This window comes from Neopsephotus bourkii, unplaced genomic scaffold, assembly GCF_033783945.1.
Source record: "Neopsephotus bourkii isolate Nb327-2 ecotype Australia unplaced genomic scaffold, CSIRO-AGI_Nbou_v1 NB_1615, whole genome shotgun sequence".
Classification (NCBI taxonomy): Eukaryota; Metazoa; Chordata; class Aves; order Psittaciformes; family Psittacidae; genus Neopsephotus; species Neopsephotus bourkii.
Window position 1 is genome coordinate 5,531,614 of NW_026902090.1, and position 72,089 is coordinate 5,603,702.

The window sequence follows — 72,089 nt, forward strand, 5'->3', positions numbered from 1 at the left end:
TTTTTGTGCAATGTTGAGGAGAGCTTTCCCTGCTGAGTCTGGCTTGCTTAATTAAGTAACAGTTTGCAAAATGCTTTGGATCCATCTGGAAGGAAGATCATTGCCCTAACAATGCAAACCGACCTGGGTAAGCAAGGGCTGGGGGGGGGCAAACCTCATCTATGAAAAAGATGCATGGCAGATTGCTGAAGGGAAAGCAGGTGGCTCTTATAGGTTGAGTGGGAGCTCTGCTCTCCTGGGGAGGAGGGCAACAGCAGCATTAAGTGCTGAGATTGACAGAAAAAGTTAGTGGAATTACTTTCCTACGTTGCTGGGCACAGCTGCAGCACAGTGCTTTTTGTGCTTGAAGCCTTAGGGTTGCTGAGCTTGCAGCTGAAGGTGGAGAGCTGCAGAGACAGGCAGGGAAAGCTGTACACAGCAAACTTTGCTTTTCATCCATCTCTGTGAAATGATGGGGTGTGTGGTGTCAGGACTCAAGGCTTTCAGAAGTTTGGGATGAAATTAAACAATGCTGGGGCATTTTTTTTTTTGGTGAAGAACACACACATAGCTCATGAGCTGCCTGGCACATGGACATGGCTTGGTCTCCCTTCTTCCCAAGCACTCTGCTTGTCACATGTTGCTTGCGGTTGCGTCTAGGGCTGGACAAAATGATAACTCCCACTTGCCTCTCTTTAATCGCTGTGCAGAAGAACACCAGGGCAGGGCCTTCACAAGTGTGCCAGGGAGCTCCCAAGGTAATGAACCATAGGATTTGCTTCACCATTACTACCTCTTTGTGCTTGGGGTGAGCCCTGCTCTGCTACTTTCTGCTTAAAGGTTCCCACTCCCTCCTTTATTTTTAGTGCAAGGAACCTGAGTACAGTGGTCAGAGTGGCTTTCTGTGCTGGCAAGCGTATTTTGTAAGGAGGAAGTACTATTATCTTATCAGCAAATCATTTTTCCACAAGCATCTTATTCATCTTCTGCAGAGGACAAAGTGAGCCATGGGGAAGGCCGCTGAGGCAGTTGTAGCTGGTGAACCAAAGCTGACCTCTTCATACAGTGGATGTTTTCTTCTCTCTGGCATCTGGATCGTGTTTGGTACAGTTGTAGGACCCTTTGAAACTCAGCATTTTGTTTTTTTTTAACACTTGGAAAAAATAGAGCCTAAAGGAGGGACAACAAGCAAACTAAATCAAAACATATTTTCCCAAAACACATATAAACTTCCCCTTCCAGTAAGAAAATACCCTAAGGACACTGGGTCTCAGCACTAAATCCAAGCTTTTGGAAACAGCCTGCATAACACAAAAAAGGCAAGAATTAAATCCTGTTGTCCTGCCAAGGTCAGCCACGTGCTTCTGGTGCCTTCATTTGTGGAGGGAATGCTGCGGTCACCAGAAGGACACATGTTCCTGCGACATTTCAGGAGCATGCCAAGAAGAGAGCAAGGACTCTTGCTCTTGGTCTTGCTTGGGTGGGCAGAGTGCCACCCAACCAGCTGTTTCTACAGCTGAACAGGTGAAATTCCTACACAAGCTGGGTATTGTCTGGTTTTGTCTAAACAAAGGTGCAGGGTGTTTTCTGAGCTGGGGTGCATTATTTTATTGGCTCAAATAAAAACAAAGCTGTGCTTTGCCTTTTTCAAAGCACACTGAAGGCCTCCTTCTCCCTCCATGCCAATTTTATTCTAAGGGAATACCACTGACTTTAGGGAATTTCCTGGTGTCATCACAGAATCGAGCACTATTTCTGCCAATTTACCCATGAAAGGGACCACTGCTGACCTAAGGTGACATATAAAGAATGATTACAGCCATGTTTTAGGACTGGATTGGTATTTTCTCTTTCTTTCCTTTCAGCAATGAGTTGACAGAGCACTAACATTGCTTATCAGACATCATACAATCATGCCCTGAGTTTCACTCTGCATCCATAGTCTGCCCAGGAAACCTCCCTTCTGTCTGAACACAGCCAGGAAAAAAACATTCATAGACATAAAAACTTCATTTAAAGGGGAAGAAGAGATGCTCAAGAACTGTTTGTATGATTTTCATTTTGAAAAGAGCTGGGTGCTTGATTAAATGCCCAACAGCTGGCATTTCAAAAGCCACAGTAGGGTCCTGACCTATCCACAAAGTACAGTGAAAGAGAGAAGAAAGGATATCTAAAAGTAACTTCCCTTTTCCTCTATGCCAAGAAAACATCCTGGAGTGATGGCTTTTACAGGGTTATTGGGAAAGGTCTTCTGAAGAGGTGAGGTGGGTGGAAGCAGCATGGGAGGAGACACTGACCTTTTGTCCCACTCCTGAGAACTTACAGCACCCAGGAACAACTGCACAGATACTCAAGGGCATTCAGTATGAGCTTTTATCACTCTTTGGAGAGTCTTAGGGTACTTGGGGTGCCTGAATACCTACTTTTCTTCCTTGGTGGGTGGAAAAAATCTATGACAGCTGGATAGGAAGTGGTAAATGCTCCATTGCTGGCAGTGTTCAAGGCCAGGTTGGACAGAGACTTGGGCAACATGTTCTAGTGTGAGGGGTCCTTCCCATGGCAGGCAGTTGGAATTGGATGATCTTAAGGTCCTTTCCAACCTAGAGTATTCTATGGTTCTATGAATCAGGCTCCTGCTCCAGTTCAGTATGAGATGGAGGAGTGGTACTTGACATAGTTAGACATTGTCTCAGTGCACTGCCAGCCATGGGCATCTGGTAGGTATTTTCCTGTCTTTGACTCTGCTGCTCTTCCAAGCGTCCTCACACAACTTTTTAAAGTTACTGAACTGGCAAATCCTGCTTCCTTGGGTGTTTCTGTCTCCACAGCCATAGATGTGAGAAGCTGTAACTGCCACAGGTTGGGCCTATATGGTGTAGAGCAGAGATCACTTCCAGGCAGCTGGGATGGGTTGCTGTGAAGGTTTCTATTCTTTGCCAGGAAATGTCAATTAGAGCTTGATTAGTTAAACTGAAGATTCAAAAGAAAATTCAGGAAAGGAAATAAAACACTATTTGATGAGTAATTTGCACATCAGCTGTAATAAAATGTACTACTTTTAAAAAGAAAGATCAGCTGCTTTCATCTATTTGCTACCAGTGGCAATTTCGCAAGTTCTCACAACTGCAGATCTAAAAAACCCAACCACCTTTGCTTTTAGTGCATCAGAAAGTCCAGGGGAAGACTTTAAGCTGAAAATGTAAAATATTTTTATTGAAATTATTCAGAATTATAGCTGATTTCACAGTCCTACCTCAATTTCTATTTCTTTTTAAGGTGCATTTCCTATATGCCACTCTAAGGGATTTTCAAAAAGATGTAGACCTTTTCATCTGTTTGTTCCCATTTCCAGGCAGAATTTAGTACTTACGCTAAATTGCAGGCAGTTTGGATAAGGTAGATATGAATTCAAACTGTTATTATCTTCCAAAAGCCAGCCAATATTTACATAAACAACATAATTTAAGCATAATAAGCTCAAATCCCATTGCAATTCATAAATTGAGCAATTAGTAGATGGGCCAAAACTGAGGTATATTGTGATAATTTCACTGAAGTAGGATGGACTTGGACTAATTTGCTTTAGATGTGATCTGGCCCATTTTACCCTTTAACACTCTATTGTCCTGCTTTCTTTTCCATGACACTCCTTATGCTGTCCTTCAAATTCCATTGCAGAAAATACCTGGGGGTTTGTGTGTGCATTCTTTTGTCATAATTTCTACAGTAACTGCTATTAGTTTCAGGATGAATTCATGATTTTTCTCATCATTAAAAAGTCATGAAAGCTGCACCTCTATCTCCTCTCTTTTTTTTTCTCATCCTCTTGCCTTTTTGTTTGTTTTAAAGGACTTAAATACAAGCTGTAGCAAACTCAACACTGGGCATATATTAAATAACACTGAGCAGAAAAATGCAGTGACCTGGGTGGTGTTTGCATTTTAGGAGCTAAAAAAAATACATTCATGGTTTGTTTGAAGGATTAGCACTTGATCCTGTTTTCATGGTGCCAGTGGGAGTTCTGTCACTGTTCAACAAGGGATGGATAAGAACCTTAAGATAGTTGGTCCAATGGCTCAGCCAAGGATTATAACTTTCAATACACAAAAGACACAAACTGTGGCCAAAATAAATTCAAACTAAATAACTTGTCTCTGGTGGTTAAGGTGTGTGTAAGATCCTGCTTTGAAATCAAGGCTGTTGTGTGTAAATGATTGAGCAGGTTCAGTAGAGAGGGCAAGGAATGACGTTCCCCAGGAATATTTGACACAATGTTCAAATTTTGGTACAGAGAACAGGCTGATCTACAAAGTTACTGGTAACACTGCTCGATCTCTTCAACAAAAGGGTCATCAAGCATTAGAACAGGTTGTCCAGGGAAATGATGTGAGTCACCATCCCTGGAAGTATTTAAAAGCCATGTAGATGTGGCACTGAGGGACATGGTTTAAGTGGTGAACTTGGCAGTGTTAGTTTAATGGTTGGACTGAATGATCTTAATGGTCTTTTTCAACCTAAAGGATTCTGTGATTCAATGTATTGTTTCAGCTGTTACTCCTGCATTTTCTCAAGGTGCTTGAATGATTAATTTCATTGCTTTAAGAAAGAAAGTGTTTTCAGAGAGATTGTGTCATGCCATTTGAGGTCTTAAATTTCCTTCTGTCTAAACTCCACGTTTCTCATGAAGAACTGAACAGGAAGGGGAGCAGCATGGCTACAGTTTCATTTCTCAGTAAGTACAAATACTTTTTTTCATTACTTTTTTAATTTCCTCCTTGAGCTGGAAGCAGAACTGCTTTGTGGCCAAACCAGATTCACAGCAGGGTGATGAAGTACCATTGCAGCTTTGTTGTTAAGCATCCTGTGGGGGAGGACTGCCAAATATTTTGTGATCAAAGATAAAAGACATGGTTGGCTCAAGAGTATAGAATCAAGTGATGAACAGTCCCTGTGCTGTATCACATTGAACTCAGTTCCAGTGCAGTCATAGAGCAGTATAACCGGGTTGTGAAAGATACTGAGTGCTCTTTCAAGAGGCTGCTTTTAGGAGCTGAAATCCTGAGCTCAATGTCTAGAAGGAAATCACTGCCTATCTGATGAGTGTTTTGGAGGTAGGTAAGCAATGTTGCTCTGGTTACTTGTGGAGAAAAGTCTGCCCAGATGATAGGACTGAGCACAGGTATAAGATGTCTGTTGGTCTTTGCAGGGAAGGCAGGAACTGAAAAGTGCCTAAGGTTCACCAGATATGGGGTGGTTAAGTCATTGTGGCTGGTGGCACATTGCTAATTTATGCAAATATATGAAGTTCATAACACTGCTAAACTTGTTCTTTGGACAGTGTGTTTTATTTTCCACATTTGCTGATTGGATATGTTCCTTGAAAACTACATTTGCTTGGAAAGAAAATATAGTACGCGCTGGTAAAATTGACAGTGGTGTAATAGGGTTATGTGAAAGAGAATGTAAAGCATTTCAAACAACTGGCTGTTGCAAATCAGAGCCTTTTCTTTCTTCATATCTGTCAGCAGCTTAGAGAGAGAGTCTACAGAAACAGAACTTAGGCAGTAAAGCTGTCACAGTGAGGACTTTGGATAGGCAGAAATGATTGTTGTTTAATCCAAGGTTAGTGGCAAATACAAAATCTAAAAATAAGCAGAAACCCTAAAGAACACAGAAAATCTTATCTGCATTTTCCTGTTCACAAAATAGTTACATGGTTAAAAGGAAAATAATCCTAGTTGAGAGACCATTTGAGCAAATGGTACTTGTGTCACCTGTAGTTCCGTCTGCTTCCCATTGAGTTGGGGACTTAAATGTTCCAGGAATTTAAGAAATACATTGGAAAACAGTGTCTTTGTCAAGACCTTCTACAATAAATTTCTCAGTGAATTAGGTATAATTATACACATCACCCTGAGCCTGTGAATAGGAGTCCACACTATTACTTGTACTTAAAATAGAGCACACTCTTGAATACTTACTACTGGATCTAAATCTCAAAGTGAACTAAAGCAGGGATAGCTGGAGAGATACTGGATAGATCTTTTACATAATTTGTTATTTGTTTCTGACTTGAAGTTAAATGGTTTCTAAGAGTCCAGTGCATTTATGTGACTCAGTCCAGGGTACCAGTGTTTTATCTGCAGTGGCTCTGCTTATCCAACAACACCAAGTAGTGTGAGGATATAAGTGTAAATATAAGAGTTTTCATGACACTGAGTCCTGATAAACTTTACACACAAGAGAGCTAAAAGGGAATAGATGTGTACATCATGAGAAGCTCTGAAACGTTGACAGCTTTTTATCTTGAATCTTTCATCAAGAACAGCAGTTTTAAAAATCTATTACTTTGGATCTCAGCTTTTCCAATATTATCTCTAAATTTACATTTGCATCATTTGGTTTATTATTGTACAAGATGTCCCGTGTTCCATTTCCATTTTTGATGCTCATTTTTTACTTAAATCAACGTGTTCCCATGAATGAAATTTAATCTGGCACATTTTCTGACAGAAAGATGTGTTTCCTTAGAAAATCTTTAACTAGCTTTAGAGTTCAGCATACAAATGTGATTAATCAAAAAAAGCAATCCAAAAGATGGCTCTTTGTAATGCCAACAAGGCTACTAAGTGATGTGTGTGTTGCAATTGCAATCAAGCATAGCAATTAAACTAGAAAATAATAAGGGCAATTACGTGTACAAAGTTGAAATGCATTGATTTTCCACTGTATGTTCCTTCTTACAGGATCCAGAGAACTTTGGGTTCAGAGAATCCAGTCCATGAGTATTAAATATTTAAAAACCCCTTAAAATGAAAGACATTCTTTTCACATTGTTGCCTCATGGTTCAGGAGTACGTCTCTGTCAGGTGTGGAGTGGCAAATAGGGCAACCAGAACTTCACTGGGAAATGGCTTTTAAAAATTTCATAAAGTTCTTCTAATTGGCCTTGGCTTGACAAACGCAGGCATGTGAAATCCTGAATTTCAGATGAACCTTCAAGTACTATAAGCTACTTGACCCAGAACTGGCTTTGATGTGAAAAAAACTGCTTATAGAGAGCCTAAAGTTATGGGTGCACAGTTTCTTAGCTATAGCTTCCACCAGAGATGGACTCCAGTGAAGTCTATATTACTCTCCTCATACTGGTAAGAGTGAAAACCAGATGGATTGACTTCAGCTGGCATCCCTAGACAAAATGCAGAAGTTCATCAATTCTTTCTGCCCAGAAAGATTTTGGCATCTAAGCATCATTGCGTGCTGTCTCTTGTGCATTTCTAAGCTGCTCTGTTGTATTTTTGGATAATTTTTGCTTCTTCTCTACATGGGAAACTAATAATAGTAGGGACCTTTTAGTCATGTGAAGCACTGAACAGCTTCCTTTTTTTTTTTTAATTTCAGCTATGATTATCATTTATGTCATGTTTATAATAATAGATTTGATTTCTGTTTGCTTGGGATAAGCATCAGGGAAGATAATAATAGAATAAAGTCATACATTGGTAGGAATACTGCTCACATTTTGAAGGCATGCAAGATAGAGGAATAATACAGAAAATGCTTAAAAAAATTAAAAAAGCACAGCATCTTTCCCCATAGTTCTTCAAAATTTATTACAATCAGTCAAGAAGCTTGTTGCCAAGGAGAAAGTTTCTTGGATAATTCCTGGGTCAGCACAGAAACAGATTTCTGCAGGAATGATGGCTGCAGACAATACAAACAAGGGTCAGTGAGGTACACCTAGCTCTGCATTCTGTTTCCGATCAGAGCCAGGAAAGTATGCGTAAGAAGCATTCTAACAGCAGTGCCTATAAGGATTGATGCAGCAATCAGTATATTCTTATTTCTTTCCCAAGCTAGAGAGAGCCTGGGCCATTCACTCTCTCTGTATAGAAACCATCCATCCTTCTCAGCCTTTCCTGTTCATTTTCTAGGACTACTGCTCAGTCTGTAAGATGAGTGGCCACACCACTTGCTCTACTGAAAGCACCAGAGAGTCAATTAAAGTCAGTGAAAAGGAACTAGTGAATTCACTGAGTCTTTGGATCCAGCTTGCTTTTGTGTAATGAAATTGAAAGGTGCAGTTGATTTTCAGAAAGGTGATTAACTCCAATCAAGTAGATAAGCAAACCTATTAAATCAACAAACTCTGGCATGTCCCCCGGTGCCCCTGTGAATCAAGACCTTTAAAGATATAATTGAAAAGTTTTTAATAATTACTTTCTGAATTTCTAGTTTAGTTAGGATCTAGACAATATACAGTGATTAATGACTAGCTAGTCAAGTGCCCATAAAAATGTATTAATCCCTCTGAGACTAATAAAACTTCTCTGAATTAATAGAAGCTGACAATCAAGGATCACATGTTCTCCAGACCTTTTGATACATGTTCTTCCTATTGTTTCCAATAAACTCAGATAGACGAAACTGGATAATTTATTTCCAGTAATTTATCTTTGTTCTCATGGGCTCCTCTCTTCCCGTATTTTCTTCTTGGAGAAACACAGTGAAGGGTAGATCAACATCAGTAAAAACAGGCATAATAAAAATCAACTGAAAGATACCATGTAAGTTCAATTTAATAGCATGGCAGCAGCTGCTTGGTTAGAGTAGAAAATGAGTGGCAAAGAACCATGAATTGTGTCTTATGTACTATGGGGATTCTTTACATCTCTACTATGATTAATTTCATTTTTTCCCTAATTCACACAATGTTTCACCAGCCTACTATATTGCTATGGGTAGGAATGGGTCATGTTGTATGTGCTCTACACATAAAGAACAAAAGAGCAAATTCTGGATGCAAAGATTTTATTTGAGATTTCTGCTGCATGAAACATGAATTATAAAACTGTTAAGGGTGGAGAGAAGCCTGACTTTTTTTGTTGAGAGAGATTTTCAGAAGTTCATAGCTTTTTGCATGATGTTATCCATCATCCATTGATCCATCCGTTGATTCATCCATCCGTTGATCCATCCATCCATCCATCCATCCATCCATCCATCCATCCATCCATCCATCCATCCATCCATCTGTTGATCCATCTGTCTGTCCGTCCGTCTGTCTGTCCATCCAATTCCTAATAAAAGAAAAATAATCTGGCTAGAACTATACTCAGCTCGGAGAGTTTGAAGTATTTCTCACCTGCAGACTATTTTGCAGTTTACATAAAACTAACTGGATTCAGTTCAGGCCCAATAAACAAGAAGACTAAAATTCAAACTGTATTTTTTTGTTGGATTTGGCAAGTGATTAGGACTGTGCAACAGCCATCTCAGATGTTATTCTTCTTTCTAGCAGTGGAGCTTTCTCCTTCAGAAAACATGGTGTATCAGAAAAAAACCACAGTGTACTGCCTCACTATAGGACATAGGAATCTAGGTGAGATACAAGGAGAAATCACTCCAGTGCCCAGTGTTGCAGTCATGCCCATAAACAGATGAATGCTACATTTCCAAAGGACACACCACCCCTGAATAGACAGAAGTAGGAATGAAATATGAGCTTCAGGGCTCTATAACTGGAACACTGTAAGGTGCTTGCTCCTAAGAGGAGAATTGGAAGTGTATCTCAGAAGGCTTAGGACAGTGTATGCTTCTTTAGGGTCATTGTTTAGGCAAGTGGAGTGAAGAGCTTTAAAATGCTTGTTGAGGTGATAAGAAATCTGAAGAGCTTGCTGCCTTCAGAAAGATGAGTTGTGACTTCACTCGGGAGCTAGAGGACATGTTATCAGTGTGTTGATTAATGTAAAAGGATCTGTTTGGGTTGGTAGGTAAAAAAAACCCAAGAATCTGAGGTGGAGAAGATGGAACAATTGTCTATTTAAATTAAACCAAAGGTCAGTTCTTTTCCCAGTTTATGTGTCATTTCAGAGGGAAGAAGCTTGAGAAATATTATGAACATGGTGTACCGTATACTGTTCAGCTGGGAAAATGCCACAGTGATAGAAAAACTGCAGGATCTAATGTTTATTCCCAGTTTTCACTCAAGCTGTTTCAGCTAAATATACTGCAGGACTGTAAGAAAGCCTATGATACAATATAAACTGCCTTCTTTCTTTGTACAAAGTTGATGGACAATTTTAAGTGAATTTTTCTTCTAAGTGATAAATTTGTTTAGGGACTGACTCTTTTTTTTGGCTTAGATATAACATTTATTCCCTGATGATGGACCACTTTGATCATTAGAATAAGCTGCCACTACAGCGCTATCATGTTCTATATCATTTATTCAAGGTTGTTGAAAGAAGACTGAACCTCTTATGAATATTAAGTATTCCGACATGCACTTTTTACTACTTTTAAACAATTTTATGAAGGAAAAGCAGGGAAACAATGACCTTATTCTAGTCAGTTCTATGTGTAAAAGCAGATCTCACCATTGTTCATTCATCTCTGATGCTAAAAATCAGGGAGATGGAATTGGAAGATGTGAAGTCATTTGTAATATGAAGGGTCTTTTGCTGACTCGTTCACAGGTGAATGTCAGCAGGCCAATCCATCAGCAAAGAGGAGGGGAAAGGAGGAGTATATCTGGGCTGCTCTGAACCAACTCTGTTAGATCATCTGCTTGCCGAGGCAAAGGCCGCAGCAAAGCACAGCCACATGGGAAGGTCAGTGCAGGGATGGACCCTGGATGATTCACTCTGCTTTTATCCACAGCCTGTATTTGCTGGACAGAATGGAGGTTTTATTCAGTCTCAATTCAGTCAGAAGGGGACAATTTATGCAAGTAAAAAGGATCCTTTCAAAGAATAAGAGATCAATGACCTATTGTCAGCCAATGAGCTATACCCAATGAGGGCTGTGCAGAGAAATCTGTCTGCAAACTACCCCTTCACCGTGTACTTATGTTTAATATGTCTTTAGGTATATAATGCTCCATCTTCCTTCCACTGCACATCACACAATGATCTATTCTCAGGCATCTGCCTTTTGCCTGAAAATTTCCAGTGTAGCGAGAAATAGATAAAATGAAGGAAAACAGCTCCTCTGCAGACCCTGAACAAGAAATCTAGCACAACTCAAATTGCATGCCTTAAATCATAGTTTATAGAGTAGCTACCCACAGAGCAATGGTTGGTTGTCGGGTGGTGAGAGATGGGAATGGCTTGTTGAAGTGTGTGCTCACCTGCTGTGGCACTAGAGTGTGCTGCGGGCCTCAAATGCATCAGTCCTCAGTAGGAAGCACTGCCCTGTAGGTTTGCCAGTGCTCCAAACTGCTTTCAGATGCAGCTATATCTGAGCTGTGATGTAAGGCCATCAGATGTAGAAGGCAGAGGGGGCATGGTTTGGCCCATACCTGAGCCAATACTGTACTATTTCCAAAGTGCATTGGAAGCAGCATGTGTCTATTATTATACAAGTGAAATTTCCATAAAATATCATCTTCACTGTGAATAGGACTTGGGAGAATAAAACAGTCATTGGCAGCTGCAGTTTCTCCTTACTGTAGTTAATAATTAATCCTTGAAAAAAGGTGACTCCATTTAGTTTGTTTCCTTTATTTGGTCATTTATCAAAGTAGCTCTGGTACCTTTTTTTCTCTGCAAAAATTTAGGAAAACAGGATCTGGGAATGGGAATGTGTGCTGTTTCATATTGATAGTGCATTGCCTGGCTGGTTTGATTAAATTTCTTAATGGAAGTGCACGATTACTTTCTTTATAATAATATATCCTTAGGGACACGTTTGTTCTTTTGGAGGTTGATTTTCAAAGCCTGTACTGTGTCCTTGCTCTGGTATGCAGCATGTCCTCCAGCAGCCATCTGAAGGTAAGTCAGTGGTGTCCTACACCTCATGCAACTGCTCTTTTAGAGTGGTTGAAGTTCAACACTGCACTCAGGGGGAAGATACTTTATTCACAAAGTGTGTTAGCTTGATGCAGCTGGGACCAAAAGCTGTCCTCCTTCTTCACTAAAATCAGCCTTTCACCCCATGAGGAGGGGTTTGGGTTAGCAGCACTCTTTCTCCTCTCCTGTTGGCAGAAATGGTGCTATTGCTACCATGTGGCTTCACTTCATGGCTTGGGGTGTGAGAAATGATCTTTCCAGGGGCTCCTTCCAGAGCTCAAGTTACTGGTGAGCATTAAACTTGCCAAATCCGGGATTTTTGGCTTTATCTGCACTGGTTTATCCTGAGTTTTATTTCTATCTCTGATTTGTTCCTCCTTTCACCTCTAGATTTCACCCCACATAATTGATACAATGCCATTGCTTTTAAGTGTGTTGTTTGCACAGTAACAGTCCCAATTACTCAGGGATTACTGACTTTAGCCTTTTACAATGCACTAGCCTCAGGAAGTACCATGACCCCAATTACTACAGATATGTTCATGGATCAAAGATCCTGCAGTCAGACTTCTCCCACTGACTAATCATTAACCAGGAGGAACATTGTGGAGCTCCTACTGTTTTTCTTGAGTTACTTTCATGGACAACCATATAGCATGTACCTTGCTGCTATCATCCTTAGGGGTCTTCCAGAATATTAGTCAGTTAAAACTGACAGGATTTCTAGAAGGGATTTAGATCAACTTAGTGGAAATAGAGCTTGAAAACACTTTAGGGTGCAACATCTGTCCCATTTTCTCCATCCTTACTGGTTGCTCAATTAGCATGGAACATAGAATGTAATGAAGGGCAATTTTTTTATACCTAATTGGCATCGTCTACACAAGTCACAAGTTGTCCCTAAGAGTTCAAGGTAAGTGGAAGTTACTTTAGGGTACAAGAAGTTGAAGTGCTGTCTCGGTATACGCACATATTATTGTACATGACATTCAAGGCAACAGATCCTCAACTGCATTTTTGGTGGGACAACTGATTTCCAGGGTGCTAGGTATTCCTGTAAATGTGGGAGAGGTTGAGAGGGGATTTCTGATGTGATCATTTAACTTTTTTCATAGGAGCAGGTAGCTGTTGCTGCATTTGTAGTCAGATCCTATTTTTTGTCACCAGGAAACGCATTCCTTTACCCACTCAATAAATTAAGAAAACATACACACATCTACAGAGCCATTTATATAAGCACTACAAAATTGTGTTTGTCAGGAAGCCTTGCATTAAAACCTTTATTCCTGATTAGAAGATGGCATGCTGAGTACTTCATCCCACTTTACGCTTCAAATCAAGCTATTATTAAGGCATTTGTCCGTTCATGTTTTCGCTTAATAAGAGCTGTTCTTTAAAAATGCTACAAGGATGCATCCAATATAAAATTTCAGCAAAAAGTGTGATTTTGTTAATCATCTCCTTACAAAATAAAAAAGTAAATCCTGCTTTTCCAAGACTTGAGTAACACTGAGTACATAGATGTGAATCTGGGTATTGGGTATTGCCACCTTCCCTTTAGCATAACTTTGTAATTGCCACATGGAACTTGGCTCATGTTACATCCCTTTTAGTGTAGTGTAATGCTGCAATGCATGTGGAATCTATGTTCATTTAAATCAGAGGATCTAGCCTTTATGATAATAGAAGGAGCATATCATATAACCATGGAAAGGTTTGGGTTGAAAGAGACCTTTAATGGTCCTACAGTCCAAACCCCCACAATGAGAAGGGATATCTTTTACTAGATAAGGTTGCTCAGAGCCTCAACCAGGCTGGCCTTGAATGTTATCAGGGATAGGGCATCTACCACCTCTCTGGGCAACCTGTACCAGCATTTCACCACCCTTACTGTAAAAAAATTTCTTCATTCTTATATTTTAGGGGGGAAGACTGGGAAATACGGGGTGTTAGGGCTGGAAAGCTTGTAGGATTTGCTCATCTCCTTTCTTAGTTCCGGGAAAACAAATTATGTGATAAAATAATTGGGGAAACTGAGTACAGACAGTAGTACATGGAGACAGGACTGCTGCTGAGAGATGGGTTGGGAAAAGCAGCCGAGACTCACTGGAGACAACTTACATGTGGCCACATGGAAGCAATCAGCCAGGCTGGACTGCTCTTTCTCCACAGTAGCCCTGGGAATGACCAGGCCTCTATTTGCTGCTGTGGTCACTGATTCAAGAGCTTTGCAAAGAGCTTTAAACCCCTGCAAAGATGTACTGGAGATCATACAGTATGAAAATCACTTTTTCTTAGCACTCCCATTGCATTTTATCAGCATTCAGTACGTCAGAGTCTGCTCTCACCCCCACCAAATCAGAGCCCTGCAGCCATCTATGATGTTGCATATCTTTACAAAGAGTATCTTCTCTGTTTGCTGGTGGTGATAGTCACTATCCTTGCATTATGTTTAGCGGAGCATTTTGGCTTGTTTCTCTTGCCTCAGCTTCTGTGGAGATACTGCTTATGTGATAGCTAGCATATTGCTTACGTGATAACTAGCAAAATGACAAGGATTATAGGAATAAGAAAGTGTTAAAGGAATAGTACTTTCGTTTCTTGATTTCTTAATTTGAAGTGGTTTTAAATTTGGAAAAATGTAAGGTCCAAAAATGCAGCCTCCCGTGACTAATGTTTTATAAACACTCAGATGGAGACAGATTGAAAAATTGCTGGAGTCAAACCTGCGACTATTAAGCAAGTTCTCTTACATGCTCTCGGATCTTTCTTGAACATGATATAGTTAAGGGGAAAACACACTGCGTCTTCATTGCAGATATAAAAGATAATGCTCTATAAATAAATGTGCAATCATTAAATAATATTTACTTTAAATACATATCTACAGACATTCATGCAGATAATGTTCATAAAAAAATGAGCAGAGTTTTTAGTGCAGCATATTCCTCAGCAATGACTTGTTCAATTTTACGTCACTTGAATTTGAAGGGTGATTTATTCAGAGTGTTTTGCAGCACCATTTGTTTTACATTTGAAATGTCAATGGTAACTGAGGTGTCTTCTGTGAAATGTCAGCAAAACGTAATCCAGGGATCCATTGGGATGGTAAGAAAAGGCCTCTGATCCTTAAGTGAGACTGGACCATGCAGATTTGTTTGGGAGGGTAAGTTTTGCTCTAGCACCTGATAGGTATGGGGACACCTGTACTGGGGCGGGGGTCACTTCATTAGTGGTAAGGGCCACGTTAATCAGCACAGCTCCTTTCTTGTGATGTGACTTCAAGCACATGGTGCCTGAAGAAGAGCTGGTGTGGAGGACACTGACCTCTGGCTGCCTCCTCCCTCTGGGTAAATCAGTGATCCAAAGATGGAAACTGTCAATGTGCAAAATTTCATTAACTTGCAAAGCTGTTAAAACAGAGTCCCCCAGGCCAGACTGCAGATCTGCAAATCATGATGTAATGTAGAGGTGAATAATAAAATATCAGAAAAGGCGAGCAGAGGGCACAGTACTGATGTTTCCCATTACTCCTCAGTGAGGCTGCTCCCAAGTGCCCACTGAAACACCCAGCAACACAGCCTTGATCTTTGGAGAATGGGAGCACCCTGAAGTCAGTGTCTGCAGATCTCCCTCTGTACAGGAGCTGCACTGACATTGTCACAACCATAGTCTGAAGGAAGAAAGCTGCCACTAGCAAGAAAAATTGTCTCTTGTTAGGGGTATTCAGGGTTGCAATAGAGTAACTGCTGCCTAGCCTAGTGTGTAGTCTTCTGCTCTGCTGCTTCAAAAAAGACAGGATAGTAAGAGCAGTGTCAGTTTCATATTACTTTGAATGTATTACCTGATGATCTGAAATGTGGTTTTCTTAGCAGTTGTGTTGCTGATTACCTCCATTTTAATATTAGTGACTTATTCTGGTATGGCAATTCTCTATGCTTTAAGAAAGAAAGATTAACACAAACAGTCTGTGATTCACAAGCCTTTTCAGCCTCACTCTAGCAAAATCATATGGAAGCATAAGGATTTGAACTTCCACGAACTAAAATATGAGGGAAAAGTTCATATATGCTCTGAAAAACAACACTGTGGGACTCACACTGCTTCACACATTGCCAGCTTGTGTAATGTTTTCCACTCAGTGTGTAATAAATGATAATGGAGCAAGTCACTAAGAGATAACATAGCTTGCCAATAGTGTGCAGACATAACCAAATTAAGACACTGTGCACCCTTAAGTTTTCAGGCTACCTTGGCAACGCTAATGAACTTTTAATGGTTGAAAAGTCCAGAACAGTTTAAGCTTTTCTTTTCTAAACAAACTTTGAACAGCCTTTACTCAAATTAAACGCACTCCCCTACCTCTCCTTACTTTTGCAATAGATTTATTTTTTTTCCCCCTGGGCTGGACTCAATAATGTGTTATTTCCTCTGATTCATGGGTAGAGAATACTTCCTCAAATCTTTTTCACTTTCACACTGACAATGAACCCACAGAGTGGAAATCCAGGCTGATTCAGCCTTCACATCAGCTTCTGTGAAAGAATCACCCTTATTTCCAATTACCCAAAGCAGTGGCTGCTAAAGTATTGATGCTTCTAAGCTACAGACATCAGAAATTAGTTACTGAGGCAAATTGCCTTGCTGTGCTTCCATTTTCAAATGTAATTCCACTGAAGGGACACTTGATTTTCTCATTAAGTCCTTTTTTCTAAGGACAAATCAACATGGAGAACTTTCTTGGACATGAAGTTCTGTTGCACAGTGCAGTTTTAAGGTGCAGTAATTAAAGAGCTTGGTCTGAGGCCACTATCTGACCTCTCTCTGAAGAGGTCTTCTGCAGGGCTCTTGTCTTAACAAGACCAGCTGATGGATCTTGTCAAGCACAGTTTTTTTGGCTCCAGTGATTGGTGCTGAATCAGTATGGAGAAGTGCTGGGCAGGGTTTGTGGATGAGCCCTAGAGCTCCTGCCCTAAAGCCAGCCCAGATGGGCCGTTTCTGGTACCTCTAAAACATTTCAGGTGGAAAACCAATCAAGGATCTGTAGGTAGAGCCCCATAAATTATTTTTGTTTAGCCTTACTCTTGTGTTCCTAACTTTCTGAATTAGGCATGTAATTGTCTGTAAAATGTATTAGGAAAAATGAGTTAGAAATCAACAGCGTTATTGGGCAATTGCCACCAAAATAGTGGTAGAGACACTGAGCAGACAAGTGGAGACTCGATGTTATCTGCCAGCTGCTCTCATGTCTATGTGTGGCTAAGAAGGAGCCCACACCCTACTCAGCATGTGTAGATCCCTGAAGGGAATTGTCTGAACTCAGTCTCTTCTCATAGGTGGAATCCAGTGAAAAGTGAGAGCTGTTTGCATGCTGTACCCTTATCCAGAAATGCAAAGTCACCTGGGCTCAGATTCAACATTACGCCCTGCCTGCTCTAATGGGTTTGAGCCCACCTCTTGGTGGGAGTCCTGCTCTGATATTTTCCCTTAGGCCCTGAAGGATGCCTGAACGGGAATGGGCTGGTTCTGTTGATCCTATTCAACAGCTCAGCATTTGGAGAAGCGTTTAGAGAAATCTCAACGGCTTTAGAGAATTTAGGATTTAGAGAGTTTAGAGAATCTCAACAGCTCAGCTTTTAGAGAAGCTACAGAACTGAATTTCTGTTGAGTCTGAACAAACAGGAATGAGAACTCTCTGAGTTAGGCAGCATCTCAGAAACGTTCTGGAGGTCCTGGGTACTTACATTTCTCTGTACGTCTAGCCTTAGGCAATGCACTTTGTTCAACAACTGTTCACTAATGTAATAAGTTTACCAATGTAATGAGGTAGCGTGTCTGGTGTTGTGTATATGTACTGCATCAACATAAATGAATGCAAACTGCTCTTCCTCACTGCACTTACCCAGACAGGTAACATCCTCACACTTACAAACTGTTCAGAGCTCCTCATATGGCTGCTTTGCTCTCAGTTACCATGCCTGTTACCTGCATGTGCAGAGGTTTTGTATGTGATTGTGTATGCTCCAGAATGCTCTTCCAGAGGTGGTTTGCAAAGTAGTGAACATCTAAAATCCCACCAGCATTTAGAGAGAAATAAATTATAATTATCTAGGGTCCCCATAATGGCAGTTCCATGTATTTGTTCATTCCATCCTCATATGGGCCAGTAGCACTTCCTCTCAGACTTTGTGCATGGATTTAGCACAGTTTGAATGGGAAGCTCTAAAAATAATAATAGTAATGCTGACAAAATAAAAAGGATTTGGAGTCAACCTCAAAGAAGTTGATTATTCATCATCCCTTTCTCAGACACTTCCCTTGATTTACTTTCGTATTTTCTATTGAATGTCAGATATTTTCTTTCAGTACCTTAATTAGTCCATCCATAAACGTGGATTGCTATTACATATTGAAGTAATATCACAGTAATCCTTATTCTATTAACTTTCACCTTAAAGGCAGTCATTTCCCTACTGTGAATCAATTCTTTGTTTATTAAAGTTTGTTTTAAAACTTTTATGTAATATACGGTTTAAAGAAATAACTGCTTTGTTGGGTTTTTTTTTGTCCCTGCTTCTTCAATAGTACTTTTGAAACTTTTCATATTTTGAAACATTTCCACTTCAATTTGTACTTTATTTTTAAGAAAAAATCAATCTTGCTTGTAATCCAAGAACACCTTCATTTTCTATTAAAAAAAGGCTTGTGTTTAAAAGAAACAACGATATCACAGTCTTCATGAAGCTGGGACAAAATCCGTGTATGTGACAGATGAGGTGATGGCTTTCTAGAAAAAAATGGAGATAGAATCATAGATGTTACAAAACCCCACGATACCTCACTAGTGACACATGAAATTTATCATTGGTATGTCCCGGTATCTCCATTAGTCAGGTCAGATGTACATGCAGATAGCTAATCTTGTACACAAATCCAGGGCTTCCTTCTGAATGACTTAGGATATTCCCTAAGGTGAGGGGTTCAGGTGGGAGGAAAGCTAGGCCTGTGTAAAACATGAAGGATGAGATGTGGGAGATTAGTGTCTATGCACAAACTGCCTGTAATGTATCTGATATTTAATATCTAAGACATCTCTAATAATACCTTATCAAATGTAAGTGCAGTTCCTGGTATGATAAAGTAGCTACTCCATGCATCTGAGAAAACCCCTCCAAGGACATTGCTTTCCCTTCAATTCTCTGAATCCTCCAGAGAATTTAAATTAGTGAAGACCTTTCCCAGTGGACAGTGACAGAATAAAGCACAGATCTGTGCATTTTTCTGGTGTATATTCCCACAGGGAGCTGCAACTTAAACTCTGGAGATGAGATTCCAATGACAGAGTCCCTCGTAATGTAATGTCTAGTTCCAAATGCTCCTTAATCAAGGATCTCCTACTGGCTATTGTTACACACAAAATAGCAGGTAAAAGAAGTTTTGGTTCTTTTCAAGCTAAAGCTTGTTTGCTTTTAGGCTCTACCTCAGTGCAATTAAAAACACCTATATTAATATATATTTAAAAAATAAAAGCTTTTGATTTTAATGTTAACATCATAAAACCAACAGAGTTAAACATGCAAGAATGACCACAGAAAGTAACTGTTAAATTCTGGAAGTTTTTTCCATACATGTGGTAGGAGAAGAAAGTGAAATTTGTTTCAAGGCAAATTCAAAAGGAACTTCAAAAGCAAAGTTCTTTTAAAGCTTTTAAGAAATAAGGTATAAAAGGACAGGTAGAAAGAAACCATATTCTTAGATTTCAAGTAAATTCGTTTCTACAAATATCCCAAAGCCCTATGATAACAATCATCAGAATTCAAAACTGTTATTATCCATTGAAATAAAAGGGGAAATATTGGGAGTATTTTTATTTTTTTTTATTTTAATTTTTTTTAGTTTTCTATGTTGCAATACACTGGCAAAGGAAATTAAATAAATTCCCTTGCATTTCCACTGCCAGGCCCTGCCCCTGATTGAGCAAACTGTCCAGGAAGGTTTCAGGGTTAGTGGGATTCAGTGGGCCTTTTGGTATGTGGGACAATATTATGCTCAGATAACAGAGAAAACTTTTTAATTGAATCCAGCTATAACCCCATCAAAATCACCATTCCATTTTGGTCTGAACCAGAGGGCCAGTTGATGTTGGTCTGCAGTTTCCTCTGGGAATGTGCTCTATAGAGACTCCTGATTCATTGCTTTAGTTGGCTTCTTCCACGGGAAAAGTCGTCTATTCATGTCACTGCTGCAGGAAACTGAAGCAAAGCAATATTATGTTACTTTCATGTTTTCTGTTTCTGGCCAGCAGCCGAAGCTTTGCATTGTTCAAACTGTTTCCTACAGATTCAGTGAAAGACTTGGGTTAGACCGATAGTGTTAGCTTAAGTTAAAGTCTAGTTCAAATCAAATCTGAAGTCAGGAATCAAATCAGGTCTGTGTCAGGTCCTTCCATCAGGTGGATATGACCTAGTAGCTAACGAGGAGCTGCAGGCACAGTAAGACTTGAGAAAAATCATCTTCTTCAGGCACCACGTCTCCTTTCTCATCTATGAGCACTTTATTTTGGCTATGACATTATGATGAAGTACAGGACTGGAGCAATAAGGACTCTTTGGCAATCAAAGTCAGGTGACATAGCACCTCCAGCAAGGAAATCCCATCCTATATCTTTACTCCTGGAGAGAAGTGCGCAGGCTGAGATTAGACTGCAACAATCAGCGAAATGTTGAGATGATGAACATGGTGTTTCTAACCTTTAAAGGATTGCCTTTTTACACATTGCCTCAACATGGCAAAGTGTTATGCTAATTATTTTGAAAGGTGAAGGTTAGAAGCTCTAATGGGACATACGGAGCAGAACTCAGGGCCGATGTTGATAGCTTAGGAGTGGGGTCATGCTGCCTTCATTGCAAATGTGGGAGCTGGAATTTGGGCTTGTCACCTCACACCACATCCCCACTGCAGCTGGGTGGAGCAGGAGAGGGAACATTGTCTGCCTCAGGGTGAGTTTGAGGGCTTCTGGGCCATTTGCGTTGCTGTGATATGAAGCCAATATGCGAGCTTCTAGCCATTGTGGGAAACTAGTGAAAGAGAGCTTGCAGGGCCAGAATAATAACTTCAGTTCCCTTCACTCTACTTGGTCCTGGTGGAAAAGAAAGTCTGAGTTAGCAAGAAAAAGGTAATGACAAAAAAATCAGCGATATATATAAAAAACACAGTATTGCTGGAGCTCCTGTTACTGTCTAAATTGTGGATTGCACCACTTGAATAAGAGCATTGGCTAGATTTTCTTTGAAAACAGGGCTGAAGAGATTCAGGGTCAAAAGCATTCGCAGCTGCATATTTTTAATCTTTTTCTTTCATTCTTGTTACATCAGGAGAACATAAAAAGATTTTTGTTTAAATGTAAATTACAAAGAAATCAAAGTCACCTCAGGTTGGAATTTGAAGCCTGGATTCAACTCAGATGAACTTTTAAAAGATCCATTCATAGCGTATTAAAGCATTTGTGTATGAGGAATGCTTTTAGTTTTTTTCACAGGCCTTCCAAGAAGATGTAAGCATCCTTTTTTCTTTAGAATAGTGTCCTGTTTTCTCCTTGATATATCTTCCAATTTAGAATTCTAAATCTAATGACTTTTCTTCTCATGCTGACAAGAGCATAAAAGGCTTTACACTGTTTTCTTTAACATTTTTAAATCTCAAGCAAACCTGAAAACTGCAAGAAGCCACTTTAAAAGAGTTAAATAAATACTGCAGCACGATAAGGTCCTACTCCCTAAAGAAAAGCAAAAAAAAAATGGGAAAAAGACTCTTCAAATAGCCATCAAAATTCCCCAGCTGGAGATGAAATACTGTTTTCTCCAAGGCCATTTATATTAGTCAGTGTTGAGCCATAAGAACTTGAACATCTTAGTGTTTGAAGATCAAATGCGTGGCCTTAATTTTACCTCCTGTCTAACCAATGGTATTATAGGTTACCCAGCATGCTAACTGCTGCCTATTCAAGCAAGATGCATAGCAATGGAAAAAACCTCTCATGTCACTGACTCCAATTCCTTTTATTCCCAGGTAGCTGTGTACTGTGCATGATGCATCTGCTCCTCTCACCCAGTCAAAATGTTACCCCATACAGTCTAACAAACATGTTTGCTACAGAAAAATTCCAACCCACAAAAACTATAAATGACTTCCTTCTGATACTCCTCCTTCATACCTGCAAGTATCCCTTTCCTATAGTTCTCTGGCTTTGTTTTTGTCATTGCAACAGTTGCTAACAGAAAGGCTAGAGTGAAGGTTTGTAACAGCTTGCATTATACCACCTTGTACTTTTTTTTTTTCCTGCACAAATACAACTTTCCAAAACTTCCCATTATGAAGAGAAATTTTCCCATGCCTGGTTATATTCAAAAGCAAAATTATTTGGAAAGTCTGAATAAAGTTTTGTAAGTGGCTTTTAAATGAGGCGAGAACAAGGAGCATAGGAAACTTGGTAAGGTCATAGGGCATGATCCTGCTCCCACAGACGTCAACAGCTATGTTCCCAAAGTCCTCCCAGAGGATCTAGAACCAGCAACAGGGACTACTGCTCTTCATTCCTTGTATAGACAAGAGTTGCCAATGAATGTTGGTGTAACACTAGTGTAAAGTATAAATCCCAAATCCAACAGGCAGCATGAGCCTCTATAGACTGCTAAGTTCTGTGTGGACCACTTAACTGAACATGACCAATGTTGTCTGTTGATTGTCACTCAGCAAATCACTACCCAGAAAACTTTGCTGATTATCATGAATGGGAGAAAGCAGAACGTTCACCAAGCACTTTTTCTGCATATCTAGATAACTTTGCTTTGTCCTGATACAATTTCATTTAAAAAAGAAAAAAAAAACAACCAAACCAAGCAAGGAAACAAACAAACAAACAAAAAAACACAAAACCAAACCGACCAAACAACACCCAACACCAAAAATCCAGCCACAAATAAACCACAAAAATCCTTTGTTCCCTATGCGGAGATCAGCACTGTCTCGGTGTTAGAACTAGAGTCCGCTAGTGATCAAGATGAAAAGCTTGGTTTTGTCTATATCTGTGTTGTGGCAGAAGTCTGTTGCAAAGGTAGCTGCATGTTCTATGCAAGAACTCTCAGTTGTCAGTACTGTAAATGGTTAGTGATGGAAAGGTTTTTAAAGTTTAACGTGTCACTTTTGCTAATGCAGTTGTAACCACCTGTTTTTCTGTACCATTTCCTTCCATCAGAGGAGAGAATTTCTTCTGCCACACTGTGTGCTGTATTTCACAACAGGCTCCATCCACTAAAACCAAGGAATATCATCATTGGACCAAGACTGCAAAGGTATCAGCATACATATTTACAAGGTATGTAACTAAGTATCCAAGATACAGGTCAGACAAGCAAGTATACCTGATAAAGATTTTGAATGCCTCTTTTCAGATCTGTGAAAATCCTTATTTAGACAAAATGATGAGTGTGTTGCATCCAAAATTGACTTTAAATATCAGGACAACCGTGTTATCCCAGAATCCAGCAGTATGGCAGGAAGGTAGAATAAGCACAATATCAGGCTTTTGTTTTAAGATGAATTGCTCTAAGCTCCCCAGAGATAGCTAATTCAGGAGCTACTGTTTGACACTAACAAGGACAATGCAGGTAGAGGGTAACAGGTCTGCATTAAAATCTCTGCCTTTGGATCCACATTGTTTGAGAGGATGTTGCAATCTGCAATGCACCTAGTTATGTACTACCCTAAATGAAGGTAACTAACTGCTGTGTCAGCCTCCAGCTTCTTCATTGCTTGGATCAGGATGTTGCAAAAGAAAGCCCTTCAATCTTGTCCCAGTGACTTCAGTGTATGAAGCAGGGCAAATCCAGTATGTCTTAGTCTCTAAAATATATAGTTTTTATGTCTGCTGCATTTACTCCTTTTGGTTTAATCATTCAAACAACATGAGGATACCCTTCTCACTTTCAAAACGTGTAGTTTGATTTGTAAGCAAGGACTTTGTGTATCATATTCCAGTATCATTTTCTCTATGCAAGTGTTTTGAGTAACTGTGATATAAAGAGATGCTGGCTGGCTTCCAAGAAGAATTCAGGATGGAAATTAAGCAGCTTGAGTTGTTGCGGTTCAGCAAACAACATCTCTTTTGTCTGGTAGATCCTACAGTTTCTTAATTTCTGGGCATAGAACAGTAATGTCTCACAGTTGGGTGCCTTTGGTTTGCTCTAAGAGTCTTCATCACAACGAATTGAGTACATGGACTCCAGCTTGGAAATCATGGGTCCTGCCAGAGGGAGCTGAAATAGATACATGTTTTGCTGCTACCAGAAGTTATGCAATTCATGATGATCATTGAACTACATGATCTTCCCGAGTTCTTGCTCCCAATAAAAGACAAGATCAAGAAGAGAAATTCTGATGTCTGCCTTGAGTCTTGTAAGGCGAGAAATTAAGTGACACCACTTTGGAACGATAAGGAAAAAAAGTTAGGGAGAGGACTTTCTGTGCTGCCATGATTCAGGACATAGGTCTGGTAAAGGAATCCATGTAGGTTTAGCAGAAGCTGGTGGCAAGCAGCTTCCAGGAGACATATTTGTACTTCCACCCTCCCTGGGAGCTTACGTGTTTCACTGGTTCATGTCAAATAATGGTTGTAAACACTTGTCAATCCATTCATACCATACGATTCCACTTGACATCAGAATTTTTCCTCTGACAGATCAGCTCAGCTCCTAAAGCTGCAGTTGTGTGTGAAAGTATAACCTGATTTCTTCACTTTTCATCATGCCTAGTAGTTTGCCCTAATTTCAGTCCTGAAGTCTCATTTGTAGTACATGAATTCAATTAAACTGCTGCATTTGGTTGACACGTGAAAGGATCCTGGTGCACAGACGATACTTCAACTTGTAAAGAGCAGTCCTTCAATATAAAAGGCACTAATGAACCAAAACTAACCAGTATGTCTTCAAAATTATACAGCACTTTCAGATGTGCTTTTCACTTGCAGTTTCTTCTTTTAAGTGACTTAAAAAACAACTTCTGAGGGTGTTTTTCATCCCTGCAAGTTGCTCAGAGAGAGTGCTTTTCTGGAGAAGGAGTTAATGAGGTTCTGAATCCATCTGCCGGTCTTATATCCCACCCAACTTCTTGAGAATAGCAGATTAGTGTTAACTTCCATTAACTTCCCTGGGAGCTAGGACAGGTCATTCCTCCTCTAAGCAGGATGGGTGATGAAATATTTATTCAGTTCAATTACCTAATCTGGAGTCCAGCATGCAGATGAGCACATAGAAAGCAGAGTATGTTTGCGTTCGTATGTGTGTGTGTGTGTGTGTATGCATCTGTGCAGATGGTAAAAGAATGGACAAATGCTTCCTTGGGTCACAGGCCTGCATTTAGCCAATTTCTGAGGTTTAGAGCAGCATTTGGCATTCCCTTATGCCAGTCACTGGGAGCTGATGATCTGAGCTATGCTGAGATTTCCAATGTTTGGCTCTACTGACCACAAAGATGACAACTCTTCTCAGCCATTGTGTGATTGCACTTAACCTAGTGGAGGTTATGCAGCAGACTTGCCGTGGCACTGCAAAGGGCACTTTGTGCTCCAGCAGGCTGTTAAGCACAACCACTAAACTGATGGAGTAATCTCTCTCTTTTGGATATGCTCAGAGCATGCGGATTCTTCCTGGATTTTTGCTGTCACTAGCAGATACTGAGAACATCCGAATGACCTGATTACTGTTCTCATTTTACAAAACCTTACATATCTTCCTGGGGATAAATCTAGTGGATTCCAATTTTGATTACAGGACATGAGAATGGGTAGGAAAGATGAACTTTCTTATGCTGGCTGCTCTCCCTCATCATGTTAAAAATGTCTGTAAACAAACTAGCCTTTTCCTTAACTCTCTCACTGACATTTGAGAGGCTGAAAAATGACAACTTCAGTCAGTAAACACTGTGTCTATAAGAGTTGGCAGTACTCCCCCTGAAAGGAATTTAAATGAGGAAAGAATCAAATCCTTGTCATGTCCGAGGGTGTGATATTAAGGGGGTAGATGCCCTCTGCAGGTAATTCTTTGCAGTTGCACTGGTTTGGAAACCTACTATGTTGGTCCTTGCTGCTGTGCAATTCTCTGGGGGACGGAGATCAGTGCCACTGCTTTACTCCTTTGTACAGGTAATAGTATCTTCCACATTTGTCTTATTCAGCGAACAATGTAGCATATTACCCAGATGCCAAACACTGCCCTTTCAATGGCACCGTGAATGTGGGAATTCTTGTGCTTTTGGTTTTCTACTCTGTCCTTGGTTCCTCATTGTGTATCTTGACAACTAGAAAAGGATTTCCTAACACTTCTAATTCCACTAAAACAATTCATTTTCTCAGTGGTGGCTTAAACTTCTGTTCTGGCTTACATTCAGGGAGACCCATTAAGGGAGACCAACCATATAAGGGTTTTGGGAACCAGATCTTGAGTTTTCAGAGCTGTCTGCTTAAGAAAGCACTCAGGCAGTGTTTGGCAACCTGTGTTTTCTCAGGCTTCAGGAAATAAAAGCATGTCAGAACTCACCTTTTAAAACAAGCTCTAATTTACCTTCTAGAATAAGGTCTGACCTGTGGTTTCTAAGTGGGGAAAGAGCACACTCTTCTTGGTCAAGATACTACTAGAAATGAGCTATCAATTGGGGGGGCAATTACCTCAGGGCCAATATCTTTTCCTTCACTATCATTTTACACCACAGTGGCACCTTTTATTGCTCTAGCATAGCTTTGAATTTGCACAAGGAAAGTTGGAGGAAACCGTGCCAGACATACTAACATGACCCTGACGATCAGGTCCACAACATTTATATCCCAGTGGTTTCATGGGAGCTAAGTGCCTAAATAGTCGTGGGTCTGGGTCTATGCACCTAAGAAAGATTTCAGTTATTGTTAACTTCAGCCTCCACATTCTCACTCTCTTTTGTTAATTCAAGTGAGCAGTTTACAGGAATGTTTAATGCCCTATTTCAGACCCAGTGAACCAGGGTCATGTCAGCCTCTTGTAATGATTTACCACTGAGTGGTGGCTGTGTTATTGTTCTCTAAGCCAAGTCTTTACTATTCTTTTCCCAGCACTCAGAAGTGCAGTCCTGAAGTCTGTAAGAGCTGTGTGTGGCTGAGAGTCAAATTGGATTTAACATCCGAATTTTGCTTGTGAGCAGGATAACTCAGAAAGTTCAATCACACTAAAGAAGACCCATGTGCCACATGCAAGGAGGTTCAGGTCTACTCCAAAACCCACTGCATTCACTGGCTGTGAGATAGAGAAAGCTGCATTGTTGGTATTCCAGCCCACTGACAGACAGATCATATGCCAGAGGCTGGTAGCATGTGCTTTCTGATGCTAACCTTGCTGCAGCCTGGAGTCCCTGCTGCTCTCCCTGCCTTTAAAGAGGGGCTCCTGCTGGGCTGGTGATGTTTGCTAGCTCACCAAAATCACAGAACTGATCCTTGGCTGCACAAACCTGCCTCTGAGAGCCTGCCTTCTGCTAGTGGACTGCCACAGGGTACATTGCAAGCTTTCTGTATTAACATGAGACTAAGCAGCAGGGTCTGAATCTTTCAGCAGAATCATTCACGGCACGAGTGGTTTTATGTATTTATTCTTCACCTGCTTTTCTTATAACATCATCAAGAATATTTTCACTGGTCCTGAGAACTTGAGCTTTGCCTTCTTTTAAGAGGAGTTGATACCTCCTGCTGCCTCCTCTGCCCCATATTGTGGTCACATCACAGGAGAGCAACCCATTCCATTCAGGCACCTTTTTCACTATCTGTGCAGGTAAACCACGAAATCTGTTTGCTCTTCTTTTTCTTTTGTGCATGTGTGTGCGTGTTTATGGCCAATGTAAATGTCTCCACTGAGTATTGTAGAGTAATACCTGTGGAAAGGACCCGGACCTTATAAACCATCCCCTTGCTAGTTAAGCATTGTTCGTAGCAGTGGGTAGTAATAGTTGCCTTCTGAAGAAACATGCATTTCTATCAGTAATGCTGTGTTTGGAGAATTTGCTGCTTAATTGGCTTCAACGGTGAGGTCAGACTGAACTGTTCTGTTCAGCCAAGCAAGAGAAGCTGGGCATACTTCAGTCACAATATAAACTCTTCTGGCTGCTGCCTGTATGAAGCCAAGAAAGAAATTGGTGCAAAACAAGGAGGATGATGGAAAGTAGAAGCTGTTCCTCCTTCTTGAGATGTGGTGTCCCCTTGAACAGTTGTTTTGTTTAACTGAAGTGTGACATGTAGGCATCTGGAGTTGTAGGAGGGTTGAAAGGATGATGCATTCCTAGACACTCCAGGTTTCAGCACTTCAACAGCATGAGATGGAACTGCCCTCCAAACTTCTGTCTTCAGATTTGAACCTGGGGCAAAACCCTGATCTCTCTCCACTTTCTGCAGTCACTGAATTAAAACCCACAATCCCTAAAATGCTTAAGCACTTGCCATTCAGGAAGAGGAAATATTCACGTTAGTGTGATTTGGGATCAACAGTAATTTGGAGAGGATACTATAGTTGAGGAGACAATGGAGGTACAGGGGATCTCATAAAAGGAAAACACAATGTCCATTTGCAAGCAGTGGGTTGAGCTTCTTGGTAAAGACCTTATGTACACACAGCAAGTGTCAAGCTGAATTCTACATTTGATTCTGCTGTCTTCATCTAGTGATCAAATGGAAAAAGAGCTGCAGTAATCAGAAGGTTCGGTTCCTGGGAAGCACACACCAGTTTTGTTCTTACAGGATAACTTCCACAGCAAGTACCAGACCTCTGAAACAGCCCAGAGAAAAAGCCTCTTGGATCCAAGCAATTTAAATTCACTGAATGTGATTTGGTTTCAGTTAGTTCCCTAGGAAGTAATGAAAGAGGTAATTAAAGACTGGACAACTACCTTAAGTAAAACATTATTCATTAGAGTAAAAGCATTTCAGGTGAACTGTTTTCAGGCCATGAAAGCCAGCTCCACGTCTTTTTGTGCTTCACTGTGGCTGCCCAGTTCCAGAAAGGGGAATGAGACATATTTCTGAGGGTGCCACCACAGCCTGCTTGTCCCAGATGCCTGAGAAGGTAAATACTTTTGTTAGAATATGTGGAAAAATCAAGGTCATGGTAGGATTTTTCCGTACTCATGCGTCTCCAACGTTACTCCCTGATTGCAAGGTGTGGTTTTCCCAGCCTTGCTCAACTAAGCTCCTATGCTTTTCCCAAAGACCTGCCTGAACTTTCATCTAGTAGAACAGTGGCAAAAAGTCTCTTTCAGAGAAGAGAGCTCTACCGTGAAGAAAGTGGGTTCCTGCAAGTGAAAGAGCTGTAGGGTGTTGTGAGGAAGCAGTGAGGATGGAAAGGCGTCATTCAGGGAGAGTCATTGACAATGGAGCTTGATTAGCACCTTCCTTTTTGAGAAAGCAAACGATATTACCGATGTCAAGAAAAGTATGTCCCAGCCATGTAATGGACAACGCTCCAATGGTAACAGCGGAGTGGGCAGCAAATTGCTTCTCTGAATTGAAGAGAAACATGCTATTCAGTGAAGGAACTGGGCAATTTGGAACATCCCAAAAGCAATTTCTCAGGACAAAAACCAACAATGAAACATATCAAAAAACACTGGGTAGACTTACAGATGTAAAGATAAATAGTAACATAACAGCACCTGTGCATGCATCAGTGCTCCCACCCACAACTGCTGTATTGTTAAAGACTATGGGGAGTGTCTAACTACATCTCTATAGTGCGTTTGAGCACATTCTTTCTTACCTAACATTTGCTCCTGAACAATGTGTTTTTAGTCCAAGTTGAGGTGAGCGGTACTAGCTCCATTCATAGCATTCAGTTTTAGCCCGTATAGCTAATTTTACACTGCAATGAAGCCAGTGCTACCATCTGCCTGTTTTACCATCTTATAGCATGTGATAACTAAAACAGTGACTTGGCACTGCACTATCTTTTGTTCTACCACCAAGAATTATTTCTATCCTTACCACATGCCTTCTTGTCACCTGCATGTGAAGCCTAAGAGACCCACAAAATCTCATAAGATGCAAGCACCATCCTAGACTTTTGTCAACAAATCTATACAACTTACAACTACATCAGTGCAATCAGCCTCTCTGTCAATTTTTGTGTTCAATCTTCTATTCTTACTAGCTGACAGCAAATTGTAAACTTTTAAGTAACAAGTATTGATTCTTAGTTAAGATAAAATGATCTTGCCCTGGAAACGTTACACCTTAGATGCCTCAGTGAATGCTGTGAAAGAAAATACTGCATTATCTTGTGGAATGAGAAAAGAGTTAAACACTGCTTCTTTGCTGATAAAATGCCTTAAAAGCTATTTTGCTGTGCCATTGATTTCTGTACCCCAATCAATGTGAATGGGACTGCCAATGTGTACAAGGAATACTGGGAAAACAGCAGCTTTGAAGGGAGGAATTAGTATTACTCTCTTTTGTAGCATTTGTAGGACGTTATTTTGGCAGGTTCTTATGGCTCAGACCTTTGTGGGTGAGCATGTTCCTTTCTTACTCCCTTGACTTGAGGCTGATTGGAAGAGTGACTGTGTCTTGGGAAGGAGTGGCCTGTCACTGTGCTTTTAATATCACCGGGAGGCATCAGGATTAATCAGGAAATAGATCCGGTTTTCAGCATTTTAGCTGTGAGACTATTTCTGCAAATCAGTGCAAAAGTGGTATGACAACACAATTAATATCCTCTAGCAATTCCCCAGGTGCATCTTTTCTGTCAAGATTATAGGCAATACAATGATTAGACTTTCAAAACAATTAAGAAATAATGAAAACTGGTAAACTTTCCCAATCATTTTGTCGTTACTACTGACTGACTCCATCACTGGAGTTTTATTAAGAACATTTCTAAGTAAGACAAACATCAGCAAGGAATAATTCAGGTAGTGTTGATCTGAGGTAGAAAGAAACAGAAGACAACTCAGGATCCCTTCCAGACCAGTTTTTCTTTTAAAACATGCTGAAAATCTGTTTTCTCACAACAGCACTGATTTGCATTCATTTTACATTGGGTTGAAATGAATATGCCAGCTTCTTGCAATAAAGAAGTCAGTCTCTATTGCATTTGGATCAGGTCCATTTTAGATAATAAGGAATCAAGATATTAAACTACCCCAAAATTACCTGACTTTGATGTAATGCATGCTGCTTTGCAGATTTTTAATGAAAAAACTTCCTATTTGATATATTCTGCTTCTGAAAACTAATAGATGAGTAAGCTTAAAACATACACTATAGCTCAATCCTATTTTCATTCTGCCCATTTAAACTCTTTCTCCTTCCACCTTTCATAGCATTTCAATTGAAGTTCATCCTGGATGACTAAGAAGGAAATACTTTTGCAGAAACGTATATCATTTCCTTGGTGTCAAACAATTTTTCTTTTCTTAAGCAAACACAACCCAAGCAAAACACCAGAGAAGATCTTTGTTAATTTTTCCAAAATTCTGTCTGACAAGATGAAATTTTGGATTTGCTTTCATTAAGATTTTACATAAACAGAAAAGAAAAATAATAAAGCTGCATATGAATTCTTCATGATCTGTTAATCACTTGAAAATTGACCTTAAGTACTCTTTAAAAGATCTCTACTTGTGAACAGCAGGAAAAACTAGCATGCAGAACAGTACCAAACAGTAGTAATGATGCAGAACAAGACAACTAGCTTTTGGGTTTAGGTTTATTTATTTCTTTATTTATTTATTATTTCTTTTCCCTACGGGTGGCACTTTCAGTCTGGGTTTGCAGGGTGCATTGTCATCTCAGGCCTTCATCTATAAAAAGTCATAATCCAGCCAAGCCTGAGTCTGATTTTCAGAGGGGAACTGAAAAACAGGAATGGGTTTTCCAAGAATAGGTTAATTGAGGGGTTTGGGTGTCTGTGTGTACTCATGGGACACTGCTGTTAGGCATGGAGTCTGATACAACTGTGTAGGAGCATAGGGACTTATGGCTTCAGGTTTGAACATGCAAGAAATGCTAGCAAGCCCAGATGGCTGAAAACATTCTTTGTGGTTATGCTCCAAGGATAAGTTGGGTAACAGTGTTCTGCACAAGTATAATTCCCTCTCATCTGTAGGTAGTTTTGGAAAACTCTCTATAATTTGCAGTCAGTAGTTGCCCTTCAGCAGTCCATATCTACACATAGGAGTTGTGTGCATTGCCAGGCAGCACTCCACAACAAGCATGGACCTGAATAGAAAAAGGCAGAAGAGTGTTATAACCCATAAAGTGCGTCAGGATCCATTTGACATGTTCTTAAGTGAAGTAAATTGCAATGGTCCCTTTCACAAGAGCCTAGTTTATAGATACATAGAAAGGAGAATGGTCTGCCTCTTTCTACGGAGCTTACAGGATTTCATCATGTACATCTGGTATCAGCAAATACTTCTTTGGTCTGTTGCCATGTTATTGTTTTAGGATAAATTCAAGGGCTGAATGACAAGGATTATTAACTACCCTTTTGTTTTCTTCATGGTCACTGTAGTGAACAATTACCCTGAACAAAACCTGCCAAAGATAAGGAAAGACATACCTTTTCTCTTCAGGTTCCCTGTATCCATGCCCTTCCCTTACAAGGATATTTTGTAGGGTGATGGCATGTCTAACTAAAACAGAGAGAAATGCTTTTTTTGTAGCTAGACATCCACTTCAGACAATCAAAGGAATCTTTTATTTATCTTGATGTTAAACTGGGTTGCTGTAGAAAAAAAATCACTTGCTTTGAACTTCCTGATATATGATCAGATCCTTACCCAGCTTCAGAAATTCATCAAGTGTGACAGAATTTATTGGGAGGACAGAGTCTATGCAGGAGGTCTTGCACAAGGAATGACAGAGTTGCCTGGAATTTTATGAAAATGCAGATACTGTGCTATCAGCATGCCTGATTAATTAACATTTGTTTATGTTCTGTTTCTTTCAGCCTTGTTTCAACACCCCAGAACTGACTCTAATAAAATCCCTTTGAGAGTTCTTTTTCCTTCCACACACTTAACTCATGATTGCAAAAATCATTACCACTTCTGATTATGATCTTTAATTAGCAGGAAAATATATGTGCTGAATTATTTAGTGTTCATTTTCATCATCATGTTTTGACAGCTTTTGCATTAATAAATCTTTTGTAGACCTGAAGACCCTGTATAGCCTTGGACAGAGTTAAGGACTTCTGTTAAACACACTGTCTTCTGAGGACCTTAAAGCACAATGTGCTACCCAAGATTTTTCACTCCCAGGTGAGTGTTCTGATCTCTAGCCTGTCTCTTCTGCTCTCTTTATAGCTTAATGAATCTTTAAGAGCTTTCCTTCTCAGTGGAACTAGTTCAAAAGGAGAGGAGGAGATAACATCTCTGCACACAATGTCATTTGAGAGTGATTTCGTGGCTTGAGGCCAAACTCATCACTTGTCTGCTTCATGGTCTTCTGGGTTGGTTCTGAATCTGCTCAGCTGGTTTTCCATGGAGAAAAACTTTGAATATAGCTTATTCTTTATGATAGTCTCAAAGGAGCCTTTACCTGCCTCAGAAGGGCCTCAGGGCTTCTATGCTTGATCTAGCATCCCTTGTGTCTTAAATCTACTCACTTTTGATGAATGAGTAAAATGGCTTGAACTATTCTCAGAAGGGTCCCAACATCCCTGCACCCATCTTTGGGGCCTATATGCAGCAGTGGTTAAGGGTGTCCTAATGACTGATGCAGTTTATGTAAAGCAAAGACTGTATCCTGCAGTAAGCTTCAGATAGGATTACCTGGTTTCCTGTGCAAAGCTGTGTTAGACCCAGTGGTATAACAGCTGTGGAATTCACAGCCCAGTGGTAATGTAAGAAAGAAGCCTCAGACTGGATCCATTTTTGTTATTTAAGACATGGTGAAGTTCCTGTTTGTTCAGCTTCAAGGTTGCTATCTGAGTTGGCACATAAGGCTGTGTATGGCTGCTAGTGAACTTGAGATCTCTGAAGTTCTCTGTCACTGTTTGAGTCTGTCAGATTTTAAGCTGTAGATAGGATGCTGGGGGTTTAGGTTTTGAGGAATTATTGTTTCACTGTGAATTTCTATGCAATCTGATGAAATGACAGTGTTCATAATTGCAGGCAGTGTGGGTAGGTATTTCCAAGTGTATTTAATGTATCAACTTTAATGAGGAAATAAGTACCTAACCACTGTGGCAAGAGATGCTCCTCAAATCTTTAAATAATAATAAATAAGAGAGCCACAATGGATCTCTCACACTGGAGCAATCTCCTCATGTGCCATTATACACATACAATGAATCATTTAAAACTGTTTTAAATGATTCCTGTCATCACTGGTGGTAGGAAAATCATTTTGCATGGTTCATTTGCTGCAGTATTTAATTTTCTTTAGTGCTTGTGGAAGGAGTGATTGTTATCAGAAAAATGACTATAGCAAGACTATGTTATTACATGTTTAGTTTCCATCAGGAATTTCTCAATACAAATCAAACTAGAATCAATGCAGTAGAGGAGTGTTTGCACTGGAACACCACAATTTGTTCAAAGCAAACGTGGTGCTGACTACTCATCTGGAAACTAGTGAATTTAACAGTTATAAAAATTATGCAGAAGTATATTCCTACTAATAAACTTATCCTGAATAAAACCCAGAACTTAGAAAAACAGCCTGGGACATTTGTTAAAAAAAACACCCATTACAATGAGAAATGAGAATTTCCTCTGGTAAGTTTCCTTTTCACATTTTTTATCAACCTTAAAATAAATATCCCCCAAACAAATAACTTTTAATTTGAAGTAGGCTAAGATTAAATTCAGACACTTCAAGTAATAGTATCCACTCAGGGTTTCATTAAGATTCAACAACTTCACTTAAGACATTCATTAAGATTGGTGCTCCTTATTGTCCCTACGTTGCACTGTCCCCAACTGAATGCAAAAGTATGAGCACTGATAGGAAAAATAACATGTAGATATACCCAGAGCGTCATGGTCTTGCTTTAAACAGTGTATCTCTCTCCTGTACAAATTAAATAATACTTAATATTCCTAGAGCCATATCACTTTTGAGGCATCCTTGAATACAAGGTGCTGCATGTCAAGGACATCTCTGGACTTTCATCCTGGCAAATTAATCTTTTCAATTGCTTTTTCTTGCTTGTCAACTTTTTATGCTGGTCTTCAATAAATGAGTTGCTTATAAACATCACCCTTCATTTAGCTTTAAGTTGATGTCTAAACTGTGATTATTACTTCTTTTTTTTTGAGGACTTGTGAGTCTGGCATCTCTGTAGGTGTAGAAAGGATTAAAATGGTATTCTGACAGCAGAAATGATTAATGGAAAGCTCTTGAAAGTGCACTTGTGCTTTCACAGTGTGGGTATCATTATGTTTACTGAGATGACTGCTAACGAAGTACCAGAAATGCAGAAGCCATGAGCATCCTTACTGCCTTGATCAAATTTCTTGTGTCTGTTGCCCTCTGTGAGCCTGTAAATACCAGCCAGGAGTCTGGGAAATGAAGGAAACCTCTGGTCAGAGCACAGATTTCATGGACAAGGGCAGTGGTATGTTTTGAAAAAGCATAAATAGGTGAGCATATCAAAGGATTGTTCCCAAACGTGAACCTGCCTTCTGAGCAGCAGTTGAGCAGTGGGAAAGCATATTGCATGGCATCAACCCCTAGCAAAGTGGGAGCCAGAGGACCTTCAACTATAGGACCTAAAAGACAGCAAAGTGGTAAGAAGAGTTTTTACCACAGTGTGACTCCGGGCTTTGTACATTCCATGTGTAAAAGGTCTGAGAGGGAGAAATATCATTTCTGAGTACACTCTGGTTCTGAGAACAACTTCTGGACACTACTGCTCTGAAGTTGACCTTGACTAGCTATAAACTAATCCAGACTAGTGTGGCATCATGACCCAGTGTCTCCCTAGCTTGAGGGAGAAATTAGATGTTTCCAGCACTGAATTCCCGTTTCCTTCCCTTGCTTGCACATCACTCCCCCAGAAAAGCCCCAGTGCTGCTGTTGGGGGTTCTTGGTGTGAGGCCTTTGTCTGTGGTCCTGTCCTGTATCTCCCCAAGGGAGCTTTCTGCCACTGCAGCCTGAAAGGTGATCACCCTCCCATGCCTGAGACAGTTAAAGCTGGGAGGAGGTCGGAGGGGAGAGGACACGGATCCCATCCCCTGAGACAACCCCAGCTGCTGGCAGCCACCTTGTCCCTGCTCTGTGCTCCTGGAGAGTATGGAAAGCCCCTCACCCTTCTGTTTGTGCTGATGCATTAGCTCCCTGCCTCTGTTGTGCCTGGCGTGTTCCTGGAGTCACCAGGATGGCTGTCGCACTGGTTTTGATATGATGCCCTTGTCCACTGTGTTAATGGAAGGGGAGCTGGTGGCAGGGGAGAAAGAAGTGGTGACATGAAGTCAGTGGAAAGCAGGGCAGGAAAAATGAGATTGAAAGAGGGAGATAAGAAGGAATCTCCTGGGTCATGTAGTGCGCTACAGAAATAGGCAAACAAAGCACAAATTGGTTAATTAAAGAGGTAGTAATTAAAAGCAAGCTAATGAAAGATTAATTGATAGCTAATTAATTACATAATCTATAATTACTATAATTAGATTCATTGATTAATTACGAACAACATCCATTTCTTAAAATTCAATCAAATTTTAAGTCTGGTCGGTGAGTTTGCTGTCCTCAGTTTTGGGGTTTTTTTGTGCTTGTTTGATAACTGCTAAACTTCCTGAATTTCAGCCTAAATTAATTCGTGGCTGCATTTGTTCCTGTTCACCTTTAGAGAGGAGTGTATGCTTAGCTTGACTTGGCTCTATGAGCTGTATTTTATGTGCTCCAAATGCAGAGGAACAAGAGGTTACCATGCCCACCTCCATGTCCCTTTTCTCTTGAGGTGCTTGTGTCAGCAGTCAGAATGAAACCAGCTGCTCAGCAGTGAGAAGGCTGGGCTGCCAACATGTTACCTTCTGTCAGGGATTTCAATAATGCTTTATACCCCTTCAGGCTGTTTTGTCAGTGACAAATTAACCCTGGACTTTCTTAGTGTGTGCATTCTACTTGTTTGGTAAAAAGGAAAGAGGTTTTGAACCCTATGGGAGAGACCAGCTGCCAGCCCTACACCCTGACTTTGCTAGTTCCACGTGTGACATGCACAAGTTGCATCTCCTGGTTCTTTAGAGAGGTGTCAATCCGTAGAAGACTCAGCAGGTGGCTGCCCTGGTTGTGGCCAATATCTTGGTAGGCATTTCCCATCTGTGAATGTCTGCCCTAAAAGACTTTGCATTATTTGACCTAACATCCTGTGAGTAGCAAGATCTCATTTATACAGCTGGCATGTGGGGCTCTCACCGTATCCACTGGCATTTGAAAGACATTTTGTGGTGACAGTAATTATTATAATCACTGCCTTCAGCAGCAGGCTTAAAGCCTACTCTTTCCATTGACACAGTTGATCTAAGTGCAAAATAAGTCACATGTTAACAGCTGGACTGAAGAACCACCCACAGATGTTGCTTAATAGGAGCCTGAGTAAGTCCACCCACTGCTGGTACATTTAGTCTTCCTAGAGAAGGCAGGTGTATAATCTAGAAAATTTTCCAGTTCAGCCCTTACAGATATGAATCATTAATGTTCAGTGCAAAGAAACAAAGTCCTTTTTACCCATGGGGGGAAAGAAAAAGACCACAAACACAGGAAAAAAGGGCAAGGAGATCTGAGGGAGTGCTCACAAACAGGAAGCTGCCAGTTTTTCTTTATGACAAAGCTAGCTACTGGTTTTCACTATAAGAAATAACACAGCACTCTCTCCCAGTACTCTGAGATATGTTTTCATGTGTTATCTAGAGCATTCATGCTGTCTGCAAGCCAGGGTCAGAGGCACCAGGCTATGAATCAGTCGAAGTAGTTAGGCACTTCTGCTGCTGGTGGCTCTAGGAAGTGTGCTGCTCTAGTTTTCTCAAGGAAAACTGGCTTGTGAGCTCTTTTGGGGTCTGTGCTGTTCTGGGGAGCAGTGGCACCTATAGCCAGTCCCTGCTTGGCCCCATTGTCCCCTGTCTGCCTTCCTATCACAACCTGGCAGTAAGACAGACTCAACTTTGCCTGCCATGGGGGTTGCAGGAGCACAGAGCTCAGGGTAGATGAAGGTAGGGATCATCCTTACTAAGCAGTGCAAATCAGAAAGAAGCCCACTGGCCCATTTTCAGAAAAGAGGAAACTTACAGGACAAAGCCCCCAGAAGTCATTCACACACATAGCCCTGTATATTCCCATAATACAGAGGTAGAGCTGAAAATGGCTAAGTAAATAATAGCCTAAGAAAAAAAAGGAAAGCTACTCTAATTTCCTTTTCTGCATTTTTCTTCATTGTCTTTCTGGACCTTTTCCAAAATAGGAGTATTTTCTAAAGGTAGAGTGGCTAAGACCTCAATCAAGCTGCCAGCCTCCCTCCTGCAGACAATAGGGACACAGGGAGAGTCTCAGAATGGCCATCCCAAGCATCGTCTTTTTGAGTGAAGTCTTTAAACCAGAAGCCATTAGCTTTTTGGTGGTACTGGAACATCACCTGAATTGTGTGACCTTGGTGAACCAGATTCTTTTGCCTATGCAAATGGGCACTTTCCCCTATATGTGCAAAAGCTCTGTGCTGCTGTAAGCTGGCTAAGTGCGTGGCTCAAGATGGTTACTTCTTCAGTTCTCTTGCTTGGTATTTTGTTCTTACTTCAAAAACTTCATTTAAGGCAAGAAACAGAAAGAAAAAAGCATTTCAATTTTGATCACTGTGATTTACTAGAGACACGACAGGCTGTGGAGCTGCTGTCTGCTGCCTACAAGGTGTATATAATGCAGTTAGTCACAGGGCAACATAAATAGATATTTCTGAACTATAAGCACTTCTATGACTAGAAAACGTGCTGCAGCCTCATCTGGGGAAATGGCACTGTTTCTAGTGTTTACAACATGGCTGGTGACAACTCTAGAAAGTTTTCTACTTTTGCCCAGAACTCTTAGTTATGGAGCCACGAGTTTCACTTGACATTAATCAAGAGCTGAGTTAGGCATACATTTTCATGTGATTGTTGACTTCCTAAGGATGTTAACTGTGTTCTGGTTTCTTATCTATTTTTGATGGAGTGAATATCCTTGTCCTGGAAAAACTAAAGCCAAAAATCTCTTGTTATATTTTTATAGCCAGAATAAAAACCCTCTTGGGAAAAACACTTGACTCTGAGCATGAGGAATGGGTTGTTTTCAGTTCCCTCAGTTTGGCCAACTGTTTTGGAAGATCTGTTCAATGACTTGTGACTGCTCTTTGTCAAACAAGTGGGAGAATATTAACTCCATGAGCTATTTTTGGGCCTGGCATGGGGTTGCTGGGAAATATCCAAGGAAAACCAACAGCAGCTGATTAAATGCAGAGTCATATCACAGTATGCGAGGGAAAAAATTCACAAAAAGGTTTTCTTTTTATTGCATCTACAAGTAAACTTTCTTCACCAAAGACATCACTGGGTTGTGGAAAGAAGAGTTCTCGATGACCAAGTGCTCATGCAACAAGAATTAGACTTTGTACTGTGATAGAAAGGGAAAGATGAACCTTTGGATGAGACTCACAACCATGAGGAACTATAAGCATCAGCCGGGGCAGACCTAGGTAGGTTCAATCGCTATTGACATGCTTGCTATGTCTCTCCATGAGTATTGCAGGAGACAGCTTATATTATTGCTTTGAAGTCCTTAGATTGAGGGTCTGCCTTTCTAAAGAAAAGCAGAATAAGGATGAAATATTACACTAAAGCTTTTAAAAAAACACCTGCACTGACAGATGATGGTGTACCAAAAGAAATGACCAACTTGTTATTCTGTTGTTGAAGGTCCACCCCAACAAGCTGAACTTATAGGGAGTCAAGTTTCCTTTGCAAATATGCAAATTGCGTTAATCATGACATTTTACAGTATTAAACTGTTCTCCTTTAACAGGCTTTGGCAGAGATAAAATCTAATCTATTTTATAAGAAGTAACCCTCAAGACAAAGGGTTATAGAATCATTTTGCATTAAATTCTGATGTTTTTTTGACTGGGAAACATTTTAACCTGTAGTTTCCTGATGCTCTCTTCTAAACATTTTGTCCTCAGCACTACACATGAATTCTAAATGCATGCCATGTTTCACTGGCAAATTAGCAAGGACACTGAAAAACTGCATCGACATATCATAAAAAATGCAAGAGCATTGAACACTTAATTACAGCTCGAGCCATTCCAAAAAGCTCAGTAGCTGAAATAGTTGGAGAGCTACAGTTTCTAGGACTGACTGTCTGTTTAAACCACACCTAATTTTCTGGTATCTGTTGCTATCAGTAGTGGTGAAATCAGAGGCACATGAAACGAGCAATCCGTTGTTGGCACTGATGTACAGGAGAGTGCCTGATTCAGAGCAGACACTCATATTTATCTGGCAGATGTAGTTCATGAAGTCATATGCGTCCACATGTAGTGTAAGTGTGCGGTGGGTCTCCTCTTGACATTAGAAGTAGACTTGCTCAAGCCAGCCGAGTCATTTGCAAAGCTGTTCAGCAGGCTGTTCATTTGCAAAGTGAAGTCTGATTGTGATTGCTCCAGCTTTGCTGCTTACCAAGACAAAGCTGAGCGCAAGCCTAGGGCCACCTTCTCCTCAAAATTTCCTTTGGGGGATTTGTTCAAGAGAAGTTTCCTTTCAGGGACAGGACTTATAGCATGGAAAGCATATGCTGTACCCCACATGTGCCTCAAAGCATGTGCTGGATGGGAGGGATCACTTCCACGCATGAGGAGGAAGATGTTGTGCAGAACCCATTCCAGGTTGCAGATGATGGGTTTTCCAGTGGGTGTTGTTTAATGTCCACATATGGACTGAGAAGATCAAATCCCACCACACTTCATACTCAAATGCATGACTGAGTCTACAGTTTAACGAGTTACTGCCTTTAGCAGTGACTATCTGCCTTTAACAGATCTGTGGTAGGAAATTTCCACAGCAAATATAAAGTAAAATATATCGGTTTAAACCTCTTTCCTTGATACTGTGATTTACCCCTCAATTGTTATGTCCTTAGAAGGTAAAATGATTAATTACTATGACTCAGGTGTTGGACAGTAATTTATTAAACTGAAGAACCTTGATGTTGGATCCCACAAAGTCACCCACAGGAATTTTACAGGAATTTTTGCAGGGATTTTCCAGCTTGTTTTGTCCTAAGACCGTGAACCGGTTAGTTATTATGACTCACATGTTGGGCAGTAATTCATTAAACTGAGGAACCTCGATGCTGGATCCCACAGAGTGCCTGCAAGAACTTTCCAGAGGCCTGCTATATCCCAGGGAATAGCTGCATAATCTCCTCCTGAGTCCCGCTGGAACTCAGAGGGAAGCAGAAGTCTTTGTTTTCACCATAAATAACCTTGGAGCAAAAGAGAAGGTGTCACTCCTAAAGATATGGAAGGAAAGTGGGACCCTCATTAGACTTTCCGTAAGAGCTTTTGTAGGAAAAGGGTGGAGGGTGAATAAGACTATTTCGTTCTTGCATTGTAACAATTCAAATGGGAGTTTTTGTGCTCATCTGCTTGGGAGAAGCTGTTGTTTCTTTTGGGAAAGGGGATGACTCTCAGGGGCTTGCTACTGACTTGATGTAGAGCTAGAATGGGAGGGAGGGAGGAGGTTGCAGCACATCTTTCTGCTTGGAGGGAGGAAGCTAAATATCAGTGCTTGAGCGTGTGCATTCCCATGATAACAAAATCTGGGAGAAGCCGGAGGGGGTGACAAGCTGTTTGCTGTGCCCTCCTTGTGTATGACATTTCTGGCTGAGGTAGGTTTTGGATGTGTGGAGACACAGCTACAGGGAATGGTCCCACCTCTCCCAGGCCCAGCAGCAGCAAGATCCATAAACTGGGTTTTCTGGGACATCCCACCTCTCCCCAGCTCTGTGGCAGGAACTGATCCAAATCTATCTCTTGGCTCCACACAAGTGACAGCTCTCCAGGAGACCGAGGAGGGGGAGTTGGGGCTGCTAAAGGAGACTCTATTCTTTACTCCTTCATCTTTTTGCTCCATGTACACTTTTTTGCAGCATTTTCTCCATTAGCTCAGAAGCTTTCAAGTCTTGAAAACAATTTTGTCATTTTTCTAACTTTAAGAAGCTGAGTCTTGATTGCCTTATTTGATGGCTTTCTTGTGATTCCTAAATGTTCTCCCTGCAAAAAAACAGTGAAGTTAGTTTTTGAGACTCTAAAGAAGTGTTATAGAGTATTTTTATATAAGCCAGATTAATGGTTTTAGAAGACGATGCATTTGTCATAAGGCAGCATTTTGGCAGCAAACTGAGCTTCAGTGAGCAGTTGTTTTCAATCTTGTCATGTGTCTTAAAAGAGCTAACCTGAATTTCCGCCTGAATTTGGAGTTTTACAAAATTACGACTCAATCTTATATTAAAAAAGAAAAAGCAAAACCACTGCCTACATTTTAGAAGTATGTATTCTAATAGAGAGAAAAAAGGATTTTTTAAATGCCTTCTCTGTGCTGCTTTTGTCTGTGTCCTCCTAAATTGCAGTTTTGCTTGGTGGAGGAGCTAAAGTAATCACAAAGAGAGAGCTATGCGTTAGAAATGAACACCCTGAAATTTAAAGTAAAACAGAGACTGTAAAAACTAAAAGAGAAACCTTGACATAGTATTTCTGGGGGTCACATACAGGAGTTACTTTTTTCCTTAAATAAATCAAACTCCAATCTCAGCACCCAATAGCAATTACAACAGGATTTGGAAACAACATTGTGCAAGACTCAAGCAGAGAAACTGTTCCAGTGATAAAAAAATCCTCCAAACCAATAACTGTAAATTCTTTATCACTGTCATTCTACCTCAGAGTAGAAGCCCAATAAACCACCCAAAGTGGTTGCTTGAAGCCTGTCCCTCAGGAGCTCACGAGGACAGCAATTTGCTGGCTCACACTTGATCTTCGGCAGAGCAGGAGTTCTTTCCTCTAATGACACTAGTTCTGTGAATTGCAGTATGTGAACTCAGCTGGACCTCAGACGACAGACCTTCCTAAAAATGAGTTTTAGGCAGTGTGGTCAATTCAGACAATTTGAGGTTGTTCCCTTTGGCATATTCCCCATTTTTCTGTTTATTGTTAGGATGAAGTCTAACAGTAGTCCCCTTTGCTTCTCTTTGCAGTGCTCACTGGATCTCATTTGCAAGGGAGGAAAAACCTAAGTGCAGAAAGACCAAGTCTGGAGCAAGAAACAGTGGTGTTCTTATGGGGAAAATTTTATGGGGGACAATTAAAACCTAATGCATGAGCTATTGTTCCCTAGAGGAAAAATAAGAGGATAAAGCAGACCAGATCTGTCAGAGAAAATTTCTATTTCAACAGCCACCTCTGGGACTGTGCTAGCGATCACGTACACCAGAAAGGTGATGTGTTTCATGCTGAGCTTCCAGGTATTTGTTTTTATAATGCAACATCCTGAAAGATGAGCAGGCTAGAACAAGGTAAGAAGAAGAGGAGACAGAATGACAGTGTTCATTCTGATCCCCCTCACCTTGTTCAGCGTGTTTTGCCTGCCTGGATCAAGTATCTCTAATGCATAGGTTCCCTTTGCTCTGGTGCTCCGTGGCACGGGCAGGCACCAAGGTCCATGCCACCACTGGGGTGGAAGCTGCAGGCTGTACCGAGATGGAGTCAGGGCCCTTCCCAGAGAAAGTATTATTCTTGCTGCTAGGAACCTCAGGGTTTAGAAGCAACAAATGTTAACACTGGGGCAGAACATGGTTAGCTGTGAGGGATGAGACACCATAGTGGCAATGTTGGACTGTGAAAGCCCCTGAGAGCCGCAGAAGAGACCAAGGCTTAGGCAGGAAGGATGTGGCAGCCTCCCTGGGTCACATTAGTGAGACTGAGAGGGAAAAGGTGAAGCTTTGTACTTCAGCTGCCCCAACAGACATTGAAAAATAGGGAAGGAAAGAAGGCTGCCCCACTTTCACCTGTGGGAAGTCTCCAGTGAGCTGGACTCTGTTAGGACGTCATTCCTGGAGAACACAAGGGACAAAGAGTCCTTGTCACCCTGTTCTCTCCAAGGTGTCCAGCAGCAAGGGCTGGAGGGTTTCTGTGCTTCCTGCATTGCTGTCAGTACTTCACTTCTTCCTTCTCTGCCATGGGGTTAAGGCTTGTCACACCATCACACCACTTCTGCTCTTCTGCAGGTCAGAAGAGAAGCAATCAGAACAGCAGGACTAGTCTTTTCACCCAGGTGAACTTGCAAACTGCAAGAAACTGATATATTACAGGGTACTTTGCCCAGGGGACATTTTGCTCTTTATTTCATTTCAACCAAATTAGATTTTTAACCTAGAGATACACAGATTTCTGTCTCTAAAATCCCTTTAAAAGAAAGTGGGCATTTGCAGGCATGTTTGAGGTGTGAAAGAAGGTGGCTTCATTTTGCTTAACAGATGCATGTTTCTTTGTAGGCTGTGGGTTTGCTACAGAGACACTGAAAGCTGTGGGGTCACATAGCGACTGTATATTTATGAAGGCTTGTGAGAGCTGCTGAGATTAAAGTCTCAACAGTATTCAGTGTGCTGGTCAACGTGCTGATCTCCATGTGTCCAGCTTTGTTTTGTACTACTTGTCAAATGGGAAACCAGGATTTTGCAATAATTATGACTGTTATTCAGGGAATTCGTTAGAAATTAAAGGTCATCTAGAAAACCAAAGCAAAACAAAAAAAAAACAGCCTCAAAAAGAGAAGACAGGGATGAAAATATCAAGCACTAGGAAGTTGAAAAAGCATAGCTAATCCTTAATATTCTCCACAGAAAATTGACTCGGGGGTTACAGTGTATTTGGTGACTTTACTGGATCTTACCGCCTTGTTCCCAGCACTGCAAACAAATGCAAATCGCTCTGGGAACAAGTAACTGTCAGAGGTTCAATTCCTTTCATTCCCTTTCTCTTTCAAACCCCGATACTTGCTTTGCAGAGTTTATTATCGGCACCTATGCCAGAGACTGGAGAGAGTGTTGCAGGAGGAGAACTACAGATATATTTTAGATAAAACAATGTCTCTTTCTTAGTATTCAGTGACTTGGAGCAACTTCACTGTGGTATGGCAGGGTTTGTAAGTGAAATGGAGCCAGTAACCCTTGAAAAGTCACCTGAACAACCCATTTAACTTCTGAGCTGCTCTGTAATCATCTCTGGGGCTGTCCAGCACCCCTTAAAGATCTGTTGTCAGTTCATGGAAGGGAAAACAGTCAGTATAGATGCTTGTGATATCTACTGTGGAAGACCGGCATTCAATTAAAAGAAGGGTAGAACAACCCATCTCCATTTAACACCACTATGCAGCAAGAAGCACGTCACCTTCATGTGCTAACTTACTGGGGATTTACCAGGCTTGCTAATTCTCAGCCACAATAATGCTAATCATAACTTTACCTGCTGAGGCAGTCCCAGTGTTTTCCAGTGAAGATGACCACTAAAGAGATGGAGCAGCTGCTGCACTGTCTCAGGATGCCCCAGGGGCCAGCAGAGTGAATAAGGGGAGATGCTCTTCTCTCTGCATTAAGCAGTGCAGTGGAGCAACCCTCTTCCCTCGCCAACTCTAAGTCAAACCAGAGCTACTATATACTGGTTATACGGCTTAAGAGCAGTACTACTGTATCTGGCCTATGCAGCCATTTGCAGAGCCCAGAGGGAGAAGAGGGGCAGTGAAAGACTCCCCTTTTTGTGGATAGGGGTGCGAGTGTTTGGAATTTCTAAACACAGTTTCTGAACTGTTTCTATGCCACTATTTTTAGGAATTGCTTAAGCCTCTTCTCTTAGAGAGCAGTAAAGCTAGGATAATACTGCTGTGGTTAGAATGCCTCATGTTCTTTCAATTAATATGCCAGGTGGAATAGTCTCTGTTAAGTCCCTGTAAATTATTAACTCTTTTTTTTTTTCTGGCCAGAAAAGAAATACATTTTTTTTCTTTACAACATTCTGACAGATATTTAAATATGATAAAATGAAAATGGCTTTGCACTATAACTCACTGGAACTTCTCTGCTGGGAATGGAATGGAGCAATGCAGGATTAATGTTGATTTTATGACTCTATTTTATTCTCTAAGGACAAAAGCTCTTGCAGATTCAAGAGAATGTTTCTTTGTGTGGCAATCTCTGGGGAGCGGTGCTGCCTGTATTTAAGGTCTGCGTGGGTCCAAGTCCCTCAAGACTGCATGGAGGACAGCCCTTGATGAGGACAAGGGTGCTTCTATATCATAACAAATTAAGCTGTAAGAAGAGGAACCAGTGTAACCGCAATGATCATGTAAAGGCTTGCCCCTAGAGCCCATCAGACACAATGAGCTTTGGACCAGTCTCTATCCAGACTTCCTTTCTCAGGATTACAATTATAGATGAAAATATTGTGTGTTTGTATTTCTCTCTTCCCTGCAGTACTTCCCTCTCCTCAAAAATTAAGCTTACAGACTCAGTTTAGTGGGATTTTAGCCACCATGATCCATCCTGAACAATGCAGGTTTACACATGAATGTTCAAATACAACTTCCAGCCACAAGAAATGTTTTCCAGATAGCTCCAGCCCTGGTTTTGAGTGTGTGCGGCTCACCAAGGGCTGCATCCTGCTTGAGCTGCAGGGAATACAGGGACAGGAATGAACACAGTGCAGACCAGCATTAGGTAGATTATACAGAGCTGGTATCTGACAGTATGACTGGTAGAAAAAGGAGGTCAAATGTGGCATTCATTACCTCATGCACAGCCTGATAAATCAGCCTCTATCTTTACCCTCTACTGTTTGGCTTTTGCCACCCACAACCCCCATGTCTCTATCATCTTAATGAATAGAATTCAGTAAATATTTTTAAACTCCAGCTATTATTGCCTATTTAAAGCTTCCTACTTTATCGTCTGTGGGGCTTTCGGGAATCGGTGAGTGTCGGTTCTGTGCAGTTTTGATAGGTTTTATAAAGTGCAAAAGACAGCAGGTGGAGTTTGGTATAGCAAACAACAATTCATTGAAACTGGCATAACTGACAGGCTGCAAAAATACAATTACAACAGTGGATAAGAAAGGAGAAGAGACCAGAGAGTCCCTTGAGCATAGAAGCAGCAGAAAGGAAGTAAAAGAAGAGGAGCCACTTGCGACATTCAAAGGGGGAGGGATGGAGGGGCACTGAGGTAGACCTGGAGGAATACGTGGATAGAGCATCTATAATTTGTACAGACTTAAGCAAAAATGAAGAAATGCCAGGAGAGGTGGGAGGTGAACAGGGAATGGAGGTCAGGGTTTGCATTTTAGCTTTAGGGTATAAACAATCAGAATGAGATACTCAGGCTGTGGCTGAGGGGAAAATGGCAACAGCTACAGAGGGGTCAAAGAGAGAGTAGAGAAAGAAAGTAGTTCTGAAGCAAAGCAGTATTGAAGCTCACCTTCCCCTTGCCTAAACCAGTTTTGCTTTTCTTTACTTTTCAAGACAGATCCTGAAAATAAAGTTTCTGCCTTAGGCCTATGCTATGCACTAAGGACGGTGACACTGCAAACCCTCCATGCTTGCAAGGGCAATGGACGCTGCAGTGTGAAAAGGCCTTTTACGAAGCACTGTGCAACGCCTCAATGTTAGCGTGGCTTGGGACTTCTGCTTTAGTCCCTTGAGATGCTCTTGCTCTTCTTGGCCACTTGCTCAGAGCATGGAGTTAAGCAAAAAGAATCAAGTTTCTGTTTACTCTCCTGTTAAAGATGGCTTCTAAACTGTTTACAACATCTGAAATATTTGACATTTCAAGAACCTCACAACATGCTGCTCTAATTTCTACAACCCTGTATGTTTTCTGAGTTTCTAGTAGCCAAGATGTAGAAATTTCTTATATGGGGACAGAAAATAGGTTAAGAGTGGAAATCTTAGAAACAAAATAAGAAAAAAGGCTGATGTTTCCTTCTATTACTTCCTTTCTCTTCTCTATTTGACTTTCACCTCAGTCAGTACTGGTGAAACTGAATGGCAGAGAGATAGGTTTATCACTGTTACTTGTACTACAGATATCAATGAATGTCTTTTTTAAAATCCTACTCTGTGTGCATTCATCAAGTGTGGCGAATGAGCCATTTCTTTCCCATTATCCAGTGAGGTATTTTGATATTAAAAATGTTTTAAAACTGACAATTTTTACATTTTAATTTTATTTCCTTAGATAATTCTGAAAAAGCCCAAGATAAATTAAAAAGAAGGTATTTTAGGTTGCTGAAAAACATAATCCAGACCTGTGATTTTTTTTTCCTAGAAAGCCATAAACAGGTATTTACAATTTGTAGCAGGAAAATTGGATGAAGTTACAAAAAAATAATAGAATTTTACAGACATAGGTAAATTAGGTATATAAAAAACAGCCCTTTTTGTGAAGGTAATCAAGTGTCATGGAGGATTCAGTGGTACACGTATAACGGCAGTCCAGTTAATACAGTGTATTTCAGTTACCAAAAACTTTTTGATGAGGCAAGTTTCCGAAGACATTTAGAGTAACTAAGCTGTCTTGGAATGGCTGTGAATGTCCTGTCTTGAATTAGCTGTCAAAAGATAAGAAACCAAACCAAATAATAGATGATCTGCTTTCTCATGGAGAGGCCACCAGAGGAGTCTTGCTGCATCTGTGCTAGTCAACGTATTTCTAAATGGTCTGAATAAGAAGCTGAAATCCAATGCTAATGAATGACAGATAATGCTTAGGGAAAAAGCAAGCCACTATGATGGAGAGACTGGCTCAAAAAGAAATTGAACAGGCTCAGTGAAAGAATTGTCTAACTACAGCTATCAAATACAACAACAGCAAAAAAATGCATCTTTCAAAACAACAAGTTTTCAAAGTATCCACCAGAAACTGAAACAATATGCAGGGAAAAGATGGCTAGGTTTCTGCTACCAACCACACCTGCAGGACACTGGTGTAGCTCTTGGTCTGATGAGGTACAGATACTCTTACACTCCTCATCTTCTCATTCCTTCTCCACACAACTCCTCCCCCTGAATGTAGAACAAAATCAATGGAGTTAAAGCAGATTACACCAGTGAATAAGAGAGAAAAATCAGTCAGTGTTTTTCTCCTGGGATGTGCAGATGCTGTGACAGGCACCCTTAGTTAGGAAACATCTAAAGTGTAATCATATTAATAGAATCACTTTCTTAAGTGTGTGAAAATGGAGATGATGTATCATTTACAAGAGAATGAAGACTCAACACTGGTAACGGCTGGACTGAATAATATTGCCACAAAATGCTTCCATAGTAATGAGTCCAGGAAATTATTGCAGCTGTAAGACAAGTGTGGAGGAGATAATTAGCAGGGACTTTGAATAGATTTTTAGGTTCTCCCTTTTTAAAAATACCTTGTATCCTCAATGCAGCCTGATTGCATACAGTAGCTGGCCTGAAGACAAGAAGCAACTACAGCAAAGTCTCACAGAGAAAACTAGCATATTTGTATGTGCTGCAATACGGCTCCAGGATGTAAAGAATGTGCAGTATCCAAATCAGAAGAGGGACAGGATGACAATTCTGCAGTCTTAACCAGAGGACTAAATCTTTCAAAGAAAATAGTTCTTCTTTCCCCCTGCCTTGAGTTTTTATTACAACCTTTTTCACATTCAGTCCAAGATTCTCCTGACTGCATCCATGAGAGTTTGTTTGATAGAAAGAGTCTGTGGAGGCATTTGTCCAGCTGTGATGACTCATGTTGTTTCTACTGCCTTCAGGTGGAGAGGCTAGCAGAGAGCAGTGAATATCTTGGGACATTTCCAGATGACTGGGACAAAGACACTGGAATGGGTATGGTAGTCAGATCTGCCCTTATATAGAAAGTTTTATTTGCCTACATACTCAAGGTAAGAATCAAGCTATCAATACATATGAATAAAATCTGTATAAATCCCACAATACAACTTTGGTGGTACAATCTAGAATAATTTGGTCATGTCCTTAGTTGATACTAATTAAAACTGAAGAGAGGATTTACCCCTGCTATGCAGATTTACTCTGGTGGAAGATTCAGCCCCATGTTTTTTCCTTGACTTTGGGATTATGACACGTTAGATTCATTGGCTCATTTGCTACAGTAAATGAGAGTCTCTGGGCTGTGCCACGGTTGATAGCAGAGCAGTGAATGGATTGGCTGAGGAGAGGGGCAGGAATAAAAACAGAACATTTGTTCTGAAAGACAGAACCCAATCCTCATTCCTGTTCTATTCCATCATGGGTGTTTTCCACAGCCAGTGGAGATATCTGCTCCGGGACTTGAAAGGAACAAGCACATATTTTTCTTAAATGAAAAGTGTTGCAATGGAAAGGATTTGACAGACCATAGAATATATGAGAGCTTTGTTGAAGTGAACCAGCTTCACTTTCACTAGAAAGAAAAGGGATTTTTCTGGTGCTAATTTCTATGCTAAGAAGTGAAGTGTACGGAATGCAGTGTACATGCTTGTACAGGGCATGATGGTGTTTGTTTTTGCAGTTACCTTCTACCTTCTATTGAGATGTCTAGACATGAGCTGGGAATCATGAGTTTAAAGAATTTGTGCCAGAGAGCATAGGACCCTGAAACTATGGATTAAAAAAGTCATGCTTATGAGCTTAGTGATAAATGAGTAAATACAGACAGATGAGACATAATGACTTTGTATGTGACAATAATACAAAGCTGGTGAATGTGATGATCACATGTAACAAATGAGAAAAAACATTTTTCTCTGATTTAATTTCTGACTCAGAATTTAAATTTTTCTTTGAAGACCATTAATAAGTAGACAGTTTAGTAAGGAAGAAAAGTGCTCAATTTACCCAAATTCAGGGATTAACTTCCACAGATTTCGAAGCATCTGCAGATAGATAGAGAGCTGAGAATGCAGGTTGGGTGCCAGAGGAATAATTTTTCCAAAATGTGTTCCCTATTTTATTACCTAACATTGATACAAGATTGCCTTAAACTTAGCGTAACTGGTGATGATCGGTGTTACCAACAAAAAGCAAATTTATAGCAGTCTGTTTCTAGTTTGCTTTATGAGGAAATGAGCTCCATGATCCCTGTGATCAAGCTTCAGGGGAACAGTGTTCAGGGCAGATCAGATACAAGAGAGAAGTGCATGGAGAAATGCCATCCACTTACTTACCCTCTGCCCAAGCTTCCTCTCTTGTCCTGCTTTGACTGCTGGGCCACATAACTTCTGTTTGTATGACAGCTTTCCCTAAGGCAGCACCTCTTATTGCACAGGCTTATGCCCTGTGTGTGTTATAGTGAATAAACATCATTCCACTGTGTGTGTGGCATTGCCATTGACCTGGTCTGTTCTCATATCACCTGGGGAGAAGTGTTTTCTGCAGTGCTAGACCGAAGCAAAGACAGTATCTGACATGAATGCCCTTTTAAGTACAAAGCAACTAGTACCATAAAATGATTTATAAAGTGTCCTGGCATTTACAGCTACTAAGATGAACTGATTTGGGGTATACGATAAAGCCCTTTATCAAAACTGGGTTTACGTGTGTGCTTTCATCCATAAAGAGAAATGTGTGAGAACATATCCTCCTCAGTTTCCCCAGAAGGCTCAAAAGGACAGCTTGTTCAGTACAATACTTGCTGTTAGGGTGGGATTCATTTCTGGATTATCATCTTGTAATTAAGGGAGTTACTAATGCTGAGAAGGAATTTTAAGCTCAATCCATAATCCATTATCAACTTTAATGGATAAAACTCCCCTCAATGAAGACAGAATACAAACTATTTCTGTGTCAATTACCCTCCTGGTATGAAAATTTTTGACCCAACTCTGTGGAACAGCACTGATGCATGGGAGCTGGAGACCTGGCACAGCACTGACTGTGAGGAAGTTAGACAGTTTGGGATGGCAATGTATTTTGGGGGCTTCCTTCCACTCTGAATCCTCTCTTCTCTTTCTAGAGATGGCTAAAACGTCCTTGTTCAATGTATGGGGTTCACATCATTCTCTGTGTTCCTGGAATAACAAAGTGCTTGTTTGTTGTTTTGAGTCACCATGGGTCATTTTTGTGTGAGAATCTGCCCACTTCAGTGTTTCTGGGGAGGATAAATTTACATCTTTAGAAATCTAAATACCTTTAAAATATGATTTCCTTGTGAGCTCGAAACAATGTTCAGAAACTCACTCTCCTGTTGACTCCAGATCTTTGCATCAAGGCCAGTGTTCATGTTTGTTGTGATGGGTTGTTTTGTGAGTGTGAATGTCTTGTGAATGTGGATGTTCGATGCACTTTTCTGAACTATCCAGCTATGGCTTGGCTTCCTGTGAACAGGGACATCAGCCTCACTGATCCAGTCAGTAATCTGGGGTCTGTGAGGCATGATAATCTCGCTAATCACCACTGCCACCTCTGCTAGCTCCTTATTTACTGACTTTGGACAACAATGTGCTATCAGCTAATTGCTACCGGGTGCATGACAGAACCCAAGCAGGCTCAGCAGCAGACTGGATGGGAGGCAGCACAACCCTGTGACTGTTGATAATGAGGTAACTACCAGCAAACTATGGTAAAGAAGCTGGGGGAAGTCAGGTAGGGATCATTCCCTGACACTAAGGAAGCCTAATCAATTGAGGAGAAGGATCACTTGTTTGCTAATCGCAATTACTTGAATAAATGCTGAGCAGGGTGACTTTCCTGACAATCAGGAGACTACACCGCAGAGCCCATCCATCTCAGGGGCAGTTAATTAACTTAACTGCCTGCTCCCTCACATTTGAGGAGGAAACGAGATAGCAAGTCTTGTCTCCTCTTTATAACCTTTTACCTTTATTTATTTTGGCATCACTTTGGCAGTGACTCAGTTGACATTATCTACCTGGCTTGTGGCCATTAGTGTATTAAGTATGCCTTGGTGGTGTGGGATTCAAACACCTTGTTTGCCTCCTTTGTAGTCCAGGGAACTAAAATGACTTTTCTTACCTTTTCCCACAGATGGTATGCGGAAGCAAAACACCACTGGCTAATACTGGTGTTCAGTGGAAAATGGTGTTCAATGAAAATGTGCATATAAGTTTGTTTCAGATATGCTACAGGGAAGCAGGGGCTGTGGAATTACTTTTTCATCTTTTAATGGAAGAATTGCTCAGCTTCAAAATATTGTAACTAAAATTGTTTTAGATGACCAAGAAATTGAGTAAATTGCTTTTCCTGTGATTTTTCTATTCTCCTTTTTCTCCCCCTTCTTGTTTTCTAGTCCTTCTGTTGCTATGTACACTTGCAAAGCACTTTTTACTTTTTCAAACAACAGAACCACTAAATTGTACTAGGAGTCTGGCTTTTCAAAGCTAATTTAAAATATTTGAAATTACAAATAATCCTCTCTCAGCCATGCATTCTGCTCCGTTTTGCTAGATGGAGAAAGTGGAAAGGAAAAAATACTGTTACTAAAATGTCCAGTTATAAACAGAGCTGAATTATAAGTAATAACTTTTAAAGGAAAGAACAGTTAACTGTTTTCTATAAAGCCAACTCTTTCAATTTTCTGTAATGTTCATTAAACCCAACTGTTCTATTTTTTTCCTTTGGGAAATGAAACAACTGGTATAACCTTAAAGAAAACATAAAAATATACCACTACGAGGAAGTGTCAAAGTACCAGCCTGATGGTATTAGCCCAGGAGAAAAAAAAACAGCCCAGGAGGCAGAAGCCTAAGCCTGTCTCATGGTTCATTTCAGGCATTCCCGTTAACACTGGTTCTTCTTAACAAGGTTTCTGTTTTAATACTGGTGCAAGTCCCATGGAGAAGTGGTAAAGTCTTCATCTTTGGAGATACCCAAGGACTGACTGGATAATGTCTTGAGCTATGTGCTGTGGCTGACTCTGCTCCAAGCTGGTACTTGCCAGCCTCAGCCATTTGGTGAGCCCATTGCAGAGGAGAGGAAGCATTTGCCTCAGAGCATGACAGATATAAGGACAGTCAGGCCTCACTGCCATGGTCTCAGCGTTAGTGTCCCAGTTGCTGTCCTCCAGGAATATAATGACCCAAAGTGTGGAGAGACTTTCCCAGGTTAGGAGCAAGAAGCATTGTGGAGAAGGGCAGGGAAATGGATCTGCATATCTGGAAGACTAGCTCATAAGGGCTCCTTGCCCCTGGTTACCCTTGGCTTCTTTGTGTGGGCCATCATCATACTCTCAGGACTGCAGCACAATAATTTACACAGTGCTCTTGGTGCCAAGTCTCCACTGCCTTGAAAGGCTGTTTGTCCCCAGCAGTACTGAAATCAAGTCACTACGTTAAGCACATGAACATCTCTGACAAGAGGAGGGGTAATAACTTGCTTGGTAAGCTCACTTGTGCTTTATTTAATTCATTTATTGGCTGTCCCACAGCTCCATCAGGTGTTCTTGCAGCAGCCAGACACAGAGACATGACCTCAAGTCTGGAGTCAAGTCAAAAGGTCCTCTCTTCTTTACAATAATGGTAAAATGAAAATCTCCTCAAGGAAGCAGAAATATCCTGCCACACTGACCTACACTATGTGCAGTGCAGACTAAGCATTAGCATTATTACAGCAGCTACAGCAAAGTGTGGCTGTGCCAAGCTTTGGCAGATTAATGTGCTATGGACACGTCTGAAGTGCTTAACAGTTTGATGTGGCAATAACAGGAAATTCAATTTTAATCAAATTTGAACATTGTTCTCTCTCCAGGTGTAATAGCTTCATGAATGCAACAGTGTGTAATTTCTCACATTCACTTTTTTTCCATGGTTCAATGCAAATTATAGTGTGTCTTTAGCACACTGATATAATAACAAGCTGAGACAGATTGCAAATGTGCCAGTGAAATACGAAGAGGACATTTTGTCTTAATGACTGCAGAATGTGAGAAACAGGTCATCAGAAGTATAGTTTCCTACAGAGGAGCTTGAGACAAGCACCTCGTTGTTGCCACAAGTGTACAAAGCAATTACAGTAAATAAGTCATAACAGACAGAAATGTTAATCTATTTTTTGAGAGGTAAGGCAAACGTTGGCTGGCTCCTACTGGCTCAGCATTGCACTGCAACCTACACATTAAAAATGCATTGTACAGAATAAATGGAATGGGAATAGCTGATGCATATCACAAAACAGAGACACTGGGAGCTTTGCTGCACTGCTGGATAATGTTTGGGTATTTGCTAGTGACAGATGGTAAGCCTTTTCATCTATATCTGTGTACTCTGGATGGAGGTTTGCCTGGTTTGCCTAGTTATTGTCACTGTCATCTTTGCCATTTTATTGTCAATTCTTACAGCATTGAGGGCCCCCATGTGTTTAATCCCTTGTGCAGAGATTTTATGAGGGAGTTACTTAAGAGTGTGGTAGGAGGGAAAATAAAACAAATAAAGTCAATTTCAGTTACTCTTAATCCCAGCAAAGGCATGGTCTGTGATCACTTATGCTGTTCCTAAATGGCTGGGGTCTGTATTCCATGTTAGCATCTGGACTGAGGACACACATGGTGTCAATTGGTAACATGCAGAGGCCAAATAGATACACCAACATGAACCCACGTGTGGCCTAATTCCCTCCAGAGTGGATGCCAGTGGGTAGGCACAGTATGTGTTGAATACCAGAAAATTAATTTTGAGCTGAAATACCCTTCAGAACAGCTTGCATTTTTCTGCTGCCCAGACCAAAAGTTGCACAAGGCTGGAGGGGACTGGAGGTTTCTCTTCACAGTGACGGAGCACCAGAGATGTGAATCTCACCAACACCACTGTGGCTGTGGGTCTGCACCAACATCAGTCTCAGACTCTTATTCCTGCCCAGGGGCTCTTGCCTGCTACTGAAAACTCTGAACACTACTTCAGCTACATTTTAGAGGAGAGAAAGCAAAAAGGAAGGTAAACAAACCAAAAAAAGTAGGGTTTCTCTCTTGGGAGAAATTCAGGACTATGACAGCACTCAGACTAAGGTGCATGGAGGTATGTTAATAAAGAGCGTTGCTTGCCCACAACACTTTCTTTTCCCTGTGTACAGACAGGTGATACCAGGACTTACAGCGTCCTGGCTCCCTGAGATTCCTTTCTATAACATGACTGTACCCATAAATATCTGGGCTCTAAGTCCTATTCCTACTCTGAGCCATGGAAAAAAGACCCAAGTCCTTACTGTTTGATGGCACTATGATTCCTTCACATTCCTTCCTTGCTAACATGGAATACAAGGCCCCAGCCATTTAGGAAAAGCATAAGTGATCACCCTGTCCCTGTGTGCATAGTGTATTTAAGCCATTTTCTTCTGAAAGCAAGCTAATACACCAGGAGAACCGTTCCATGGCACGTCCTTTGGACACTTAACGTGCCAAGAGGCACATAACTGTCCTCTCTGCAGAAACATGAGGTAAAACAATTCCAGCTTTTATCAGCTGAGGCTGGAGCCTTAATTTACAACTATCAAACAACATTTCTTTTAGACTCATGATTTTTGTCTCCCCATTTCTCACTGTGTCTTCCTCTGTCCGCAGAGGAATTTGTTCTCATTTGTTGAAATATCTTCTCTCTGGACTGCCTCCAAACATCAAGTGTAAGCCTGATTAATTATCAGGGAGGTCATCACAATTCATAATAAGTTGTGTGCTAATTACATGTACCCTACTAGTATTTTCCTCTCATTTATCATGTGAGTGTTCATTTTGCAGACTAATAATGAATATGACAACTAAAAGTGAAACTAGTAGTGTGGACTGTCAAATAAAGGCATGGGGGGATTGGGCTCTTAATTAAACCTGCTATTTGCTTGGCATGACAAATGCTACTAACCATCTTGCTTCCAGAAAAGGCTATTTATTAAAAACATATTATTCCCACGAGACAGATAATAGACACTAATGCACTCCAGTAACACCAAAAGAATCACTTAGTATTGAAAACTATTTCATACCCACACTGAATTAAAGAGTCTATGCAAAATCTCAGCCTGTGAGACTTGAAGAGCAATACTCTCTCTTGTGCAGGTGAATACAGATAAGCTTTTCCCCTCCATCTGAGCCGTAATCCAAAGAGCTCAGGCTTGTGGTTTCTTTTCCCCAGTCAGGCTTGGCCTAGTTTCTCTCCCCCTAAAGCTGTCTGTAGGCCTCACAAATAATGTTTGTAGTCAAGAAGTACAATAAAGTCGGCTGTGAGTGGTCATCAGTCAGAAGGAACTATTTTGGTCTGCAGTTTGGAAGTGAAAAATGGTTTACTTACATCTGTAAAGAGCATCTCATTCTTCCTCACAATCTAATCTGTGCTTTTTAGACAAGAAAAGCTGTGGGTAGAAATACATGCTGTGAAATCTCTGGATTTTAAGCTATAAGCCAGCACAACAGCAGCCAATGCTTCAGAGAAAACAAGTCCTTTCTTTTGGGCATCAACATTCTGCTGGCTGTTTATAGTTTGCTTTAGAATGGACTTCTTTAGGCTGGATGTAGGTGTATCGGGGCAGTTAGCTTTAGGAGTGATATGTCAGAAAAATAGTTCTGCTCAACCCATTTCTATTAAAAAATCTTACTACTTTTAACTTCCTTTCTACACTGCTTTTCAGATCATCACTTGCTTCATTCCTTGTAGTAGCTCAGCTAAATTTCTGAAGAATGTGCTACTTTCAATAAGATTTCTTTTGTTCCTCTAAAAAGCCCCAAATTAAATTACTATAGATTTGTGTATGTGAGTTTTATTCCCCCTTCCTTCCTCCTCTCAAACACCTCCACTAATCTTAGGGCTGAAGTTCAAAAACTCATTTCCAACAACAAACAAATTCTCTTACAAGCCTGGCATTTCAGAAATAACAAGAATAAGGTGACCTCATGTGGAATGGCTCTAAAAAGACTTCTTCTCTTTTAGTCCTTTTTGTACCACCAAAAGAGCTAATTAAGACACATGAAATGTCTTGTTCATTAGTTTATGACTGCATGACTCAGGTGCCATGTTCTGCTCCTTAGCGTGACCTCACCTATTTACATTACAATAGCATAAAACTGTAATTACAAATAGTTTAAAAGTCAAAGAGGTTTTGTCTTGAAACACCAGTTCTGCCCATGAAAGTGACGTTCTTTTTTGTTAGTCAAAATATATCTTGGTAGTAACAAACTGGTTGTTCAGGAGGTACACTGCATTACTACATGAACACCAAAAGACATGTATCTTTTATTATAAAAGGTAAATCATTACCTTACCCCCCTAAGTACGTTCAAAGATTCTGATTCACAAGGGCACTGGCTTTCTTAACTAATACAACTACAGTTGCTAAAATAGAAAACCTTTCCATAGAATGCAACATTTTTGATTCATGTTACCTGTGCATTCATCAGGGGAGCAAAACCAGATTGGTCTTTCTCTACTAGAGCTTCCAATACTGAACAACTCTCTTGCAAGTGGCTGACTTCTGGACCTGCTCTTGCCACAATGCCTTTCTTTAGTCCTGCTTTCCCACTCTTATTCTGCCAAGCAGAACTGCAACCAGCTAACACTGCTGTCAAATGCCTTTCTTTTCCTATTGATACCAATCTGATTACAGAGTAGGCAGTGAGTTTGCTGACACCAGTACTTAAATCAGAATAGCATTTCTTATCCAGTACATTTGTTTTTACGACCTTGATGACATATTTATAGAATTCAGTTTTTCTAAGGGAGAGGCTGGTTTGTGCTTGCTCATGCAACAGCTGTGATTTGTCCTTTGAAAAGTCAGTATAGTCCCTATGCCTGGCTATTTTTAAACCACATAGGTCTTACTGGTCATCTAAAAATAAGTTTCTAATATTCACATGTAGTATACATAGAACCATCATTTGACCAAATATGGCAGCATAAAGGGGTCCGTGTCAGGTCTTTGGCTCCTTCTATAGCACAATTATGATTTTAAAATACACAACAAAACAATAAACAGACCCTGCACTTCCTGTTTGCAAAATACCAAGAGCAGAAATTAATGCTTTTGTGCAAACAGAGTGTGGGCTGAGGATACACTCAGACTTCTCCCAGCAGTGATCAAAAGTTCCCTGAGTTTTACTTCCCTGAAAGGGTCTGGTTAATCTTGATTCCTGCACAGCAAGGAAGATGAATATTTTAAAGGGGAAAATAATGTTAGAATGTAAAAAAAAAAAATTCTGATCCTCAGGTATAACAATGAAAGGTTTTCTTTTAAAAAAGCATAATCGGATCTTGTTATCAAGCTTTCAAATCAGAATTTCTCTCTAAAGACAGGCCCAAACCATCTAGGCCACCTGATTCCCAATCTTTTAAGTTTCTTCTACCTCACTGAACCTAGCTTAGAGGAGAAACGCCTCAGAAGACCTGGACAGCTCAGACCCAAAGCAATCCCCATAATAGAGCAGACCTAGGTTGTGGCTACTCAGCCTTTCACAAGAAAAGTATACCAACCTGGCTAAGAGAAAACTCTATGGGCCATCTAACATGACAGCTATATAGGACTACATAGGCCTTGGCAAAATGTTTTCATTTTGATTAACTGGACATTTCTTTGACAAAGGTTTTCAAGGGACAAGTCCTTATGAAACCTCTATCTGTTACAGTTTCAAAGAACAAAAGCTCTTCTTGCTTCTTATCGATTTGTGTCTTACAAATGCCCACCTTCATGGACTTTGTTTTTAGTAAGGGATGAGTTGGTGGTTAAAGCCTTTTTTTCTCACCTTCTGTTCTTTTCACAAACCCAGTAGAAACTTCATAACTTTGAGACAACTGTATTTCTTCAAAACCCATAGATACTGACTGCATCATTCCAGAGTTAACGGGGAAAGATTGGCAAACACAAACACACAAAATACACCACTGTATAAAAAAGCTTTTGCTTGCAGAGCCTAAAATACAGGCATTTACCAACACAGGAAGCTCTGATGTTTTGCTTGTACAGCTGTCTATCTAAATTAATGTGCTCCATCCGCATGTTGTTATGCTATAGTTGGGTGAAAGCATCAGGTTAAATGTGTTCCACTTGACGGAATTAAGATCAGGAATTTTGGTCACCCAAGGTTTTAAAGATTAATCATAAAGAACTCAATGCAGCTGTTTAGGTTTGAAAGTAGTCAGGGCCTACTTATTTTATGAACTGAACTGGAATATGCAAATCCTTGTTTTGAAGACCTCTCATGAAATATTTCTGTATGACAGACTTTGGATGGTAATGAGATATTTTTAGTGTAATGTTTGAGTGCATCGCAAGACTGCTTGCATTCCTCTAGAAGAGAATGAGTCATTACCCACAGAATAGATACGCAGCAAATTTAACTTGCTTTTCTGCTCATGCAATACTATAAAACAAAAAAGTTTCCTCAAATATATTCTTTATTGAAGTTCATTCTTCATTGAGACTTTATTTTTGACTTCATATTTCTCACACTCTGTACATATTGGACATGATTCGAACCCATCACAGATATTAAAATAACATTAATGCAGTCCACCTGTATCATATACATGCAGCACAGATTTTGGGGATAGTTCTGCTCCCCAGAAAACTTTAAAGTCTTGATTGTATTTCATATATGTTACAACGTTTTAAAGCTTTTCTTTAACATCCCTTTCACAATTCTCCTGTCTCCTCTGTTTATGTTTAGCAACTCTAGTGATGCTTGTTTAGGTTACTAAGAGCTGTCTTTGTTCAAGTGTTCTCTGTCAGTAGATGCCCAGCATCTACAGGAGTCCCAACATCACAGTTGTGTCTACTATAGTACAAATAATAAATGCATCTTTGTTGTTCCTTTCTGCAAGCTGTGGGCATGGCTGGTATTTCTTTAAACATTCAGTGTTGCACTCAAATGAATGAAAAAAGCCCTAAGGGTGTTGTCATCTGGTTGTGATGGTAAGGGGTTTGCCTGTATGACAATACGAAAGGCTATTGTAAGGCATGGTTTCCCACAAAACAGAGGAAATTAAGTTCTGTGGTTTCAGCTCAGCATGTGATTTTTCAACAACATTTCAGGGCTTTCTGCAGCAACAGTTTTCATAAGTGAAGATGTTTTCATAAATGAAGATAGACTCACAAATTATAAGAATCTGTTTTGAACTTCATGGTAAGATAGATGACCTAGCATTACAGTGCAGCTCCTAAGAGGAAACTTCTATAGTGGGAACTTGTGATGCTTATTGAAGTTTAAAGTACATATTTTTTCTTAATACATAGCAGCTTTAATGCACAACATGCTCTGTTGAAGAAACAAATTCCAGTTATATTTTCACACAGTTCAAAACTGAGCGGGTTAGTTTTCATGCAATTCAAACCCACAATTGTCTCTATTGTTATTGCTTATCTCACGATCCCCATTGCGATTATATAGGCCATTTTTTTGGTGTTCAGTAAAGGAAAATATTGCAACTAAATATTATATACAGATTGCATTATTCAGCTGTAGTAAAGGGACAAAAAGAATGTTCAGAAAATCACCCCTTAGGGAAGTTAGGAAGAGATTCCCAAAATACTGGTTTATTCAAACAAACAACTTGTTTATTAACCATGGATCATAAAGCCTGCAAGGCACAGAGAACTCAGAAGAAGCATGGGAGAAAGGTCCACTCAGAGGTTACTGACAGTGATATGCTATGATGACTAATGATTCTTGCAGATACACAAATTGTAAAGGCCAGAAGGAACCCTTCCATCACCCTGCCTGTTTTCTGGAGGAATGTCCTCCATTAATGCCCTATACGTAACCTGTGTTTGAAGAGTTTTCCAAAAAGCTATAGAATATGTCAGACCTTAAAGACTTGGACCTTTATTGGTGACCTGAAACTTAGGAGCTTGTATTTTAGATGTTTCCAAGTGTCCCTAAAGGGAAGCTTACACAGAATAACCTATTTTATGAGGTTTATGATACTTATTCCTTTTTATTGTTGAGATCTTTCTAGAGAAAGAATGAGAAAGGAAAGGAGATTTGTGGTGATGAGGCCTAGAGCATGTTTCTTTTCATTACTGACTGTGGGTGCTTCCAGAATATGGAAAGAAATCTAGTGAGTTTTGTAAGATGGTGGAAGGAAAGATGGGAGAAGGAAGGCCTTTGCTGCTCAAGCTGCAGTGTCATTTTCCTGAGGCAAAAGAGACAACAAAAACCTAGGGCCAATAAATTGACCTTCATCTTGCTCGAGTGATGTGCTCGTCACAGACATTAATTTGACAATGTTCTAGTTCCTGCTTATGATTGAGGGTTTTAGTTGGCACAGTGTCATAGTTCTTTGACAGTTCAAAATATAGAGCATCTCGGAGGAAGAAAAACTTCTGCATTTCATTAAACAGCTTTTGGAGGCATGATGGAAAACAGGGGTATGAAGAGATTGCAAATGCCGATAGAGGCGTTTACATCAAGTTTCTAGGCTCCACTTTAAATTCAACTCCTGGCCTACCAGTGCTTGGCATCATCTTTGAGTAGCACAAATCTGAGATAAGGGAAGGAATGTGAATGAGCCCATTAGTTCAGAACTCATAGATTGTACGCTTTTGGGACTTTAAAAGTTGCCAGAATATGTTGGTAAAAAGCCTGAGAGATCAGCCAGAACAATAAGTTACTGTTGGGAAACAGCTTGCTTATCTGGCTTTAATTTGTTGCAACTGGGTTGCCTGTATAAGAGTATGTAGCTACACGTGCACATAGGAATCTTTCCACTACCCCATGTGATTCCAATCAGACATACATGCCATCCTTCACCCCTTGAATGGCACACAGCACTCCTGAGCAGTGAGATGGCTATTTTCACTTTCAGAGACACAGCAACAGGAAATGTATTCTAAACTCATCTCATTTGGTTTGTGGAATTGCTCAGGTCTCTTGCCAGCTGGAAGCTGGTTGGCAGGCACATATCAGCTTCTACCCTGTCTCAAACAACCTTATGCAGCTCAGCAGAGTAGGTTATTAAATAACAAAAAGCAACCCGTAAATGAGAATGGATTGGCCATGGATGCTTGTTCACTCTGAGCTGCCAGCGCTCACTACATGTCATCCACACAAGGGTCACAACTCATTGCCAGAAAAGGGAACAATGCCTCAGAGAGGTCACAGAGCAGGATACGGTGGAGTAGATGTGCTGGGTAACACTGCTTATTGACCACCTTGCAGAGGTAAAAGCAAGCAGACCTCTGCTTTATAATATGCCTGTGCTGCCCACAGCTGACCCAAAATCCTATAGCTGCAAGCCCCATAAAAAACATAATTGTCTGGCCAAGAAACACCAAACATAGAGAACCAAGAACCATGAGAGTCTTGGTGCAGTGGCTTCACTGCTGCCTCATTTCCCCAAGAGATTGCAGAGGTTGGATGTGCAACTTTATCCTGGGGATCCCAGTGATACCAGCTTTAGTAGTACTTGCTGCTTTACTTCACCCTGTCAATGGGGATTTAAACTAGCTAGCATTTCCCATGCCATCACAGCCCTGTAGCCAGCTTGAGGCCCATGCAATTGAAGCATTTGGCTTTTGCATTTGGCCTGATAGCCACCTCTGTCTCATTTGTCCTAGTTCCGCTAAACAGCAGCCAGGGGATTTCAGTTATATTTCCTGAGGGAAATTCCAGTATAACCAAAATACAGCTCACAACTATTTCTTGTGAATTCCTTCTGGTACTAGTATATCATCAATCAACATAAGACACGGCCTTTTAAATGAACGTATTACATGGCAAAACGTATTTTTTGAAAACTTTTCTAAAAGAGTGAATATTTTTATAGGGATTTCTTTTTTGCAATAGAATTCAAGAAGTCCATAGGCTGCCTATAACTATCAAAGGCATCTGATATCCAGAGAGACATCTATAACCACATAGAATCATAAAATGGTTTGGGGTGGAAAGAACCTTGAAAATCATCTAGATCTAGATCATCATCATGCCCCTGCCATGGGCAGGGATGCCTCACACTAGACCAGGTTGCTCCAAGCCCTGTCCAACTTGGCCTTGAACACTCTAGGGATGGAGCAGACAGTTTCTCTGGGCAATCTCTGCCACTGTTTCATCACCTTCACTGTAAAGAATTGCTTCCTAATATCTAATCTGAGTCTACCCTCTTTCAGCTTAAAGCCATTCTCCCCTTGACCTATCTCTACAGGCCCTCTTAAGAAGTCCTTCTCCAGCTTTCTTATAGGTCCTCTTTAGGTACTGGAAGGATGTTATACATAATATTCATCTCTGTCAGGTGTGGATTATTGGTACTATTTATTTTAAAGCTATATATTTAAAAAGGAGACTGTGACCTTTACTTTGGAGCGACTTCACTGAAAATCAAAGTACAACTGGTTCTCTGGTGCAGGAGGGAGACGGCCTACTCAACTGGCCAAGGACATACCACAAGAGCAGCACTGGGGAAGAAGAGGAGTACAATCTTTTTGCTGTTTTAAGGGGTTGAAAACACACATGTTGGAACTTGCCCATGACAACAAAGTTAAAACAGTGATGCCACCTATCTTCAAGAAATCATATCAGACTACCTCAAATAGCCACCCTGGTTTGTGTGGTCCTGATAGTGCAAGATGACTCCTTACGAAAAAACTCAGGTTTTTAGCAAAGGATTGGTTAGCCTTCACTGCAGAAGATAAATCCTAGCATGGTTTAGGCAAAAGAAAACCTCCTAGAACTAGAGATCCATTGTGAAGTGTAAAATCCAGTCCAAAACTGTAACTACCCCAAAAGCTGGAACTGTGGTTCACAGTTTGTGGCCACCTCTCGCAACACAGGTCTGGCTGAATATAAGCAAATCTTGATTTATTTAACAATTAGGAAGGAATCAAAACAGCATCTGACAACTACAAATACTAAAGTATCTGGAGGTGTTCTGTGGGCCAAGGACAGGAAAAGAACCAATATAAAACAGCTATCAGAATGGCTATGAAATTTCCCTCCCTTAGGAGACTCTGCTCCAGTTAAGTCAGGAATACAAATCAATACCCTTAAATTGGTTTATGCTTTGTTTTGTACTCGGTGAACTACACCACTGTGCATGTTTTGGTTAAAGAAACAGAAATAAATGATATTGGGGGTTTGCGGTACTTTTTGTTTTGGTTCATTCCCTCCCATCACTTCCTTTTTTTTTTGGTAGCAGTTATTTCTACATTTAAACAAATGGTGCTGCCAAAGGCAGAGCTTTTACTTGGTGAAATATGGCTGTCTTGCCTCTTGGAGAAGATAACCGTGGAAAGCTTAGAAATTATTTCAGTTCTTGGAGTAAAAATAAGAACATTTCTAATTCACTATTCATGCAACTCTTATCTTCAAGGAGCAAGACCCAGGGACCTATAGGCTGGTCAACCTCACTTTGACCTCTGGGAAGGTGGCAGAAGCAAATAATCAGGGGAAATAATGTTTAAACTTGTTATTACAAGTAGTCTACTGGGACAGGTCAGCATAGATTTGCAAAGGGATGCCTTCCCACCACACCCATTCTGAGTTTCTGCAAGTCTGTTACTGAAGATGAAAACTGATCCAGCCACTCTTACCTGAAAAATACCATAATGCACCTTGTACCTCTCTACATGGAAATTTGGTAATAAATAAGCAATAGATGGACTACTGATTCCATTTAGTCATCACCACATTTACTTAAATATCTCAACAAGAACTCTTGGTAAAGTAGAACAACTCAAATAGCCAGGTTCTGGTAGCAAAATATAAAATCCATAGTTCAGAAGATAGGACAGTCCTAAACGCAAGCTCTCAGGCTGAGTCCTGGCTTGGTGATGGTCTTTTCCAAACCAGCCTCCACTCTAATAAGACCGTACTAATCCATAGTCTAAAAAGACAAGGAGTAAAGCTACACACAGACTAGTGAGTTGTTCCAGAAATCAATTTGCCAGCATGTCAGTTAGAATACATCAAGTTACTTGGAACTTTAATTTGTATAGTATTGCCACAAAACCCAAATTGCATGTTACAGTGCATCTTCCTAAGCTACGAAGACTGGCATCTGGACATATCTGATGAATGTTTTCTTCAGCTGTGTTGATATCGTAATAGCAGTTTCAGCCATGCTCTCCCCCTTTGTCATGGCTGTGGCATCTGGTTTCAGGAATACAATCTGTCTGGATGTCTGGGTAAAACACTGTTTTCAAGGGAAACAGTACAGAGTCCCAGTAGTAAAAAGGCAAAGAGAATCTGTGAATACAGTGTTATGCTGTATCACTGCTTGTTGTATTGTTTGCATTGAAAATGTGAGATATTAAATACAAAAAATATAGTAGTTCTACATACCCTGTAAATCGCAGTGCATACATTAATGCACAGGAACTGAAACCCTCTTAATACCCTGGTGGGATTACTTCAGCTTGTGGCAGGGGATGTGTATCTGTTTATGTGCATGTTTAAAAAGTTTTCTACTCCATTCCTTCTCTCAAACACATCAGTTAGAAAATATATACCATTATCCCCCATTTTATCACATTGTATTTTACCAGATTACAAGCTCTGGAATATCGATTGCCTCTCGATAAAAGAAGTCTAATGGCAATTCAAGGTACTTCAAATAATTTATTTTAAACCTGTTAAATGAACTTGGCAGTGTAATTTAAATTCTGTTTTTCTTCCCTCCCCTCCTCTCCCCTTTTTTCTCTCCCTCAAAAGACATTTTGCTAAATATTGACATAGAAGAAATATTTGGCAAACAGGAACAAAAAATATAAGGGAAAGACAGGAGCAGACAAAGGGTTTTGTGGAAAGAAAGTGGAGCAAGTGAGCTCTGTTTTTCAATACATATTCCAGGAAGAGTGCAGGATGCCTAGGAAGTAAGAGCATGTGTGTGTGTGCATACTGAGCATCGAGTCAGGGTTGCAACACAGAGAAGGAAGAAAAATCATGTGGATACAGGAGCACAGGATGTTCATAACTCTTGAGTGAGTTATGATAAAGTGATTTATGAGTGGAAATAGCAGCAGAATAACAGAATAAAAGACATGGGAACCAAGGATGAGTATGCTAAGTATCCTGTGTTTTGAAATGTGACACAGTTAAGATCATTCAAGGTCCATACATGTTTGCAAACAGAAACAGAGAGACCAGGACAAAAAACAAAGCAAAACACCAAACAACCTAACAACCAAACCAATGTGAGAGATGGACAGAGGTGGCAGACTAATAAAAAACACAGGAATATACCTGAAGAGATTTTGTGAAGAAGGAAGTATAACCTACAGATAGAAAGTAATACTGCCTCATTTTGACACCAGAAGAAATTAAACCTGTGGGAATATGAACTTTTTATCAAGGAGATATCTGAAAGCATGTCACCAGTGTCAGAGATCAGATGGACTCTGATGGAAACAAAGAGAAGATAAGAAAGAAACCTGTAATTGTTTTTCATGCTGAGACAAATGACTTCTGGACTTGCTGGAATGGATCAAGGCTGTCTATGATAAACTGTGGTCCTACAGTGATGGTCCTGGGTGTTTTCCTGGTCACTAGAGAAGGCACAAATAGGTCATGAAGATTAGCATAGAGCTCTAGACTTTGACCCTTAGAAGACATTCACAGAGAAAGGACTGCTGGTAGACAGTCTCCACTGGAGTCCTTGGGAAGCTGTAAGACTGACTGTTTCCAAGACTGACTCCAGTTCCTCTGGAGTAAAGGATTTTCAGGACTTCCTGTAAGTTTTAAACTTACAGAAAAGAACAAGTGATGAATGTAGCAACACTTAGGCAAATATCAGCATATAGAAAAATAGATATGAAAGAAACAAAGTACTAAATATGGAAGACAGCACCTTTCTGGACAATACTTTGTAATGAAAGAATCTGATGGAGAAATCGAATGAGTTAGGATAAATCAACTTGATTCTTATTGCAAAGAAACTGGGTAGTAAAATAGAAGGAACTAGACCAATTAATGTAGGAAATCAAAATAACTATATAGGGTAAACAGAATGAGTATAGAAAACCAGTTGACTTGAACGGAGTTACTAAAGAACACTTACTGTTCGAAGGTGATTGATAGAAACAAACAGGAAGTGATCCAAAAGGCTGAAAGAGTAAGAATTACGGAATCATAGGAAAAGACGTAGGTTGGAAGAGACCTCTGGAGGTTACTATTCCAACCTTCTGCTCAAAGCAGAGCTAACTTCAAAGCTAGATCAGGTGCTTCAGGCTCTTTTCAGTTGAATTCCAAAAGTTTTCAAGGACGGAGATTTCACCACCTCTGAAGACATTCTGTTGGAGCTGCACACATGGACTTTTGTAGAGGCGCTCAAGGTCAGATCTGTTTACAACTTGAAAGCTCTTTGATATTTTTTTGACAGAAAAATATTGCAAGGAAATATCTCATTCTAAATGTCATCAACTTCCCCACTGGAAACTCAGAACAATATTACAAGTAATATTAAAGGCTACACCAATTTCTTCACCAAATAACAAAGAATCAATCAGGAGTGACAGCGTTTTAGATTCCTTTAAAATAAATTACCATAACATTACATAACAGTATAAGGAGATGATGTTGGTTAAAATACTCCCGGATAGTGTGATCAAAGGTTGAAGATTAACAGGAAAAAATCTGATGCACTGTAATAGACAGGCTTGCAGTTTGCAAGCTGATGCTGGTGGACTGTATGTATAGGGCAGTCACTTGTGTCCCAGAGGTTCAGTGAAACAAGGACCAGCATAAGGCCTTGCACTATAAGATGTGCAGAAATACAAAGCCAGATTTATTATTTCTTCAATGTTTTCAATGCTTGTAAATAGCTTTTTTTCAGTTCATCACACTTTTTAGATGTGTTATTTTGTTAGCTGGCATTGCTGACAGGCTGTGAAGCAATTTATTAATCTGTGAGGACAACTTTGTAAATTATGTTTGATGAATGTTGGCATCTCCCTACAGTTTTTACAAAGTAACTCTGCAGATGACATTTTTATCTTGTGAATGGATGATGAGATTTATTGGTCATAGAAAATAATCAAAGATAAGATCCCATTTGCCACGGTTAAGAAGTTAGTCACTTGTAATCTGTGTCAGATGGACTGAGAGATTAGGGGTAAAATAAAGATGATGACAAAGCATTCAGCAGAAAAGCATGAGCAGCAGATGCTTTCACAGTTGAGAAGGAATACGCATAGTCCTTAATTTGCTGTTTATCATCTGGAATTATTAACCTATGGTTCATTAAATGAAGCATCTGCTGCACTCAATATGAAAAATACTGAAGTTCCTGTACACCTGAACAACATCAGCCTTTGTCTAAAAGGAATAAAAACATGCAAAATGAAAGATGCTAAGGACTGTTGGAGTTGATTAACAGAAAAGGAGCATGAGACAGCTTGGCAACACCTAGCAAAGGCTACAGGATTGCTTAAACAGGGGAGGTTTAGATTGGATATAAGGAGGAAATTCTTTCCTGTTAGGGTGGTGAGGCACTGGGATGGGTTGCCCAGGGAGGTTGTGAATGCTCCATCCCTGGCGGTGTTCAAGGCCAGGTTGGACAGAGCCTTTGGTGAGATGGTTTAGTGTGAGGTGTCCCTGCCCATGGCAGGGGGGTTGGAATTAGATGATCTTAAGGTCCTTTCCAACCCTAACTATTCTATGATTCTATGATATTCAGAAGCATATGAAAGTCTGAAATAGAGGACATAGCAGCCACGGGTTTGAGTATTTTTTCTTTTGGGATACAGGAATGAAACAGAGGTCATCCAGTAAACCTGATGGTAAAACAAGGGAAGCTCCCAACTGAAACACCAGGGGTGTCTCCAGGTAGCACAGTGATCCTTTCCCATGCCTGAGCCTTGAGCTGGAGGGCTTTTCCAGTAGTGTTAATGGGCAGCTGTGCTCAGCCTCCAGCACAAGGAGCAGCTGAAGCCACAGAGAAGGACTGGGGAAAAAGTGGCAGGGTGCAGCAAGAAGAAACTATGGGATTTTGGCCTGTAAAAAACATTTCATAAGAAAGTTTGGAGCTTATGTGTTAGCTGAAAATGGGTTAGGTTCAGAGGGGAAAAAAATAAAAGATCCAGCCTCTTTTAATTTGATTGTTCTCTGATCACAGAAAAGGGAATTTCTTCTTTCTTTGACAAGACAGATGACTGCAGTGATATTTGATTCAAGACTAATTTCTTCTCCTGACAAATTTGACTACTGCTTTGGCTGTAAAGGGATAAAAATATTTTTCTTTGTATATTCCTGCTTTAAAGCCTATAAAACATCTGTGTATCTGGGAAGAAAAATATGACATATCACTTATTGTTAAGATTTTCTGATATGATTTAGCTCTATAGAACAGTTTGCCTTAAATGTCTTCATTTTATTACAAGTTTTTTTTTTCCTTCTGATTAGAGAATACAGAACTCTAAGGCAGAATAAAGAATTGTGCAGCAGACCCACAAGGACACTTTAAGTGGGCAAGCTGAGAGCTAGAAAAGTGATTAAAAGAAAATTTCCCTTCATTTAAATGGTTTACTTTCACTCAGGCTAGCTCATGTTCAGCAGGGAGGACTAAAAGAAGGGCTCTTTGCACAAAGGCAATGAACTACAGAAAGGATCTTCAGTTTCTGGCACTGTCAAGGTTTCTTTTTAGGCCTGATGAAGTCACAATGTAAAGTTAAGTAAAACTTGGGATGCAAAATAGGAAACAAATGTGGCACAGCACATAAGCAGCCGAGGACATCTGATGGTGCTCTGTTTAAGCTTAAAGCATTTCTTTACCTTGCTTCAATTTTATGAGCATTTAAGAGGCTGTCAAAACGAGAGCAAATCCCATGCATTGCATAGAATTATTTGAAACCTTCAAATTTCATATGCATGCAGTCTAAGAAGGTCATTAAGATACAGCCTAAAGGGGTTTCCTCTCTAAGTGGCATTGAAGACATGCTCATTTTCATTAATGGTCATTAAAAGACTTGATATTAAAGACTTAATTTTCACACTTAATTTCCTGTTCAGAATCATAAATAATCTGTGATTTTTGAATTCTACACTTGCCTCATTTGGTTTTGCATGTTTTGTCCTCTGGAAGCACTTTATGTAAAGAAGACACTAAACCAAAACAAAAATCACTTAAGGCTTTCCTAACCTCATAATTGATTCATTCTTGTAAAGTCTCCTTGCAAAAGAGAAGAGAATGCAAGTGTTTCCACGGCTTCAATAGCAATGATTTTACACTTTTATACTTGTGACTTATATCAAATAAGAACATCTACAAGAGTCAGTAGATTCCAAAGAGCTTCTTGACACTAAACAAAGTACACTGAGAAAAAACTTGGTAACGAGTACAGCATGAAAAAAGAGAATTCTTGTCCTGATTTGGTTACTAGCTTCTTATATTGTCTCAGTTAAGTCCTACTGAAGAGTTTTCCCTTGGCACTTTACAAACTTGTTGTTCCCTACTCAAACTCAGTTTGAGAAATGGTGAAACTTAAAAACCCTTTTTCCTTACTTTTTCTTTCCTCATTGGAGAAGAAAAGGAAATGCATTTACTGCTATCTTTATAGCCTATAGGTCTTGATGAAGAAGCCTGCTAAAGAATTTCTTCACTGTAAAACCAAGAGCCTACAGTATACTCAGGATCGTGGAACTCTGCTCTCCTGTTGGATCCACTGGACACTTCTGTAATGATAGATAGCATATCCTCAGCCTCTCATTCCAACACATCAGACACCCAGCAATCCTGTGGATCAGGAAGCTGGCATACATGCCGCTGAGTACTGTGGCAACTTGAATATTGGCATGTTTTCATGCACTCATCTTCTCAAGGCCAAGAAAAGGCAGTAAAAAAAAAATGCTTATGAGGCTTTTACTGTTTTCAGACAGTAGAAAAAAACCCCAAAACTAGTATAACATGATTCTCCTCACCAAAACCACCTTTTCCCACATCATACTGATTTTCTATCTGGCTCTGTAGTCTGCTGCTCCACCTATTAGTGCTCTGTTTTGGGATTTTTACACAAAATAGAAGTCTGGCACAACACCACTTCTAGCCATGTTGCTAGGATGACAACCCCAAACCAGCTGCTTGCATTTCCTGATGCTAGGATTGCCTCTGAGACTACAGGGACTTGAAGGTACAGGCTAAAGCCCTCACTGACCAGACAAAACTCTTTGTGTAGGCACTCATTAGCGCAACCTTGCTGAGCAATAGCCTTTTGGTCAGAAAAGAAGCCAGGTCCTCCCCCTGGCTGGGCTCTCTGGAGAACCTAACAAAATGGTTTTGTAATATCTTTAAGGAGGCACAAAATTGGCATATGAATTTTTAGACTATTCTTTGCTGATTGCAAATGCTAATTAAGGTG

General features: G+C 40.3%; 1 long non-coding RNA gene across 2 annotated transcripts; it reads left to right on the forward strand.

The window, feature by feature from the left end:
* Window positions 1-11,452: 11,452 nt before the first annotated feature.
* LOC133222717 (uncharacterized) lies at window positions 11,453-45,215 on the forward strand. 2 transcript variants are annotated; one of them, XR_009728348.1, is made up of 4 exons: window positions 11,453-11,753; window positions 23,026-23,145; window positions 32,962-33,095; window positions 43,054-45,215. It is a non-coding gene; the product is annotated as an uncharacterized LOC133222717 (long non-coding RNA). The 2 variants fall into 2 exon arrangements; XR_009728347.1 differs by having other exon boundaries at window positions 11,463-11,753; window positions 32,988-33,095.
* Window positions 45,216-72,089: the final 26,874 nt, after the last annotated feature.